The following is a 71,915-nucleotide window of genomic DNA, read 5'->3' on the forward strand; positions in this document are numbered from 1 at the left end:
ACAAGCCTGACGCCCTTCTGGTTCCCCCGGGAAGAGCCACGTGTGTGGTTGGGTAGGACTCTGTTTGTATGTGCCAGTATGAGTGAGGGTCACAGGAAGATGCCCAGAGCTCTCTGCGAAGCCCACCACTCGTCACTGGAGATGTCTCTAAGGCAAGCCCTGTGACCGCAACTAGTAGGGCTGAAAGAGGGCCCTGACCAAGGCAGCCTCGCTCTGCATGGCTTGACCGGTGAGGGGCCTGCCTGGGTCTAGGATTGTGTGACCCTATCCTTTCCCGTCCTCGGACGGCCCTTTCCCGTGACCGCTTTCCTCCCCTCCTCCTCACTGCCTGAAGGTGGGTCATGAGCCCACTGACTGGTCCGACCACCTCGCCTGAAGCACCAGAGTAAGCAGCGCCGTTCTCTCCGAGACTAGCCAATGCTCTTTGCTGAAGGGGGCTGTAGAAGAGTCGTGGACATGCTAAAGAAGCCTTCCCTGTGTGCGTGACTTGAGTGAGAGTGACCTGGATACTGGGGGCTGGAGGATCCAAGGTGGTCTCCGCCTCGCCAGGGAAACAGGAATGGGGGCCGATGGGTCAAAAGGGATCACCGCCTCGCCATAAGGCACACCTGCGTACTATATGTACACAAATTACAGTCCTTTCACTAGCAAGTTTCTGAAGAAATTGAATTGGTATACAAAAGATGATCCAAAATTAGTTTCCCCTAGAGGGAAGTTTCGACTTTGACAAGATTGTGCACCTCAGAGGCACACTTCTGGCCAATAAAGTCGGACAAGGTCAGTTTGATGCATATTTCAATTGGTATGGAGAACCAGAAAAAAACGGTGCCGTGAATCTCAAATGAGGAGTCTCAAGGACTCCCAAGAGAAACTCAAAACACAATTAAAGACAACAAAAGAGAAATTGGGTTTTCCCAAACCCCTGCTGGCCAGCAGATATCTCTCTATCCTTTGAGGCCTCTTTGGGGTACCCCCTCAGCCCACTGCCTCCCAGAACCGCGCTCAGCCCAAGTCGCAGAACTTGTCGCTCTTACCCGCGCCTGTACTTTGGCCAAGGACAAATATGTTACCATCTACACAGACTCCCGATATGCCTTTGGGGTGGTTCATAATTACGGACAACTATGGAAACACCGAGAATTTCTCATGCAGGTGTAGGGGCAAGGATTAGTAATGGGCCTTTTGTTAATGCTCTTCTCTCTGCTTTTCAGCTTCCTTCTGCTATTGCCATTGTGAATTGTATTGCTCACCAGAAACCTTGTGATGATGTTGTAAGAGGAAATGCTGTGGCGGATGTTACTGCCCAACAGGCAGCCCTTTCCGTATCTCCTGCTCCATTTAATCCTGTTTTCATTATTTCACAGTCACCCTCCATGCCTAACACCCTCCAAGATTTAGCTCTCATGCAAGTTTCAACCTTCAAGCGTGAGAAGGACTGACGGAGGCAGAATGATTGTTCTTTACATCCTGATGCCTTGTGGTGCTCCCCAGACGGCCGCTTGGTGGCGCCCAAGGTCTTGCTCCCCTATCTTGCTCGCCTTGCTGCTACAAACATTAACCACACCATCCCCTCCACCTCTGCCACACCCCTGAAATTTACCCAAATACAGATAATACTATATATTCTACTGAAACCCAGTGGCCCAGACCTTCACATCTTAGTAATTTACTAAAATTTTGTTCAGAAAAATTATTTTTCAAAGTTCAGAACAGTTCATATGAGTGAACAATTGAGTGAAAAACAAATGGGTCGGTGGAAATAGAAATATATGATATTACTACAAATGAGCCCCAGAATCAGAAATTAAGATTGATGGGTTCTATGATGGGGTAGATATGATGGCCATTCCTGGAATTTGCAGTATGGTAGATAAAAGAGGCCCTTGCTGTTATTTGGTCACCCAATTAGTGAATAATTAAATGTATACCCAAAGAGTTTGTTCTGCCACCGGAAGTTTTACCTGTACTAAAATAATTCCAGTAACTAATAATTTAACCTGCACCATATTGCAATATACCCCTTCCTATGCTATTAATGTTAATGCCTCTCGGAAGTACATAAAAGTGTTTAGCCAACAGATGTGGTATGGTACTTCACCAAAGAGGGATGTGTTAGGATATCGATGGACTCTGATTAATACTACTCTAGGAACTATAAAATTCACACTGCCCTTATCCAGCTTCCAAGTCACCTCTACATACCCTAATTGCTCGAAAGGGGCTGCCATTAGGTTAACACAGCAAAGGGCCTGGGTTTCCTCTAGAAGAAAGAGAGACGTGGCCGGACACTTATGGGATGGTGCCAACAGCGCAGCTGCAATTTGGAATATTTATAAAGGCCAACAACATGAAGAAAAATTAGGACAATTGGAAAAGGCCACAGGTCTTATTAGTGGAGTACAGTTAACTCAGGTGCAGGCTGGAGCTGGTGAATTGCGTGTTATTTCTGCCCTTAGTTCAATGACCCAGAAACTGCTGACAACAATGGTGCTAAATATTACTGAGACTAGGAAGGCATTGCGGTGGGATCTGGCATGTTCAGAAATTCAGGATTTCCGGAATGACCAGCTAATGGCCATTCAGAGTGATCTTAAGCATCAGACTTGGCCCACTGCCCTTACAGATACTTTAGGAGTATCATCTAATCTATGGCCCTGGAGACATACTTGGAGATTTTCTGGGTGTAAGTGCAGACATTTCGCAATGCTCCTTCCAAGCATATGGACCCATTGGAGGGGTGTGGGCTCCCACATACCGAATCCTGCCGGGTCCGTGGGGAGGATGCATGTGGAATTGGGTAATTCACTGAGACATTTGGGAAATTAAACTACCTGGTATGCCTAACCGATTTATAGTCAGTGCTCCTGGAATAACACCCGATATTTGGATAGGGATAGGAAGTCAATGGACACTCTGGCCGTTAGAACCCCCACAGCTCCAGAGTGTACGCAAACTGAAGCCCGGGGAAGTTGTCACTGTTCATGACAATGTTTGTTGGGAGGGTAAGGGACAAGGAACTACCCTGACAGGACACCGGCTTTTCCAAGAAAATAATAGCTGTGTGTATGTTAAGGACACCACTTTGCAAGACATACATTTTAATCTCACCACTGCTGTGGGAATAATATTATTTATATGGCCTGCGGATAAAATTTTACAATCAGCCCTTAAGTTTTAGATACCTTTTAATTGGACTGCCTTAGTACCTAATCGGTTCCAAAATTTGCTTTCACTCCTACCAGAGGTCCAGAAAATTTCTGAATTACAAGGGAAAATTAATATGCTCCAAAATATATATCAGATTGAAAAGCATGCTTTTCATACCACCTACAGAGTGTCTACTTTATTTACTAAGTATGATGTATTTATTGTGTTTTGTGACTAAGGTTATACAACAACCCCATCATATTATTACAATGGGGATGTTAATGCTTTTATTATTATTATTGTTTAGCGTAGGATTATGTTATTGTTGTTGTAATGGATGTAATAATAATAGCACGTTTCAACCAAAACCCCAAAGGCTGAGCCATTTGATTTACAATCAGAAATACAAAATTTAATGAAAATGAAGGTTTAAGATTAATAGTTGCGCTGGAAGCTCAAAAGTGGGGGTTTGTGGTGCACTCGTTGAACTAGAAAAAATGCTGCGTGTATATAAATGATACCACTCGGGCCATAGAGCAGAATGCTGCAGCCATCAAAAAAGTGGTAGAAAAGGCCAGACAATAATCCCTGGTCCTGGTTTTCTGACCTATTTTCCACATGTTAGGAATCCCGCCACTTAAAGCAATTACTGTTTGGAATTATTGCTGCATTGCTGTGTATATTTATCATATATTTGATATGTAGAACAGGGTGTTGTATTTGCACTTGCTTGTTTAGCCCAGAATAAAAATCCACCAAGCCCAGTTCAAGGGAGCAGGTGACGTTAATGCATGTTTATGATAAGATTTGGGAAGAAAAAAAATGAAGGAAAAAAGGGAGGAAATTAGCAAGCTTATGAATATGGAAGTTTAGGCCAGGGTGGTGCCAAAAAGGCACCAAAAGGGGGATTGTAAGGGAAAAATAAGAGTAGGCATAAACGTTGGTCAAGATAACTGTGTACATGGTCAGAGGGCAGGAGGAGAGAGTGAGGAAAATTACAAGTGACACAATTGCAACAGCCAGTCTTGAGAAATGTAACCACAAAAGAATAACCTGTGAATAACAGGAAAAGCTTGTTTTTGCTGTATTCCTAATAAGGAAGTATGCATGATTAAATGTTGCCTCTGATCTATATAAGCTTCTGTGTTCCCTTTTTTGAGAGAGCAGCTAGGCTGGCTGTCTCTCCCTCCATGCTTGTCATAAAGGAGCCTCAGGCAGTTCTGATCCAAACACAACGCGTGCTAAATTTTTCCACAACAGCTGTGTGAAGAAGAACTTCCTTTTATTTGTTTTAAACCTGCTGCCCATTAATTTCATTTGGTGGTCCCTAGTTCTTATATTATGGGAACAAGTAAATAACTTTTCCTTATTCACTTTCTCCACACCACTCATGATTTTATATACCTCTATCATATCCCCCCTTATTTAGTCTCCTCTTTTCCAAGCTGAAAAGTCCTAGCCTCATATGGGACCCATTCCAAACCCCTAATCATTTTAGTTGCCCTTCTCTGAACCTTTTCTAATGCCAGTATATCTTTTTTGAGATGAGGAGACCACATCTGTATGCAGTATTTAAGATGTGAGCATACCATGGATTTATATAAGGGCAATAAGATATTCTCCGTCTTATTCTCTATCCCCCTTTTAATGATTCCTAACATCCTGTTTGCTTTTTTGACTGCTGCTGCACACTGCGTGGACTTCTTCAGAGAACTATCCATGATGACGCCAAGATCTTTTTCCTGATTAGTTGTAGCTAAATTAGCCCCCATCATATTGTATGTATAGTTGGGGTTATTTTTCCCAATGTTCATTACTTTACATTTATCCACATTAAATTTCATTTGCCATTTTGTTGCCCAGTCACTTATTTTTGTGAGATCTTTTTGAAGTTCTTCATAGTCTGCTTTGGTCTTAACTATCTTGAGTAGTTTAGTATCATCTGCAAACTTTGCCACCTCACTTTTTACCCCTTTCTCCAGATCATTTATGTGTAACCCTTCTGCCCATCTGAGTTGGCAGCAACAAGGGCCAGGTTCAGTACCTAGCGGTTCCATTTCAATAATGCAATGCAAAACCGGCTTGAGCCCCCACCCAGTGACCTGGGACAATTACATACCCTCTGGGCGCCTCTAAGAGGCAATACTTCCCCTCTCACAAGCACGGAGTCTGAGTGTAGCAAATCCTTTTAATAAAGGAGGGAAACAATGCAGCATTATGTTGGGGAAACACCACAAACAGAATTCATAACACAAACTATGAGCAAAAGACCCACCCACAAGTAAGTTTGGCAGTGTCCTTGTCCCTCAGAGTCTTAAGTCCAATAACCCAAAAGATTACCCCAAAGTCCCAAAAGTCCAACACCCCAAAAGTCTCTGTCCCTGTGTTATGCTCATACAAAGCACACGGGATCTTTATAGAGGAAGGTAAATACACAGTGTTTATTGAGAATACCACAGTTAGCATATGCTTTTTAGACACACACACACACACACACACACACAGTCCTGCAGTGATGTTTATAGTTACCAGTCCGGAGTCTGGATCAATCTAGTGGCCAGCCAGATTGGTTGCAGAGGGGAGCGGGGTTCTATCGGTCGCGATCCGATGCTCCTGGAGTGTGGCAAGACGAACCCAAAGTCCTATGGCAAAGCACCCTGTTCTTATAGGATTTCTTCTCTGTTGAAGCCTATGGATTCTGCTGTGTCACTTTGTGACCGGTTACTTCTTAATTAGTGTAAACATTCCAATACACCTCCGAGAGGGTCATCCTGTTCTTTGTTCCGATTTAATCAATTGTCTTTAGGGGTGCCAGCCTTTACCTCAGGGTCGTCAATCTGCCCTTCCTTATGGATGCGTGTTGATGATTCTTTGATGTCCTTTAAGTTTCTTCACTCCTTCTTCCTTGACTCTGGCTGTAACAATGGCCTTCACACCTTATCTTTTTCTAATGCATACATTCCTCATTCACACAAACAGATTGAGAATACAAACAGTAGTATTTTATATTGAGCAAAAGGGCATTGCAACTTAAACCTTGCTAAGTTTTACAATCAATAACCAAGCCAATTTACATTGAGACCCAGGCCTTCAATGTTCCTCTAAGCTACTTAACATAGACACAATAGAGAATCCTGTCTCTTACTTCCTAATTTGTAATACATATAGGAAACCATAGTAGCTTTATAACTTATTCTAAAACAAAAGGATGACCATAATTAGTCATAAGGATGGTTCTGCTCTGTCATTCCTTTCTGCTATTCAAAAACGGTGGCTGACAGGATGAAATCAAATCATACATTAATTCTCATAGTACATTATAAAATCCAGCTCCTACACCTGGTCAGTGCAGCCCCAGAGTTCAAAAGTTTATCTGAAGAGTCTTACCCCCCAGCCTGGGTGGAAATGGGGGGGAAAGGGGGCATGCAGGGTGTTAAGGGGCACCTTACATGGTCCGAGGCTGACTGCCCTGCCTCTCCAGGGGGTTCTGCTGCAGCCTTCACCATGAGCCACTCCACTCCACCAGCCATCCCAAGAGCCACTCCAGCCATCCCACAAACTGCTCCACTCCACTTCTGCTCCAATCATCCCGCAAACTGCTCCACTCTAGCCGCTTAGCAATATATCTTCAGGCTCCCCCACTAGCTAACACAGCACTCAGTAATTTTAGCTCTTTAGTGATTTCAGCTCGTAGTAGGGAAGCCCCAGTGCTGGTACACCATTAGCCCAAAGTAAATTCAGCATAGCAGCCTGTAACTAGATTCTTAATAGAATCAAAATTAGCTCTGCTATTCAACAGCAGAGAGAGGAGAAGTTTACAATTTGTGTTTTAGGCCCTCAAAGTGGACCCATACCATCAGGTTACAATCCCTGCCTTCTTCCTCTCAATTCACTGGGTTTTGGAACCCATGTCCCTTGTCTAGCGAGTGCTACTTAATTGATGGTGAGTCCCTCTGTCATAAAACAGTTCCACTGGCCTTGATTCACATAATCAGGGTAACGCCACTTTATTCTTCCTGCCCCAATAACAGAGAAACTGGGGATCCCACAGCAGCCAAAGTGACCATTTTGGGCTGCTGTGGGCTCATGCTAGGCAGAGTGGGTGTGCCTATGCAAACAAGATCAGCCCCTGAAGTTCTTTTCCACAACTTGCCACAATTCACCACCAGATGTCTGGGTAGAGCTCATCCTGACTCTGCTTACATATGAATAAGTTGAATAGGATTGGTCCTAGGACTGACCCTTTGTTCTCTCTTTTAACCAATTCTCAATCCATGAAAGGATCTTCCCTCTTATCCCATGACAACTTAATTTACGTAAGAGCCTTTCATGAGGGACCTTGTCAAAGGCTTTCTGGAAATCTAAGTATACTATGTCCACTGGATCCCCCTTGGCCACATGTTTGTTGACCCCTTCAAAGAACTCTAATAGATTAGTAAGGCATGATTTCCCTTTACAGAAACAATGTTGACTTTTGTCCAACAATTTATGTTCCTCTATGTGTCTGACAATTTTATTCTTAACGATTGTTTCAACTGATTTGCCCGGTACTGACATTAGACTTACCGGTCTGTAATTGCTGGGATCACCTCTAGAGCCCTTTTTAAATATTTGTGTTACATTAGCTATCTTCCAGTCATTGGGTACACAAGCAGATTTAAAGGACAGGTTACAATCCATAGTTAGTAGTTCCGCAATTTCACATTTGAGTTCTTTCAGAACTCTTGGGTGAATGCCATCTGGTCCCGGTGACTTGTTACTGTTACGTTTATCAATTAATTCCAAAACCTCCTCTAGTGCCACCTCAATTTGTGACAATTCCTCAGATTTGTCACCTACAAAAGCCGTCTCAGATTTGGGACTCTTCCTAACATTCTCAGCTGTGAAGAATGAAGCAAAGAATTCATTTAGTTTCTCCGCAATGACTTTTTCATCTTTAAGTGTTCCTTTTGTATCTCGATCATCTAGGGGCCCCACTGGTTGTTTAGCAGGCTTCCTGCTTCTGATGTATTTAAAAAATTTTTGCTATTACCTTTTGAGTTTTTGGCTACCTGTTCTTCAAACTCCTTTTTGGCTTTTCTTATTACATTTTTACACTTAATTTGGCAGTGTTTATGCTCCTTTCTATTTACCCCACTAGGAATTGACTTCAACTTTTTAAAAGATGCCTTTTTATCCCTCACTGCTTCTTGTACATGGTTGTTAACCTGCGGTGGCTCTTTTTAGTTCTTTTACTGTTTTTTTTTAATTTGAGGTATACATTTAAGTTGGGCCTCTATTATGGTGTCTTTGAAAACTGTCCATGCAGCTTGCAGGGATTTCACTCTAGTCACTCTAGTACCTTTCACTCTAGTACCTTTTAATTTTTGTTTAACTAACCCCCTCATTTTTGCATAGTTCCCCTTTCTGAAGTTAAATGCCACAGTGTTGTGCTGTTAAGGTGTTCTTCCCACCACAGGAATGTTAACAGTTATTATATTATGGTCACTATTTCCAAGTGGTCCTGTTATAGTTACCTCTTAGACCAGATCCTGCACTCCACTCAGGACTAAATCGAGAATTGCCTCTCCCCTTGTGGGTTCCTGTACCAGCTGCTCCAAGAAGCAGTTGTTTAAAGTATTGAGAAATTTATTCTCTGCTTTTCATCCTGAGGTAACATGTTCCCAGTCAATATGGGGATAATTGAAATCCCCCACTGTTATTGTGTTCTTTATTTTGATAGCCTCTCTAATCTCCCTTAGCATTTCATCATCACTATCATTGTCCTGGTCAGGTGGTCAATAATAGATCCCTAATGTTATATTCTTATTAGAGCATGAAATAACTATCCATAGAGATTCTATGGAACATGTGGATTCACTTAAGATTTTTATTTAATTTGATTCTACATTTTCTTTCACATATAGTGCCACTCCCCGCCCTGTTCTGTCCTTCCAATATTTTTGTACTCTGGAATGATTGTGTCCCACTGATTGTCCTCACTCCACCAGGTTTCTGTGATACCTATTATATCAATACCCTCCTTTAACACAAGGCACTCTAGTTCACCCATCTTATTATTTAGACTTCTTGCATTTGTGTATAAGCACTTTAAAAACTTGTCACTGTTTATTTGTCTGCCCTTTTCTGATGTGTTGGATTCTTTTTTATGTGAATGTTTCTTGTCTGATCTTGTCTGGTGTATATATATCTTCCTACTGTATTTTTCACTGCATGCATCTGATGAAGTGGATTTTAGCCCATGAAGATGGGTGGAAAGAGGCGGAGGGCGGACAAGCACCCACCCAGCAGAGGGGAAGTCTGTGCTGTAGGGGTGAATGGCGGGCAGGGCGATGAAGAGGCGAGCAGCAGGCAGGCGAGTGGGCAGGGAGGTGAGCAGTGGGTGAGGGACTGAGGAGAGATGCAGCAAGGCTAGGGTTACCATACGTCCGGATTTTCCTGGACATGTCCGGCTTTTGGGGGCTCAAATCCCCGTCCGGGGGGAAATCCCCAAAAGCCGGGCATGTCCGGGAAAATCGGGAGGGAGGGAGGGAGGGAGGGCTCGGCCGGGGCCTCTTTGGCCGGGGCCGGGCCGGGGCTGGGCCGGGGTCGCGGGGCCGGGGGCATGGGGCCGGGCCGGGAGCCGGGCCGGGCGCGCGGTGCCGGGCCGGGGTCCAGGGGCGTAGTGCCGGGCCGGGGTCGCAGTGCCGGGCCAGGCTGGGTGCGGGGCCAGGCGGGGAGCCGGGGGCACGGTGCCGGGCCGGGGTCCGGGCCCGCGGGGCCGAGAGCCAGTCCGGGCCCGCGGGGCTGGGCCGCCGGGGGGTGCGCTGGGCCGTGGGGCCGGGAGCCGTGGGGCCGGTCCGGGAGCCGGTCCGGGGTCGCGGGGCTGGGAGCCAGTCCGTGGTCGCGGGGCCGGGGGGTGCACTGGGCCGCGGGGCCGGAGGTGCGCTGGGCCGCGGGGCCGGGAGCCGGGGGGGGTGCGCTGGGCTGCGGGGCCAGGAGCCCGGTCCGGGAGCCGGGCCGGGGTCGCGGGGCCGGGGGGTGCACCGGGCCGCCGGGGGCCGGCAGTGCTGGGCGGGCCGGGGGTGGTCGGCCGGGGCCGGCACCCCAGGGCCCGAGCCGACCCAGGCTGGAGCCGCCGGGGGGGCCAGCCTGGGCTGCACCTCCTCCCCCCACACCCCCCCTTACCTGCTTCAGGCTTCCCGTGAATTAAATGTTCGCAGGAAGCAGGGGCGGGGGCATGGGCGGGGCTGAGGGCGGGGCCCCGTGGAGTGTCCCCCATTTGGAGGCACAAAATATGGTAACCCTAAGCAAGGCAGCAGCAGGCCAGGGGACGAGGAAGGGTGTGGGGGGGGGGGCAAGCTGGGAGGGGGCATGAACTGGGGCAGAGTAGGGGAGGCGCCTGGGAACAGTGGGGGTGGACTGGTGGGCAGGACTGATGGCACCCCCATGTGTCCCGATATTTTAGTGTAGTGATCTGGTCACGCTCCTCGTTCTTTTTGCTGATACAGACTAACACAGCTACTACCACTCTGGAACGAGTGAAGTCAGTCACTTCTTTCAACCCTGGCCTGTGAGTTCAGCCTAGGGCCCAGCTCAGTCCCCAAGAGGGGCCGTGCCAGAGATGCGGTCTCCCCCTGTTGCACACTCCGGTGCTAGCAGAGTGCCCGGAGTGGGGAGAAGGTGCGTCAGCAGGGACAGCCGGTGTCCAGGCGGGGCTGCGCTGCCACCTGTGAAGTAGCCCCGCAGGTTACGCGCTGAGTGACTGCGCGCAGATGCCCCTGCACACCGGGGCGGGGGCAGCGCTCCGTCCAGGCCCGAGGCTGCAGGCCTGGCAGCACAACGGGCCGCTCAGCGCGGGGCCCTGACCCGCGTCGCTCTGTCTCCAGCACAGACGAGGAGGGGCTCTGTGAGCGGCACCGCCGCGCACACCGCCCCCGGCTCCTTGGCGGGAGCAGAGCTCAGGCCCGCCCGGGTACGAACGGCCTAGCGGCTGGCTCCTCCAGACCCAAATTCATACTTGCTGGCCAATGGCAGGCAAGGGAGGGGCAGCCCCGCACTCGGTGCCCAATAGAGTTCCCGGGAGGAGAGGCGTGGGGCCGGCGCTGGCCAATGGGAAGCGAGGGGGCAATGGAGGCCGGGGGCTCCCTATATAATATGAGTCCCGGATACATTGCGGCTGTTTTTGCGGTGCTGTTCAGACCCGTCGCGCGTCTGCTGCTACCGGAGGCTCTGCCCGTCAGCTGGAGACATGGTTAGGGGAGCGCGGGGGAGGGCAGGTTCCTGCTGTGCGTGGCAGCGCCGCTGGGGCCGGGTCCTGGAGCTTGGCAGAGGTCCTCCGGGTCCGGGAGGCCCGTGCGGCGCTATTGCCCCGTGCATAGAGCGGACCTGGGTATCCTCGCGGTGCGCGTCTGGGCGGGGGACCGGGCTCCCTCTTCGTGGGGTGGGAGGGGGGGGGGGCTTGCACAAGTCAGCGGTGCGCCGGGGGAAAGGAAAAGCGCGTGTGCGCGTCTTCTTGTCTGGAGTGGGGCGCAGTTCCTGGGCTGAGATTGAGCACTTGGGGATGCAGTGGCAACGGGGCCCAGCACTGTGGGGCCTTGATCCTAGAGCTAGTACAAAGAGTGTATGGGGGGAAGCTGATGTCGCCTTTTGGTAGTGCACCTCTCTGCCAGCATCCTGCAGACGGAACTTTCGATGTTGGCTGCATATGCTGAACCCTTCTCTTGTGCGAACTAACAAGGTTTCAAAGAAGCCGTGGTTCAAAATGGTGGTTGCTTTCTAAAGAACATGGCTGCCTCTCATCCACCCCTTCCCGATCCCCACTGGCATCTCACTACAGACAAGATGGTGAAGCGCTGTCTTATTAAAAAAATTATAATTAATCTGCACAGATCTAATTAGGCTAGAGAGAATTTCAAGTGATAATTACTCAACTGCATTTCCCGGCAGCGTGCCACTGAAACTTTGGGTGACTTCTGAGGCCATATTTTCACTTTTACATAGAAATCTTTTCATGCTGAGTTGGCTCCAGCACTTCCCTGTAAGAATTCTTCAGAGAGCTCTCTAGCCTTTATTTCTGCCACAGCACATGCAGCTTTACAAAATGCAGCTTTACAAAAGTGTTTCGCCTAGGATACAGTTCTTTAAAGGGCTTGACAAAGTCTAAGATGACTATTTGTATGCTAGATTTTTAACATTATGGATGTGTATTAGGGCTCACGTGTCTTAAGGGAACCCGTAAAACTCCAAGTTGTTGTTGTTGTTTTTTTGTTTTTCTTCCCTGGTAGGCATACTCATGCTGTTAGAAGTCTATTCTCAAGCTAGTTATAAAATGAATAGGTCTGAGTTAGACTTAAAAATAACTTGTACCTGAATTCTTAGTCTTGGTACTGTAGTTTTATGCAAATGTTTAAACTATCTAGCCCATGCTGCTTTTATTCCGAATATGAGATCACTGAAGCTACTGCTCTTGAAAATGAATCTCCCACTTTTCACTTCAGCAGATGCTTGAATTTTGTTCCTTTACATGGATTGCATAATAACAGGCAGTGAAATCAATGGACAGTAGTGTCCTTGCTACTTTTTCCCCACTTGGTCCAAGTATGCATTTTTACAGACCAACCTGAGTACAGCTAGTACATTCAGGCATCTGTATGATAGGTGAGTCCTAGGAAGAAGAAAGCTTTTCCAGTTTATTAAAATTCTGTGCTATAAAATGCATGTGCCTAGATGGAGTGCCTGGAAAATTGCTGTGCCACCTCAAGGATGAGGGTGAGGCAAATTTGGCCAAGAAGTTTGAGATATAAGTGCCCCCAAAAAGCAGTTTCTATAACACTGCATAGATTCAGAGCAAATTAAGGAGGTTCCAGACAAATCTTAGTCCTGGACCACCTGGCACTGATCTAGGTTGGAGCTTTCAGAAGTGCTCAACTCCCATCTGGGTACCTAACTGAGCTCGCCTGAAAAATCTGGCCTCTTAATGTTGGGCACTGAGCACTTCTGAGAATCTAGCCATGAGCGTCACAAATGGGAGCTGTTGGAAACTTGACCTGAGCTCTTTTGAAAACCCAGCCCAAAGGGTCCAGCTCCACAAATAAACCAGCTAATAACTTTTCATTTGTTTATTTGATTTTGTGGAGTGAGCAGTTCTTGGCTGAACAGTGCTTTGCAGGGACTTGGACTGGAAGATGGCTCTTGGCCATATATGCTATTTCTAACTTGTGACTTTTATCATGGGTCTTGCAATACTTGGTGTTTATCTTAAAGCTCCAGTACATGTGAGGCTCTTAGATTTTTTTTATTTTTTATGAAAGCTAGCCTGCATGGCGAGAAGCTTGAGAATGTGACCCATGAAGGCTCAAACCAGAAGGCAAATAAACAGAAACAAACTGTTACACGGTTTTAAAAATCATGATTTTGGGGGGGCTGACGTGTGATTGATTTTTATTTAAATGCTTGAGGTTGGCATGGTGTATGCTTGAAGGAATCCCAGCTGAGAGCAGGCTCATAGTGGAAGGCCTAGTGTGTGAACGAGTACCCACAAAGTACCCTATGCTTGTTGGTAGAGCTGCTTGTCTTGAATCCAGACTCCTGCAGGTCTCTTGATCTGCTGATGCCTGTTAATATTTCTCTGCACTTTGCTGGTTTTATTAGTTTGCAGCTAAAATGAGAGGTTGCACAAGGTCAAAACAAGCTGAGCTGGGTTTCAGACTTAAGTCTGTGTCTTAAAGACTTGGTCTACTCTACAGAGTTAGGTCGATGTAAGGCAGCCTACATCAATTTAAGTCTGTCTACATTACAGCATTGCCCCTGCCTTCTTTAAAAAAGGGAAGGAGGAGGATCTGGGGAACTACAGGCCAGTCAGCCTCACCTCAGTCCCTGGAAAAATCATGGAGCAGGTCCTCAAGGAATCAATTATGAAACATTTAGAGGAGAGGAAAGTGATCAGGAACAGTCAGCATGGATTCACGAAGGGGAAGTCGTGCCTGACTAACCTAATTGCCTTCTATGATGAGATAACTGGCTCTGTGGATGAGGGGAAAGCAGTGGATGTGTTATTCCTTGACTTTAGCAAAGCTTTTGATACGGTCTCCCACAGTATTCTTGCCGCCAAGTTAAAGAAGTATGGGCTGGATGAATGGACTGTAAGGTGGATAGAAAGCTGGCTAGATCGTCGGGCTCAACGGGTAGTGATCAATGGCTCCATGTCTAGTTGGCAGCCGGTTTCAAGCGGAGTGCCCCAAGGGTCGGTCCTGGGGCTGGTTTTGTTTAATATCTTTATTAATGATCTGGAGGATGGTGTGGACTGCACTCTCAGCAAGTTTGCAGATGACACTAAACTAGGAGGCATGGTAGATACACTAGAGGGTAGGGATCGGATACAGAGGGACCTAGACAAATTAGAGGATTGGGCCGAAAAAAACCTGATGAGGTTCAACAAGGACAAGTGCAGAGTCCTGCACTTAGGACGGAAGAATTCCATGCACTGCTACAGACTAGGGACCGAATGGCTAGGTAGCAGTTCTGCAGAAAAGGACCTAGGGGTCACAGTGGACGAGAAGCTGGATATGAGTCAACAGTGTGCTCTTGTTGCCAAGAAGGCTAACGGCATTTTGGGCTGTATAAGTAGGGGCATTACCAGCAGATCGAGGGACGTGATCATTCCCCTTTATTCGACATTGGTGAGGCCTCATCTGGAGTACTGTGTCCAGTTTTGGGCCCCACACTACAAGAAGGATGTGGAGAAATTGGAAAGAGTCCAGCGGAGGGCAACAAAAATGATTAGGGGTCTGGAGCACATGACTTATGAGGAGAGGCTGAGGGAACTGGGATTGTTTAGTCTCCAGAAGAGAAGAATGAGGGGGGATTTGATAGCAGCCTTCAACTACCTGAAGGGGGGTTCCAAAGAGGATGGAGCTCGGCTGTTCTCAGTGGTGGCAGATGACAGAACAAGGAGCAATGGTCTCAAGTTGCAGTGGGGGAGGTCCAGGTTGGATATCAGGAAAAACTATTTCACTAGGAGGGTGGTGAAACACTGGAATGCGTTACCTAGGGAGGTGGTGGAGTCTCCTTCCTTGGAGGTTTTTAAGGCCTGGCTTGACAAAGCCCTGACTGGGATGATTTAGCTGGGAATTGGTCCTGCTTTGAGCAGGGGGTTGGACTAGATGACCTCTTGAGGTCCCTTCCAACACTGATATTCTATGATTATGCTGATCTAATAACACCACCTCCACAAAGAGGTGTAGTGCTTAGGTCAATGTAGTTAGACACTGTTACTTGCATTGTCTTTTGGCTGTGAGCCCGGAGGGGGAAGGGAGGGCTCCAGCTGTCAGTGTCCCACAATGCCCCATACAGTTAAGTTGATGGTGCGCATCCTCCCAAGGAGCGCTTCCACCAACAAAGATGAACACAGTAAGTAGTCTTAATTTTGTAGTGTAGACAAGGCCATGGAGTGTCAGTGCAAAGGCTGTGTATGAAGCAGGGACTGCAGAAGGAATAAAAGATGGTGTTGTGGAGAAGGGAATGAGCTAGGAGCCAGGACACTTAAGCACTACTGATCCCTGTGCAATTTTTTGTTTCCCCTCTGTCTGAGGTTTGAGCAGAGATCCCTTTTCAATGGGCAGGAGGTATTAGAGGGACAGATGGTTCTGTGGTTAATCCACTGGCCTAGGACTCAGGAAACTTGGGTTCTGTTTTTGCCTCCCTGCATAGCCTTGTCCAATTTGCTTGATCTTAGCCCATAGATGAGAACACTAAGGCACAATTTTGGATTTTCTGGGACTGATTGACCTATATTGCCTTGCTCAGAGTTCAGGAGGTAACGTCTGCTGTTTGGTGTTGAGGATACATCAGTGCGCTGGATTGTCCCACTTTCACCCTATGCTTTGGGAGGGCACCTGGGGGAGACTGGGTTGATTTAGGGGCCAGTGCTGTTCTATTTTGACATCATCTGTGAACCTCATGAGTGGCAGGGGAAATGGGAACCATGCAATTCTCCCTGCCATAGGAACCCTTCTGAGGCATGCACACATTGTTCAGATGAGGGAATGGGAGCTAAAAACCAACTGGTTTGGTGCATAGTCCAGACACACACTGCTGAGGGTGGGGAGCAGAGAATGGTGACCTTCCCAGAGCACACCCCAGGCATGGTCGTCGTCCTCAGGCTTGCAGGTGTCAAACTCCTGAGCTCGGTCCCCGGTGTTTGGGAAAGGGTTATGAAGCTCCCTTTGTCTGCTGCTCCTGGAAGGAAAGGGAGACCCTGCACTAAGCCTTGATTGCGGGTAACCCTTCTTACTGAGTGCTGAGGAGTAATAGCACCCCTTCTCCCCACCATCCCTTCAACTGTCCCACTTTCTCAAAAAAACAAGAATTGATGAGGATTTTTGCAGGTGAATCAACATGGAGTTATGGTTGCCAGGGCTCAACACTATTCTGTGTTCCTTGTGCCTTTCTGGAATGGGAGAGTTTAATTCTGAAATACAAAAATGGAAAAACAAGGAAATGCATGCTTCACGCCATCTGTCCAAGAAAGTCTTATGTAACAGAAATGATTACAGTAAAGGGGTAGCAGTTTTTATAAGAAATGCCAATGTTAAACATGGAATTGCTTGGTACGGTTCTGATTGTAGAAGGACCATCTAAGGTGATATTGGCTGTGTGGGAAGTAGGTGGCAGTGTAGTCTTCTGGATAGGGCCCTGGATTGGGACTCAGACCCTTGGTTCTATTCTGAACTCTGCTACTAGTTTGGGTGACCTTGAGAAAGTCACTTCACTTTATGCCAATGGTTACCAATCGAGAAAATGGGGGTAATGCTGACCTCTCTGTAAAGTGTTTTCGTCTGTGGATACAAAGATATTCCTCCCCATGGGGATGGCACTAGGAACTTGTAATATAACAGCACCTTACCTTTCCTTAACCAAACCTGTCATTGTCTCTGCCTAGTACAACTCCAGTCAGGCCTTCTATTCAATATAGTCCAGTGAGCCTCATTGTTCTCTGTGCAGCACCACTAATCTGGGGAGTCCTTGATGCTGGCTGGCACAGACTGAGGGAGGAGTAAGATACCGTCATCTCCATAGGTGGATGCCTTAAAGCAGAGATGAAAGGCAGCAGAATTAAGGTTATATGGGAACTGTCATCTTGGTTTTCCAACACTTGCTTGTTTCTGGAGGAGCATGAGGAGAACAGAGGAGCACTGAGTACCACAGCCATAACTATACATAATGAAGCTGTGGGTGTGACTATTAAAACAGAGGTTTGTGTTGGGTACCTAATAGTAGGACACTACCAAGTCCATATTTAAGCACCTCAGTGGGTGGCCTGATTTCACTTTCTAAAGTGCTGAGGACCCAGCAAATTGAGGCCACTTATTTTGGTGCCTAAGGGTATGTCTACACTACGGGATTAATCCGAATTTATATAATTCGGATTTGAAAAACAGGTTGTATAAAGTCGAAATGAATGCGGCCACACTAAGCACATTAATTCGGTGGTGTGCGTCCAAGTACCGGGGCTAGCGTCGATTTCTGCACCGTTGCACTGTGGGTAGCAATTCCATAGCTATCCCATAGTTCCCGCAGTCTCCCGCGCCCATTGGGATTGTGGGTTAAGATCCCAGTGCCTGATGGGACAAAAACCATCGTCGCAGGTGGTTCTGGGTACAGCCTCACCTCCTCCCTCCCTCCCTCCCTGCATGAAAGCAACGGACGGCAGACAACCATTTTCGTGCCTTTTTTCCTGGGTGGGTGAACACTGCAGACTCCATACCACGGCAAGCATGGAGCCCGCTGAGCTCAAGACAGCAGTCATGAATATTGTAAACACCTCGCGCGTTCTCGTGGAGTTTATGCTCAGCCAGGACCAGAAAAACGAGGCGAGGAGGCAGCGGCGGCGGCAGCGCAGCGACAAGCATGATGAGGACACGGACACGGATACAGAATTCTGTGAAACCACGGGCCCCGGTGCTTTGGAGATCATGTTGTTAATGGGGCAGATTCTATCCATGGAACGCCGATTCTGGGCAAGGGAAACAAGCACAGACTGGTGGGACCGCATAGTGTTGCAGGTCTGGGACGATTCCCAGTGGCTGCGGAACTTTCGCATGCGTAAGGGCACTTTCATAGAACTTTGTGACTTGCTGTCCCCTGCCCTGAAACGCCAGAATACCAAGATGAGAGCAGCCCTCACAGTTGAGAAGCGCGTGGCGATAGCCCTGTGGAAGCTTGCAACGCCAGACAGCTACCGGTCAGTCGGGAATCAATTTGGAGTGGGCAAATCTACTGTGGGGGCTGCTGTGATGCAAGTAGCCAAAGCAATCACTCAGGTGCTGCTACGAAAGTTAGTGACTCTGGGAAATGTGCAGGCTATAGTGGATGGTTTTGCTGCAATGGGATTCCCTAACTGTGGTGGGGCAATAGACGGAACCCATATCCCTATCTTGGCACCGGAGCACCAAGCCACCAAGTACATAAACCGCAAGGGGTACTTTTCAATGGTGCTGCAAGCACTTGTGGATCACAAGGGACGTTTCACCAACATCAACGCGGGCTGGGCAGGAAGGGTTCATGACGCTCGCGTCTTCAGAAACACTACTCTGTTTAAAGGGCTGCAGCAAGGGACTTACTTTCCGGACCAGAAAATAACCGTTGGGGATGTTGAAATGCCAATAGTTATTCTTGGGGACCCAGCCTACCCCTTAATGCCATGGCTTATGAAGCCATACACAGGCAGCCTGGACAGGAGTCAGGAGCTGTTTAACTACAGGCTAAGCAAGTGCAGAATGGTGGTAGAATGTGCATTTGGCCGTTTAAAAGGTCGCTGGCGATCATTATTGACTCGCTCTGACCTCAGCCAAAGAAATCTCCCCATTGTTATTTCTGCTTGCTGTGTGCTCCACAATCTCTGTGAACGTAAGGGGGAGACCTTTATGGCGGGGTGGGAGGCTGAGGCAAATCGCCTGGCTGCTGATTACGCGCAGCCAGACACCAGGGCGATTAGAAGAGCACATCAGGAAGCGCTGTGCATCAGAGAAGCTTTAAAAACCAGTTTCATGGCTGGCCAGGCTACAGTGTGAAATATCTGTTTGTTTCTCCTTCATGAAAACCCGCCCCCTTTATTGACTGATTTTCTGTAAGGAACCCACCCTGCCCCTTCCCCCAGCTTTCTTTCAAACCAAATAAAGTCACTATCATTTAAAAATCATTTATTCTTTATTAATAGATTAGAAAAAGAGGGAGGGAACTCGGGTGGTATTTTGGAGGAGGATTGCTGGGAAGGAAAAAGCCACAAAGAAAAGGTTAAAAAAAGCCTTTTGCTTGGGCTGTCTACTGGGGTGGAATGGGAAGGTGTACGGAGCCTCCCCCCCCCCCCACGTTCTTACACGTCTGGGTGAGGAGGATACGGAACATGGGGAGGGGGGAGGGTGGAACAGGGGCTGAAGTGGCAGTCTGTTTTCCAGCAGCCGTTCCTGAACCTCCACCAGACGCCGGAGCATGTCTGTTTGCTCACGCAGCAGCCCCAGCGTTGCATCCTTCATCCTCTGGTCTTCCTGCCGCCACCTCTCCTCACATTGGTCCCTCCTCTCCTCACGTTGGTCCCTCCTGTCCTCACGTTCACTGACTTCTTTCCTATACTTTGAAACTGTTTCCTTCCACTCATTCAGATGAGCTCTGTCACTGCGGCTGGATTCCATAATTTCAGAAAACATCTCGTCTCGCGTTCTCTTCTTACGACGCCTTATCTGTGATAACCTTCGGGATGGAGGAGGGAGGCTTGAGGAATTTGCAGCTGCTGTAGGGAGGGGAAAAAAGAGAGAATTGTTTTAAAAGCTACATTTTGCAGAACAATGCTTATACTCTTTCACGGTGACCAACACTATTCACATTACATAGCACATGTGATTTCTGTGCAAGGTCGCATTTTGCCTCTTAATGCTGAGTGCCTGTGGCTTTGCTGCTAGAGATCACAGGTCTGGGCAACAGAATTCGGCTTGCATGCGGCCATGGTAAGCCATTGTCTTACAGCTTCTGCGCCCTCCTTTCCCACATACCAAGCATAGCTTGTAGAGTGCTGCGGTTTTTCTGTTAACATTCAGCAGCACCAGAAAACAAACTAACCACCCCCCTGCTCTCGCCATGAATTCTCTGGGATGATCGCTGTACCCCTCCCCCCCCACCGCGTGGCTGGTATCAGGGAAGATCCCTGCAGGCACCAAACTAACCCCCCCCCTGCCGCCGCCCCCCTCCCGCCATGAATTCTCTGGGATGATCACGGTACCCCTCCCCCCACCGCGTGGCTGGTAACAGGGAAGATCCCTGCTAGCCAAACGCGAAAAACTCAGGGCCAATTTCCCATCTGCGCTTGGCTAACTGCAGGGAAGGATTTATTTTCCGCCACAGGCAAACAGCCCAGTAGGAACGGCCACCTCTGTCCCCTTAATTAAGTTCCCGTATTTCAACCAGGTTACCAGGAGTGACATCACTCTCCTGAGGATTACACAACAAGATAAAGAACGGATGTTGCTTGAATGCCAGCAAACACCGGGACCATACACTGCCAGGCTTTGTCAGGCAATGATACCAGATTACTTGCTGCAAGCATGGCGTGGTCAAGTGTCCTACCATGGAGGAGAGAATAAGGATGCACTGCCCAGAAACCTTCTGGCAAGGCTTTCGGAGTACCTCCAGGAGAGCTTCATGGAGATGTCCCTGGAGGATTTCCGCTCCATCCCCAGACACGTTAACAGACTTTTCCAGTAGCTACAGACTTTTCCTGTAGCTGAACTGACCGCGAATGCAAAGTCAGGCAAAGTAATCATTAAAAACCGTTTGCTTTTAAAACAAGTTTTATATTTTAAAAGGTAAACTCACCTGAGGTCCCTTCCATGGGGTCAGAGTCTTGGGTACTGGCTTGGGAGGCTTGGGAGGGTACTTCAGTCAGGGTGATAAAAAGATCCTGGCTGTTGGGGAGAACGGAGTGCTGTGTGCTCTCTGCAAGCTCATCCTCCTCCTCCTCCTCCTCTACCCCATCGGCAGAATCCTCAGGCGTCGCTGATGAGACTATCCCCGACCCAGAATCCACGAACACAGGTGGGGTAGTGGTGGGTAGCCCCCCCTAGAATTGCATGCAGCTCGGCGTAGAAGCGGCATGTCCGCGGCTCTGACCCAGAGCGACCATTTGCCTCCTTTGTTTTTTGATAGGCTTGTCTGAGCTCCTTGACTTTCACGCGGCACTGCTCAGAGTCCCTATTGTGGCCTCTCTCCATCATGCCCTTGGAGATTTTTTCAAAAGTTTTTGCATTTCGTCTTTTAGAACGAAGTTCTGCAAGCACTGAATCCTCTCCCCATACAGAGATCAGATCCAGTACCTCCCTCACGGTCCATGCTGATGCTCTTTTTCGATTATCGGCCTGCATGGTTACCTGTGCTGATGAGCTATCTGTGGTCACCTGTGCTCTCCACGCTGGGCAAACAGGAAATGAAATTCAAATGTTCGCGGGGCTTTTCCTGTCTACCTGGCCAGTGCATCCGAGTTTAGATTGCTGTCCAGAGCGGTCACAATGATGCACTGTGGGATAGCTCCCGGAGGCCAATACCATCGAATTGCGGCCACACTAACCCTAATTCGAATTGCTAAAATCGATTTTGGCACTACTCCGCTCGTCGGGGTGGAGTACAGAAATCGATTTAAAGGGCCCTTTACATCGAAATAAATAGCGTCGTTGTGTGGACGGTTGCAGGGTTAATTCGAATTAAAGCTGATAAATCCGAATTAAAGTCGTAGTGTAGACCAGGCCTAAGGCCTGGTCTACACTGCAGAGTTTTGTTGACGCAAGTTATGCTGACATACAGCCACCATTTTAATTAAACCACTATTGCATTTCCACGCTATGTTCCTTGTGTCAGCAGAGCACGTCCACACTAGCAGCTCTTGCATCAACACAGAGAAATGCATTATGAGTAGCTATCCCACTGTGCACCTGGCCACAAGGTGCTTTGGGAAGGGTTTGCAATGCCTCATGGGCAGGGCCCTACCAAATTCACAGTCCATTTTGGTCAGTTTCATAGTCATAGGATTTTTAAAATTGTAAATTTCATGATTTCTGATATTTAAATCTGAAATTTCAGTGTTGTAACTGTAGAGGTCCTTGCCCAAAAGGGGACTATGGAGGGGTTGCAAGGTTATTGTAGGGGGGTTGTGGTACTGCCACCCTTACTTCTGCGCTGCTGCCTTCAGTGCTGGGCCCTTGGCCAGCAGCCACTGCTTTCTGGCCACCCAGCTCTGAAGGGAGCACAAAAGTAAAGGTGGCAATACAATAACCGCCCCCCTACAATAACCTACGTCTCCTGCCCCTGCAGCCCTCTTTTGGGTCAGGATTCCAGTTTGAAAAACGCTGGTCTCCACCGTGAAATCTGTACAGTATAGGGTAAAAGTACACAAAGGACTAGATTTCAATTAAAAGCAACAGAGGGTCCTGTGGCACCTTTAAGACTAACAGAAATATTGGGAGCATAAGCTTTCGTGGGTAAGAACCTCACTTCTTCAGATGCAAGTAATGGAAATCTCCAGAGGCAGATATAAATCAGTATGGAGATAACTAGGTTAGTTCAATCAGGGAGGGTGAGGTGCTCTGCTAGCAGTTGAGGTGTGAACACCAAGGGAGGAGAAACTGCTTCTGTAGTTGGATAGCCATTCACAGTCTTTGTTTAATCCTGATCTGATGGTGTCAAATTTGCAAATGAACTGGAGCTCAGCAGTTTCTCTTTGGAGTCTGGTCCTGAAGTTTTTTTGCTGTAAGATGGCTGCCTTTACATCTGCTATTGTGTGGCCAGGGAGGTTGAAGTGTTCTCCTACAGGTTTTTGTATATTGTCATTCTTGATATCTGACTTGTGTCCATTTATCCTCTTGCGTAGTGACTGTCCAGTTTGGCCAATATACATAGCAGAGGGGCATTGCTGACATATGATGGCATATATAACATTGGTGGACGTGCAGGTGAATGAGCCGGTGATGATGTAGCTGATCTGGTTAGGTCCTGTGATGGTGTTGCTGGTGTAGATATGTGAGCAGAGTTGGCATCGAGGTTTATTGCATGGGTTGGTTCCTGAGTTAGAGTTGTTATGGTGTGGTGCATGGTTGCTGGTGAGAATATGCTTAAGGTTGGCAGGTTGTCTGTGGGCGAGGACTGGCCTGCCTCCCAAGGTCTGTGAAAGTGAGGGATCATTGTCCAGGATGGGTTGTAGATCACTGATGATGCGTTGGAGAGGTTTAAGCTGAGGACTGTAGGTGATGGCGAGTGGAGTTCTGTTGGTTTCTCTTTTGGGCCTGTCTTGTAGCAGGAGGCTTCTGGGTACACATCTGGCTCTGTTGATTTGTTTCTTTATTTCCTTGTGTGGGTATCGTAGTTTTGAGAATGCTTGGTGGAGATCTTGTAAGTGTTGGTCTCTGTCTGAGGGGTTGGAGCAGATGCGATTGTACCTCAGTGCTTGGCTGTAGACGATGGACCAGGGTGGAAGCTGGAGGCATGAAGGTAGGCGTAGCAGTCGGTGGATTTTCGGTATAAGGTGGTGGTAATGTGGCCATCACTTATTTGTACGGTGGTGTCTAGGAAGTGGACCTCCCATGTAGATTGGTCCATGCTGAGGTTGATGGTGGGGTGGAAGCTGTTGAAATCATGGTGGAATTCTTCCAGGGTCTCCTTCCCATGGGTCCTGATGATGTCATCAATATAGCGTAGGTAGAGAAGGGGCATGAGTGGACGAGAGCTGAGGAAGCGTTGTTCCAGGTCAGCCATAAAAATGTTGGCATATTGTGGGGCCATGCGAGTGCCCATAGTGGTGCCACTGGTCTGGAGGTATATATTGTCACCAAATTTGAAATAATTGTGCGTGAGGATAAAGTCACAGAGCTCAGCAATAAGTTGTGCTGTGTCATCATCCGGGATACTGTTCCTGACAGCTTGTATTCCATCTGTGTGTGGGATGTTTGTGTAGAGAGCCTCTACATCCATGGTGGCTAGGATGGTGTTTTTTGGGAGGTTACCAATGCATTGTAGTTTTCTCAGGAAAACGCATGGGGCAGGTACAGCATCACATGATGCAGGTTTCTCAATCCCATCATTCCATCTTACTAGGGATCCTATTAGGTTTCCAGATGCTTTTCAACTGAAGTGTGTGGATGGGGGGGTGGGGGGAGAGGAAGAGTGTGTAACAGGGTGTGTGTGGGAGAGACAGCAACAGTGTGTTTTGGGGGGAGTGAGAGAGTGTATAGGGTGGGAGGGAGTGTGTGGTGTTGGGAGAGGGAGTGTGTTGGCATGCTGTCTCCAAGTTCAGACAGCAGCCGGAAGCCACCACTTTTCTTCGAGTGCTTGCTCATGTCCATTCCATATTAGATGTGTATGCTTACCAGATGCACCAGTGCTGGAAGTTTTTTCCTTAGCAGTATCGGTAGGGGACCAGCTTCGGCGCCCTCTGGAGTGGTGCCCACATGGCGTGGTATAAAGGGTGCTGCCAGCTTTTCTCTGCCCCTCCCCAACCCCCTCACTTCCTTTTTGCCGTCAGTGACCGTGCTGGAACGTCTGCTGCTTCGGCTAACATTGATTCCTTCTCTGTTGCGAACTTTGAAATCCTAAAATAGTTATACATAGTTAGTAGTTTTCTTAGTTACCATAGTAGTAGTTCTCAAACTCTTTTAGTCCTGAATGGGACCCAGTTGGGGGTCAGGGCATGCCCCAGGCTTTAAGCTGGGATGGGCAAACTTTTTGGCCTGAGGGCCACATCTGGGTGTGGAAATTGTATGGCGGGCCATGAATGAAGAGTTGGGATGGCAACATTTTTATTTTTATTTTTTTTTTTTAAATCGGAAAAGACACACTGCGCCAGGGGCATAGCCACGGGTGGGCCATCGCCCACCCACTTATACAGGGCAGGTCAACCCCATCACTTGCCCCACTCTGCTACCCAGAGCTCCAAGCAGTCCGGTTGGCATGCAGAGTCTTCCTGCCACACCCGTTGGGCAAGGTGGAAAGAGTCCTGATGGACAACACAGCCTCGATGGTCTACATCAACAGGCAAGGTGGAGCGTGCTCGTTGACTCTCTGTCAAGAGGCACGCCGTCCATGGGACTTCGGCATCAGCCACAAAATCCACCTGGAAGCTTGCCACCTTCCCGGTGTCAAGAATATGCTGGCGGACCAGCTCAGCAGGGACTTCTCCTCTCACTATGAGTGGTCATTCTATCCAGAAGTAGCATGCATGATCTTTCAAAGGTGGGGAACTCCCAAGTGGATTTGTTCACTACCAGACAGAACAGGAAATGCCACCGATTTTGCTCTCGGCAAGGTCTCCTCTCCCATGCCTTCCTCCTGTCATGGTCAGGAAGCCTGATGTACATGTTCTATCTGATTCCACTCATCGGCTGGTCCTGGCAAAGATCAAGAGAGACAAAGTGCAGGTTGTTGTGATCGTCCCAGCGTGGCCTCACCAACATTGGTTCGGCAAGCTCATGAGCTCGTCAGCGGCCCCTGCTCAACCTCCCGGACCTGCTATCACAGGACCATGTCTGGCTCCTACCCCCCAAGCTCGAGCCCCTCCACCTCTTGGTGTGGATGCTGCATGGCTGGACCTGGAGGAATGGACTTGTTTGGAAGGAGTCTAACAGGTCCTCCTGGGGAGTAGGAAGACCTCAACCAGACTGATGTACCTGGCCAAGTGGAAAAGGGTTTCCCGCTGGGCGTCCGAGCATAGCATCTGTCCCTTGCATTCTTCCATACAGGCTGTCTGGGACTACCTGCTCCATTTGAGGAACCAGGGCCTGGCACACTCTTCCATTAGAGTGCATCTAGCGGCCATTTCCACTTTTCACCTGCCAATCTAAGGACAGATGGTGTTTTTCCCCATGACATGACAGTTAGATTCTTGAGGGCTCGAGACTCTTCCTGCAGGTATGGACTCCTGTCCTGCAGTGGGATCTTAACTTGGTCCTCTCTAGGCTCACCAGCCCATCCTTTGAGCCACTGGGTTCCTGCTCCCTTTCCCACCTGTCATGGAAGGTCATGTTCCTGGTGGCAGTGATGTCGACAAGACAGGTCTCTGAAATTAAAGTCTTGACCTCAGAACCTCCATACACGGTCTTCTACAAAGATAAGGTTCAGTTGCGGCCCCACCTGGCCTTCCTGCCAAAGGTGATCTCCACCTTCCATATGACCAGGACATCTTCCTCCTGGTGTCCTGTCCCAAACCGCACAAGACCAGTGAGGAGAGGCATCTTCACGCCCTGCATGTCTGGAGAGCCTTGGCTTTCTACTTAGAACGTACCAAGCCTTTCCGAATATCTACTCAACTCTTCTTTGCTACAGTGGATCGGATAAAGGGTCACCTGGTGTCCTGGCAGAGGATTTCCAATCGGATCACCTCATGCATAAGGACCTGTTACAACCTGGCGTGGGTTCTGCCGCCACCGATTGTCAGAGCCCATTTGTTGGGAGCACAGGCATCTTCAGCAGCCTTTTTGGTGCACATCCCTATCCAGGACATTTGTAGAGCTGCAATGTGGTCCTCTGTTCACATATTTACCGCTCGTTATGCCATCACTCAGCAGGCCTGAGAGAACGCTGGGTTCGGCAGAGCTGTGTTGCAATCTACATGTTCGTAAACTCCTACCCACCTCCAGGGGTACTGCTGTGGAGTCACCTAGTATGGAATGGACATGAGAAAGCACTTGAAGAAAAGTTACCTTTTCCGTAACTGGTGTTCTTAGAGATGTGTTGCTCATGTCCGTTCCACAACCCACCCTCCTTCCCCACTGTCACCTTCTGGTGAGAAGGAACTGCGGGAGTGGGGGTGCCCCTTGTACTGTGCCATACAGGCACCACTCTAGAGGGCGCCAGAGCCAGTACCCTATGGATACTGCTGAGGGAAAAACTTCCGGCACAATGCATGTGGCAAGCACACACACCTAATGTGGAATGGAGATGAGCAACACATCTCGAAGAACAGCAGTTACAGTAAAGATAACTGTCTTGGCACCTATGTTTGAATCTTAGCCTTTGTTTTTAGCCCTCGGCTGGAAGGCACTTTGGTAGACTACAGAAATGGACAGAGTTGGGACACTAAGACACTGGTGTTTCAATCGCAGCTTTGTTATTGACTTGTGTAGCTGAGATCAGATTGCTGAACCTCTGCCTCAACTTACCCATCTAATATATATAAATCTCTGCCTACTTTTTCAGGGGATGTGGCAAGGACTGGTTTGTATAAGCAGGCCTATTGAACGTGGACAGTTAAGCCATATGTTTATGTATTAAAAAGGGCACTGAAAAGTTGGGGTCTTTTTTTTTTTTTTTTTTTTTTTTTTTTTTTTCTTGGTAATTTGGGGTAGAATCAGTATTCTGTGAGTTTAATGGTGGTGTTGACACTTTGATACTGGCTTCTGACCGGCTACACTAAGCTGGGAACAGTCTGAGTGAGCAGTTGAGTTGGCTGGTGGGGGTGCAGCAAAACTTTGCTCAGACAGTAGTAGGAAATCTTTCAGTGCTGACTAGTTTGGGAAAAGAAAATAATCCTACTTGCACTAAGATATACACGCAAAACAGTGCATGTACCTATAGCTTTGTGTAAGAACCTAAAGTTTCATGTTTTTTATGAATTCAACACTTGGGGGGGGGGGAATCATTTTACAAACAATTACTTTCCTTGTGCAGGATGCACAACTTAAACTTGTTCAGAGTGTGCCCTAAATGAAATGGTGAAGGGGTGACGGTTAGGATCAGTTTTATGTACACCTCTTCCCCCGATAGAACATGAATTCGGATATAACGCAGTAAAGCAGCGCTCCAGGGGGGCATGGCTGTGCACTCCGGCAGATCAAAGCAAGTTCGATATAACGCGGTTTCACCTAGAATGCAGTAAAATTAATTTTTTGGCTCCCGAGGACAGCATTATATCGGGGTAGAGGTGTACTTTTAAGACTAATGGGATAGGGAAGCCTTGTTTTCTGGCCTTGTATATACAAATTTAAAAGGGGGGGAAAAAATGAAATAGCCTCAGTTTCCTTAAAATATAGTGCTCCCCTCTGGTGGTGGTGCTGCACCTGATAACTAAATAAACTTCTGGAGCTGGGTTGGCACGGATAATACCAATGACGCACAGGCTGGTGCTGGTCAATTAACCTTTAATTACGTTCAAAATGGAAAAATTAATATTTCTCAAATAGGGAGAGGACAGAATTTGCTGGGGAAGGAGGTGAAACTTTACATTCAGGTCTCTGAGAGGACATGAAGAATGAGCCTATAAAATGTTGTGACAATGTCCAAAGGGTTTTTCTAGATGAAAATAGATGACTGAAGGAAGGTTTTGTGTTAACAGTTGTAATCTGTTCCAGTTGTCACTAACCCTAATACAATGAGGCCAATGTTATGGGTGCAGTTTTAATAATTCTGCAGTATGGTAGTTCCAAGCAGTTTGTGCTGGGTATTTTGCTAGTCAAGAAAGCCACTGTTCCTGCTAAGAAACCTTAATTTTCTTCTTTTTTTTTTCTCTGTACAGCGTGAGTGCATCTCAGTCCACGTTGGCCAAGCTGGTGTGCAGATTGGCAATGCATGCTGGGAACTCTACTGCCTGGAGCATGGCATTCAGCCCAATGGCACCATGCCAAGTGACAAAACAATTGGTGGTGGTGATGATTCATTTAATACCTTCTTCAGTGAGACTGGTGCAGGAAAGCATGTCCCCCGTGCTGTGTTTGTGGATCTGGAACCTGCAGTGATAGGTAAATACAGTCAGCAGTGTTGTATTGATTTGTAAGAGACATGCCATGGGAACTGGCACAACTGACAGGCTGGAATGTTGGTCTGGGGGTCCCATTTCCCTTGTTTCTGTTCTGATGCCTTATAAATATTCTAAATGCTTTAAATTCTCTCTGTACAAAGCTTACCCCAAGTATGTAATCATTACTCTTCTGCCAAGCAATGCATAAGATTTTCTGCTTTTTCATTGTCTCTAGACAAGTCACTGCAATTAAAAAAAAATATACTTCAAAGTTGGAAGTTAACAAGACATTAAACACTTTACCTATGAAACAATGTCAGCAAAGTATCTACAGACACCAGAAGCCTTTTTGGATTTATTGGGTACTATACATCCTGAGAGCTCTTTAAGCAACTTGCTATTGTGCATTAAAAATATTCCGTATGCTCCATGGCTTTGCATTTTATTTTCCTCTAACAGTAACCACTTGCTAGTGTCTCACTTGTGCAATTCTTTCTCAATCCCCTTTCGTCCCCTGTCAGCATCCCCCTTTTAGCTCAGCTAGCATTTTCCAGCTACTGTTCCCTCTTGACTTCTTCCAGCCTCTTTATAAAATTACTTATGCACTTTGTCACTGCCCCAGGCCCACCGCCCCTTTTGCTGTCTTCCTCTGTTTTTCACTTTCACTCTTCAGTCCATGGTTCTTGTACATGCCTTGCAGTGCTAATGCCAAAAAGTCTGGCAAAGACTGTGCTTTAAACCAGTGCATTCTAGAACTTCACAGATATCTCTTAGCAACTTCTCATTTGGTGCCTCTGTTTTGTTTTCCTGTTTTTGAAAAAATAGTTTTCCCTTAAATATCAGCTTGATAGGGTACGAATCATGTTGGGTAAATCGTCGTGCTGATCTGCACCAATAAGTAAGGTTGTCTCCAAATCTCATGCTGCTTTTGTCATAAATCAGATTTTTTTTTTTTTGTAAGGCTTAGCTTTTGGGTTAAAAGCAGAATATATGCAAAAACAGCAGACAACTTCATCTAGAATTAATTATAAAATCCAATATTACTTTCTACCTGGCTTTAATTAAACTCTGGGTATCTCATTACCATACATTTTAGAATTGCTAAAGCCAAATGGGATAGTTTCTTCTCTGCTGCCTGTGGTACATGAAGAGATAGGCACCAACAGTATTTAACGTCCACTTCAGCATTGTAGTTACATAGTCAGTTTGGTTAGGTCTATGGGATGCTGCGTGGGGGCAAAGGAGGTCTTCCCTCAAGGTTGCTGATGGTCAGCCATGCCAGCTTGTACCATAGGAAGTCTCTAGGCTTTAACTGCCCATCCTGCAAAGTAGTTATCCCTGTGAATATCCTCTCAGTTGCACCAACCTGCTTTGACACCGACCAGGCAGTAGATTTAACTCTGTACCTGAGGACAGCATACCATTCATTATAGGATCATTGCCTTTCCTTCCTTTTGGCAACCATCAGGCTCACTTCCATCAACCTTGGTCCATCATCACCTCAGTGTTTGGTATGGGAGGTGGTCCAAAGAAGCTATGCCATTTAGTTCCTATCCCCTCCCTGTCCCTCCTTTGGGGGACCCATCCCAAAGAGCCTACTGGGACTGCATTTCTGTCTCTTTTTGCAATGGGCACTATAGAGGAAGTACCTCCTCAGTGGAGAGGAGAGAAGTTCTATTTAAGGTACTTCTTCATCCCCAAGGAGACTGGAAGCCTCGGACAAATACCAACTTCAAGTGCCTGAACATCTATGTCAAGAAATGAAAGTTCAGTATAGTCTCCCTCACATCAATCATCCCATCCCTATATCAGGAGCACTCTTGACCTCCGGGATATGTAGTTTCACATCATATGTCTGGTGCACCAGCATTTCCCAAGGTTTGTGTTGCACAGCAATCACTACCAATACCAAGTTTTGCCTTTTGGGCTCTCAGTGGTGCTGCACATGTTTATGCCTTACAGTGGGGGCCTACCTTGGAAGGACAGACATCCAGATGTTTTCATGCTTAAGCAAGTGGCTGGTCGTGGCCACTAAATCTCAGGTCTGGGTCAACATCCTGTCCATTCTCCAGCTGTTTGCACATCTAGGCCTGCTGGTGAATGAGAAGAAATCCACATTAACACCTGTGTCGCACACAGAATTCATTGGGACCATATAGCCTCTGCATGGAATAATTGCCTAACTACCACTTGACAGGTTCTGGATGGTGCATGATCTCTAGCCCAGTGGTTCCCAAACTGGGGTTCGTGAAATGTTATACGGGGTTCTCAGGAAAAAAAATCCTTAATGACGGACATAGCTGTCCCTAGGGACCCCAGGCAGCACAGGGCCAGCAGCCCAGAGCCCCTGGACTTCCAAGAGCTAAGCAGATCAAAGCAAACATATATATATCATACTGAGGAGATTAAAACTTCAAGACTCCTTATAAGAAATGGAAAGGGAGGCGGATATTTTTTGCTGTTTTTAAAATTAAATAGGCACCTAGTGTTTGTTTCTAAAATTATTATGAAGAACAAGTTTAGGCTTCGTTGTAACATGTGTTGTTTGCCTGGACTCCTCAAGACCTGAATGCTTGTTTAGGAGGAGCTCTTTGAGGTGGCTTCTTAAATACCTTCATGCTGTTTCACATCTGATACTCCTTGATGAAACATAGACTTGTCTTCTAACAGGCTTATTCAAAGTGATACAAGCTATGAAAGTGAGATCTTGGAAGTGTTGCTGTTTTCATAATGTAATAAAAATACTGGAATGATTAATAATAAATAATGTGTAATAATCATGTCCTAAAACATTTTATATTTCCAAGATCACTGCTTTTATAATTTATACTCAAGTAAAGGAGAAAATCCCTGGAAATATTCATTTTTTAGGAGGGGATTCATGAGACTTGACCTTTTTAGTGAAAGGGTTTCACAGGTGGTTAAAGTTTGGGAACCACTGCTCTAGCCCCACCTATGGTTCCAACCCCTGATGTACATAAGATCATGCCTTGACCTGGTGGGTTTTATGGCAGCACCTACATTCTTTGCCCTGCACACAAGACACTCTGCTTCCAGAGACTTTAGGCATGGCAGTCCTAGGTCTACTGGCTGCTCTCCCTCTGGTAGTCCTCCAGTCTCTAGATTAGTTGACAGGTTTCAGAGTAGCAGCCGTGTTAGTCTGTATACGCAAAAAGAACAGGAGTACTTGTGGCATCTTAGAGACTAACAAATTTATTAGAGCATAAGCTTTCGTGGACTACAGCCCACTTCTTCGGATGCATATAGAGTGGAATAAATATTGAGGAGATATATACACACACATACAGAGAGCATGAACAGGTGGGAGTTGTCTTACCAACTCTGAGAGGCCAATTAAGTAAGAGGAAAAAAAAAAAAAAAACTTTTGAAGTGATGATCAAGATAGCCCAGTACAGACAGTTTGATAATAAGTGTGAGAATACTTACAAGGGGAGATAGAGTCAATGTTTGTAATGGCTCAGCCATTCCCAGTCCTTATTCAATCCTGAGTTGATTGTGTCTAGTTTGCTGGATGTACTGGGCTATCTTGATTATCACTTCAAAAGTTTTTTTTTTTTTTTTCTCTTACTTAATTGGCCTCTCAGAGTTGGTAAGACAACTCCCACCTGTTCATGGGGTGTGTGTGTGAATTAATTAATTTATTAATCAATATTTATTCCACTCTATATGCATCCAAAGAAGTGGGCTGTAGTCCACGAAAGCTTATGCTCTAATAAATGTTAGTCTCTAAGGTGCCACAAGTACTCCTGTTTTTTAGATTAGTTGAAGGACCCTGGCAACATTCACAAAATCCCCATTCAGCCCCAGTTCACTTTCAAGGGCCTGGGGGAGATTGTAATCCCAAGTAGTATCTTTGAAGACCATATTGTATTAAGCTAATGAATTGCTGTGGATCAGGGATTTTATGCAACTCTTGATGGAGGGTTACCACAGTACCTCCAGGAACAAAAAACCAGTAGAGGTGACTAAGTTGAATCACTTGGGTTATAAACACATCCAGAGAGGTATACCCACTGGGTAGACTTGCATATATTGGTTCAAACTGGGTTGTCCAGATACCAACAGACAAACACTTTTGATATAAAAAGCTTAAACTTAGGACTGCCTTTCTGTTAGCAAATAGAGGACCTTGTGTCCAAGGGGGGGCCCCAGCTCTTACAGAAGGGTTGGAAGGACTTGGTCCAGCTAGGACCCCATAAGAGGGATGGGCACCTCCTAATATGTTTACAGTATGCTTAAATCTGTTTTCTCTGTAATGCTTTTACTTTAAGAATAAATGTGCTTTCTTAGAAAGAGTTGTATGGTAACTTGTAACTGTTGGTACTTGGACCACTGTTTATAGCCCATGGGGGGAGAGCTATTTAACATCTGTATCAATGACCTGAAAGAAAATATTAAAATTATCACTGACAAAGTTTGCAGATCCCCCAAAAATTGGGGGAGTCATAAATAATAAAGAGGTCATCGATTCAGAGTGATCTAGGATGCAAGTAAACAGTGCGTTTTTAATATGGCTAAATGTATCCATCTGTGAATAAAGAACATGGTCCAGCCTTGCGGGATGGAGGACTTTATCCTGGGAAGCACTGACTCTGGAAAAGAATTTTGGATAATCAACTGAACATGAGTTTCCCAGTGTGATGCTGTGACCAAAGGGCTAATGTGTTGCTGGGGTGTATAACCATGGGAATCTCGAGCAGGAGTAGAAAGGTTACTTTATTTCTGCATTTGACAGCTGCTAAGGATTGAAAACCTTCTTATAGTGGGAGACTCAAGGAGCTCAACCTATTTAGCTGAGCAAAGAGAAGGTTAAGGGGTGACTTGATTAGTCTATAAGTATCTAAATGGGGAACAAATATTTAACAATGGCCTCTTCAATCCAGCAGAGAAAGTTGTAACGATCCAATAGCTGGAAATTGAAACTAGAAAAATTGAGTCTGGGAATAAGGCATAAACTTTTAACAGTGAAAGTAATTAATGATTGGAACAATGTACCAAGGGTCGTGATGGATTCTCCCTCATTGACAATCCTTAAATCAAGACTAGATGTTTTTCTAGAAATCTACTGTAAGAACTACTTTGAAGTTTTCTGTCCCTAGAATCCCCAGATCCTAGATTTCTTCCTAAGGTGTTGTCAGAATCCATATCAGTGAGGTCATGCACCTACCTATGGTCTTCCCCAAATCTCATGCTGGCAGAGAGGAGTATAGATTGCACCCACCGAACGTGCACAGAGCCATATTATTCTATGTGGACAGGATGAAATCCTTCCAGAAGTCTCCCAGATTGTTTCTGGCTTACGCAGAGAGACTCAAAGGATGAGCTGCATCTACATAAGATATCAAAATGGATAGCCCAGTGCAACAGGAGAGAAGGACCTGGCAAAGTACAAGTCCACTCCACCAGGGACCTGTCCACCTCTGTAGCCTCTCTAGCAAACTTGCCAATCCAGGATATTTGAAAAGCAGTGACCTGGTTGTCTACACATTTTAGCAAAGCACTACACATTGGTGCAAGCAGCCAGGGATGATAGAAGATCATGTTAGTCTGTGTTCTTAGGAAAAATAATGGGCTAGCACTTATGACCCACACGCCATCCCTGCTACTTTGGAATCCTGATATAATTGGCTCTTGTGAAAGAACTGATGTTGGGGTGATTCTGCCCATAAAGGCCTTATGAAGTGCACAAGGAAGGGTGCATGCACCAATCCAAATATACTCTTGACTAGAACATTCTCTGGCGCTTGCACTGGATATGTGCTCACCAAGTGCAGAATAGTCCACATCTCGAACATCAGTTACTGTATGGATAAATGTACCTTCATCTGACTCCTATTCCAAGTGATGCACAGACTGGTGTGATGAATGATGACTAATACAACAATCTGGATTGCACCCATTTTACCAAGCAATCAAACCTTTTTTTTTTTTTTTTTTTTTTTTTTTTTTTCATGCTGCCAAAGGCAAGGTCTTACATCTAGTTAAAAAAAAAAAAAAGGACTGCATCCTGGTCAGAGAATATTGAGTAGACGTAGAGGTAATGTATTGAGAGAGAGCATTGGTGAGACAACTACTGAAATATTGTGTCCAGTTGTAGGATCCCTATTTTAAAAAAGATGTATAAAAATTGGAAAGGGCTCAGAAGAGCTATGAAAACATTGGGAGGAAGAATGGGACAGAAAGTTGAAATGATTTGCTCCTGGTTGATAAGTAAACTGCACAGGGAAAAGAGATTCTTCAAACTAACAAAGGCACATGATTTTTTTCCTAGATTAACCTCAGCCATTTAACCATTCGAATAAGATGCAGATTTATAGCCATTTGGTAACCAACCATTTGAAGGAATTATCTTGAGAAGTGGTAAATTATTATTTAGGCCAGATTTCTTAAAGGTATTATAACACCTGGAGTGATCTTCAAAAGTGCCTGGGCATGCTTAATTCTCTTCTGGCTTCACTGTGCATTTAGGTTCTTTTGGGGTGCTTTCTGCCTCTTTAGGTGCCTAAATATCGTTAAAAATCATGATTATTTTTCTTTATTTTTCTCTATATCCTTAAATAGAAATTGGAAGTTTTTCCAAATATAGCCCAGTAACTTGTGGTTGAATTAGACATTTGATGTATGTTTACGTAGTTGGAAAAGAACTTTCTCTGCTGCAGGCATTGTAGGAGAGAGTTTCTGGCCTGTGTTATGCAGGCGATCAGCCTAGATGATCATTGTGTTATACCTTTTGGCTTTAGAAATCTGAGTTTATAAAATCTGGAAAATTGCTGCTTTGCTTTAAAGTATTTATGAAACATAAGTTGTTTGTATAGTTTAATATTTGCCCGTGCCAGAGTGGTATTGAGGCCAAAAAATTCAAACTTGCATACCTGAATAAGCGACTTGATTTTCTTGGATGTTAAACATCCACTGAACCTAGCAGGCATCCTAGGTATCTTCTAGCGACGGCATCTCTAAAGTTAAGCCATTTTTGTTGAGCTGTCTAGAGGTGGGTTTGGATGCCTTATTTTAGGCATGTGAGCTTGAAAATTTTTGTCTAAACCAAAATTAACTTACTGTAAAACTCATGCACAATATTCCCTTTCCAGACGAAGTACGAAATGGGACATACAAGCAGCTTTTCCACCCTGAACAACTGATCTCTGGCAAGGAGGATGCTGCTAATAATTATGCTCGAGGCCATTACACTGTTGGGAAAGAGATAATTGACCTTGTTCTGGAGCGTATCAGGAAGCTGGTAAGTTCCAGTTTTTCTGCACTGAAGATTGTACCTTTTTAAAGATCTTTCTACATCATGGTTTGTGAGGTTTGGAAATTAATCTAGTTAAGTGCTCAGATGTGTGGGGGCTCGGAATTCAGCTCTGTAGTCTGTTGGGTCATGTACAGCAGCTGTAAGTCTGCCGTTCTCTTTAGTCATGTGAAAATGGACTACTCCGATCAGAGGAAAATCTAAGACCCCTTGTGACTCTCTTCTTGGACTGCAATTGAACCAGCACCCTCAACTTGCCTAAAAAGCATGTTTATATCAGACCAAAAAGTTTGTTTCAAGTTTGTCTGAAATTCACAAAGTCCAGGGCTGAGGCCTATCCACATAACACCCTGGTTTGCACTCTTATCGATGAGAAGGGACCAGTCCTTAGCTGCAGCCACTGCACCGTTTTAGCCTCCACAACTGAATGCTTGCTTTTGTGGGCTGAAGTCTGATCTTCATGTTCAAATGTGTTTCCTTCTAACTTCATTGTTTTATTAATATTTTTTTTATGAACAAAGATGCAAGGTGGGAGAGAAACTATGACCATGCTGTGAGGTCTCAGGCTCCCTCAGTCTACACACCATGTGGTGAACTAGCTGAGGTGAAGTCCCAAGTTTATTTTCTAGCTCCTTTTAGGGGTAGTTAGTATGTGCTTTGCATTTTGAGCCCCTGGAGTCCTTGCTCTAAATATTCAATCTAAATTAGGGATGAAGTGCCAGGGAAGTCTTTCTAAACAAGTCTGTTAGAGGGCACACAAGACTAACTCAATAAATTCTGTCTTGTTCCTTGCAAACTGTCAACACTTGTTAATTAGTCCTGGGAGTCATTGCTGACCAGTATGTGACCCTGCACCCTTGAGGAGAAAGTGCAGTGTTAATCTTTAATAGCTCAGGGAAAGATCTGAACTAGAGCTTCCTTGAATAGTCCAATATGTTGCAATTCACTGCACTGGATTCAACAGCCTTATGACATTTTCTGGGAATATGCAGGGCTTAAATCGCACTGGAAGTTAGGATAATAGTCAGTTCTAGATCTGTCCAGAACATCAAATAAATTTGTTTATAAATAGTAAATTATAAAGGTGGATTGATTTTGGCTGTTTCTAGACACTGTTGGTGTGCAGGGTGAATGGCTATTTGCTTAAATGACACTAAGAAGCTGACAAATCCAGCTGTGTCTCTCACTGAGATAAAAAGGGTATAAATGGGTCTTGGGAAACATGGTGCCACTAAAGTGGAGTGAGGTAGATCTGTACTAAAAGGACTCTCAGTAAAGGGACGTCCAAGAATTGTATAAACAGATTTGTCTGGTTTTGGCTTCTGGGGAGGAGGGTTGTCCTGACTAATACCCTGATGGATAAATAACCTTTTTTCCTGGAGCTTGAGAAGGGTTTTCATCCATCTTTGAATTCATAAGAGCTGAGCAGATGTGTAAGCTCCTTGGGAAGAAGGGGGGTGTGTGTGGGTGGGTGGGTGTGGGTGTGTTTTTGTATTCTAAATGTTCAGACTTGCCCACTGTAAAATATTTTTTCTTTCTTTCAGGCTGACCAGTGCACTGGTTTGCAGGGCTTCCTGATTTTCCACAGTTTTGGGGGAGGCACTGGCTCAGGCTTTACTTCACTACTGATGGAGCGCCTCTCAGTCGACTATGGGAAAAAATCCAAGTTAGAATTTGCAATCTATCCTGCACCCCAGGTCTCCACAGCAGTCGTTGAGCCGTACAACTCCATTTTGACTACCCACACCACTCTGGAGCATTCAGACTGTGCCTTTATGGTTGACAATGAGGCCATCTACGACATTTGCCGTAGGAACCTGGACATTGAACGCCCTACCTACACCAACCTCAATCGCCTCATTGGTCAGATAGTGTCTTCCATTACTGCCTCCCTCCGATTTGATGGTGCCTTAAATGTGGATCTGACCGAATTTCAGACTAATCTGGTGCCTTACCCCCGTATTCACTTCCCATTGGTAACCTACTCCCCAATTATTTCAGCAGAGAGAGCCTACCATGAGCAGCTCTCTGTGTCTGAGATCACCAATGCTTGCTTTGAGCCATCCAATCAGATGGTGAAGTGTGATCCTCGCCATGGCAAGTATATGGCCTGTTGTATGTTGTACCGTGGTGATGTTGTCCCCAAGGATGTCAATGCTGCTATTGCTGCTATCAAAACCAAGCGCACAATCCAATTTGTTGACTGGTGTCCTACTGGTTTTAAGGCAAGTCTCTTAACAGCTGCTAAATAATTATACAATGGCTTTTTACTCCCTTGTTGTACATCAATGGCTTATTGAAATGTATTTTTAAAGCTGTCGTGTAGGTATCTGGTGAGCTTTATAAAACATCTTAGGGGGAGGCGCTTGCATTTGTTTGTGTGCAGAGCTCTTTAGACAGTTATATGAAGTAAAATTTATGATCTGGAGGATGTCATGGATTGCACCCTCAGCAACTTTGCAGATGACCCTAAACTGGGAGGAGTGATAGATACACTGGAGGGTAGGGATAAGAGACAGAGGGACCTTGACAAATTGGAGGATTGAGCCAAAAGAAATCTGATGTTCAACAAGGTTAAGTGCAGAGTCCTGCACTTAGGAAGGAAGAATCCCATGCACTGCTACGAACTAGGGATCGAGAGGCTAGGCAACAGTTCTGCAGAAAAGCACCTAGGTGTTACGGTAGAGAAGAAGCTGGATATGAGTCAGTGTGCCCTTGTTGCCAAGAAGGCTAATGGCATTTTGGCCTGTATAAGTAGGAGCATTGCCAGCAGATCAAGGGACGTGATCGTTCCCCTTTATTCGGCATTGGTGAGGCCTCATCTGGAGTACTTTGTCCAGTTTGGGCCCCACACAACAAGAAGGATGTGGAAAAATTGGAAGGAGTCCAGCGGAGGGCAACAAAAATGATTAGGGGGCTGGAGCACATGACTTATGAGGGGAGGCTGAGGGAATTGGGATGATCTAGTCTTCAGAAGAGAAGAATGAGGGGGGATTTGATAGCTGCTTTCAACTACCTGAAAGGGGGTTCCAAAGAGGATGGATCTAGACTGTTCTCAGTGGTACCAGATGATAGAACAAGGAGTAATGGTCTCAAGTTACAGTGGAGGAGGTTTAGGTTGGATATTAGGAAAAACTTCTTCACTGGGAGGGTGGTGAAGCACTGGAGTGGGTTACCTAGGGAGGTGGTGGAATCTCCCTCCTTAAAATGTTTTTTAAGGTCAGGCTTGACAAAGCCCTTGCTGGGATGATTTAGTTGGGGATTGGTCCTGTTTTGAGCAGGGGGTTGGACTAGATGACCTCCTGAGATCCCTTCCAACCCTGAGATTCTATGATTCTATAAGTAAAATTTAATGTCTTGCTTTTTACTATGTGGCCAGAAACTAATCACAGCCATCACCAAACCCTACAGGAAAACTAAGTGTGTTCTCCTCTTTTCCAGGTTGGTATAAATTATCAGCCCCCAACCGTTGTTCCTGGCGGTGATCTAGCCAAAGTTCAGCGTGCAGTCTGCATGCTCAGCAACACCACAGCCATTGCTGAAGCATGGGCCCGTCTGGACCACAAGTTTGACTTGATGTACGCCAAACGTGCCTTTGTTCACTGGTATGTGGGAGAAGGGATGGAGGAAGGAGAATTCTCAGAGGCTCGGGAAGACTTGGCTGCACTTGAGAAGGATTATGAAGAAGTGGGCACAGACTCAATTGATGGAGAGGATGAAGGCGAGGAATATTAAATTTCACAGAAGTAAAATGCTAAGTTTTACCATTTTACTACTTTTTCCTCAATGTAAATGGGGAAACCTCTGATGAATGTAAATCCATTGATCTTTAGTATTCCATACCAAACTGCTTGGAATAAACCTTTTTTAATCAGGACCGTTTGCTATCCTTTAACTTTGCATCAACTGACTCATTCCACCATATATAAATGAATAGCCAAAAGTTCTACATATTAATATCTGTATCTGAGTGACAAGCAAATTTTAATTTATGAAAATGACAGTCCAAGTGCCTTATACAATTTACCAGAGCAACTTCCATTCCTTTCTTAGAAATGGTGCCAGTTCAGGGGCAAATGGCCCATATTTGCCTTTTGTACATTTCCATTCATATTCTAGAAGATGAAACTTCACTGTGAAAAATCACATAGATTGGAGCTTTATAGCTTACAGAATAGTCTCTTAATGAAACTGTATAGGAGCACCCTACCAAAATCACAGCCATAAAAAATGTATCCTGGAATGTGAAATCTGGTCTTTTGTTTTTAATTTATAAGGGGCGGGGGTCGCACTCAGGAGCTTACTATGTGAAAGGGGTCATCAGTACAAAAGTTTGAGAACCACTGAATAGATTTCATGAGGGAGACCAGTGTTTCTCAAATGGGTGGGTCCTGCCCCAAAAGTGAATTGCAGGGGGTGGTTTGCAAGTTACTTGGGGGTGGGAGGGAAGGTTGCAGTATTTCCATCCTTCTGAGCTGCCTTCAGAGCTGGGTGGCCAGAGCGCAGCAGCTGTTGGCTGGGTGCCCAGCTCTGAAGGCAGCAGCACAGAAGTAAGGGTAGCAATACCATACTATGCCATCCTTACTTCTGTATTGCTGTGAGTGGTGGCTCTGCCTTCACAGCTGGGCTACCAGTTAGCAGCTGCTGCTTTCCAGCCACCCTGCTCTGAAAGCAGCACAGAAGTATGGGTGGCAATCACAGACACACACACCCTCTTACAAACCCTGCCCCCAACTCCTTTTTGGGTCAGGACCCCTACAATTACAATACTGAAGTTTCAGATTTAAATACTTGAAATCATGAGATTTACCATTTTTTAAATCCTATGACCATGAAAGTGAGCAAAATGGACCCTGAGTTTGGTAGGGTCATGCTTCCCTGCAGCTTACGCTTCATTCTTCACAGGTGGGCAATGAAATGTGAACATCAGGAACAAATCTGTTAATCTAAATTAATCAGCATGAGTATTTAAATGTCACAACCCTGGTAAAGTTACCCTGCCTGGATACCCCCTCCCCCTCATGCAGTGTTTGGGTTCCCACATGTTGAACACCTACTTTATGCTTCCTTGGACCTCAGTAGGCTTCAGCCTCTGGCACGCTTCCTTGATCCTTGACCTCCTGAGATCCCTTCCAACCCTGAGATTCTATGATTCTATAAGTAAAATTTAATGTCTTGCTTTTTACTATGTGGCTAGTAACTAATCACAGCCATCACCAAACCCTACAGGAAAACTAAGCGTGTTCTCCTCTTTTTCAGGTTGGTATAAATTATCAGCCCCCAATCGTTGTTCCTGGCAGTGATCTAGCCAAAGTTCAGCGTGCAGTCTGCATGCTCAGCATGCTCAATCTGTTCCTTGATCCAGACTCTGCTATCCCTCTATGAAAGTGAGTCCAGCACCTTAGCACCCAGGAACCTTCTCCCACCCACCCTAAACACATCCTTTCTCTGAGCTCCAACCTTGTGGGCACTCTGGCGGGCTTAATTCACCTGTTCAGGGACATGTGATATGTGCCTGAACTAACATACTTTGCAAAGGATCCAAAACCACTCACTTGGCTTTCAGTAGCCCCAGAGATGTACAGATCTAGACAAAACAAAGCACCTGTATACATCTCCCTACCTCAGTTTCCTCACCACTCATGTATTCTTTGGGCTTCGTTTTAAGTAATCCAAGATCTTCTCTTCCCTTCCTTCCCATCTTGCTCATGGCTTCTGCAGAATATGGAGTCTCCTCTTCCTTGAGTACTCAGCTTTCTGCTTCTGGTCTCTTCTCCCTCTCTAAAATGGCTCCAATCCCCTTTGACAGAAGTTCACTTCAAAAATGAACTTGTCTTGGGTGGTGTCCAAGGAGGCTTCTGTGAACCTTGACATTTCAGTCCTGTATGGAAGTAAAATAACAAGGAAGACAAGCCCCACGTTCAGAATGGCAGATGCAGTCTGACATACTACCCTGCAATTAAAAATGTGGGGCTGGCCTGTACTAGCTGTTGCAGGCTGTCAAGGCTCATGCTAAGGGGCTGATCAACTGAGGTGTAGATGTTTGGACTTGGGTTGTAGCTTGGGGTCCTGGGCCCTGGGGGGGGGGGGGTGTCCCAGAGCTTGGGCTGCAGCCTGAGCCTGAATAGCTGCACCACAATTAAAAGCTCAGCCCAAGTCAGTTGGCATGGGCCAGCTGTGGATGTCTAACTGCAGTATAGACACTCACAATACAGTGCTTAATTTGTGCTAGGGCTGATCCCTGATCCCTTTGGGCTTGGCAGTTCATAGCCTGGCATCTCTGGGCTTGCCATGTCAGTTATGAAACTAAAAAAATTGCTTCAGCTCTAGTACCTCTTTCATTACAAATTAAGACCTGCCCTATTCAAAACATTCATAAGGTGTACGTAGACTGATTTCTCAAATTGTTACACGGCAAGGACATTTGAGCCCTATTCCTGGATCTAGGCATAATGCTGCCTTCCACTGGTGTAATTTAGCATATATCTACTCTGCAGGTGAAGATAGGTGTGTAGTAGGGGGAGATCTATATGTGCTAGCTTTAACGAGTAAATAGTAGTGTAGACCTGGAAGCACAGACATCAGCATAGGCTAGCAGCCATAGTACATACCCAGGGTCCCTAGCAGGCTTGAACTCCAGCACCTCGCTTGGGCTGTCACATCTAAAACACTAGCAGGGGAGAGAGGCCCAGCAAGGGGCTGCAGCAGCACAAGGAGCCTGCCATCTGCTTTGCTGGGGAACTGCCTATAGCCGGTATTGCCTCACTGTTTGGGGCATTCAGGAAGGAGACATGGCTAAGGATATGTTGAAACAGTGTCTCTTTCCTATGTTAGGCAGCCCCTCTCAGCTGGGTTCCTGTGATGCTCAGATTGCAGTTAAGAGTTGTTCTCCGCTTTTAGGACGTTGGCAGGGGAAACACTCTCAATCTGTCCTGTATTTGATTTCCACCCCTGAGATGTGTAGTGGTTCTTGGGGGGTCTGGGAAGAGTGATTTGCCCCACGGCAAGGGTGAATCTAGCTTTGACCTAGATCAAATCCTTTCCTGTTATCACTTCCAGCTGGGTACAGGCCCCTCTCCGGGGGAGTGGAGGGTGCCTGACCAGACATTGTTACCCTGGGCAGGGGACCCCCCCACTCTTCTCCTTTGATCCTTGAAACAAAATCACAATAACCCTAACTTCAGTTGAATCCTTTTCTGACTGGTGCCTTGGCATGAACTACAACCAATCACTTCCCTGGACAAGAGATCTATATAAAGCTCATTCTCCCGTGATCCAAGGAAGCCTCTGTGATGGGTTCCCCAGAGGGTGCTGCCTGGGGTACTACTGAGCCCTCTCACACTGTACTGCTGTGACAAGCTGCAGAGCCCTCCCGCCTGCACTTTCACCAGCATACATACAGGTAGAGGCACGCCCAGCTGCAGTTACAAGCAGGCTCTCTGACCAGCCCCTGCATGGGAAGGCTACTCCCAGCTCCTCAGGTGCACACCCTCTCTGGAGTATAAACCCAGAATTAAACTATCTTGTGCTGCACAGGGAAATGTACAGTGTAAGTTTGCCCCCACCCTCAATGTGAAGAGGAATATGCAACAGTCTTTTGCCTCTGAATTATGATTCCCACATACTTCACTCCAACTCACTGGTTTAGATAAAGCAAAAACAAGTTTATTAACTACAAAAGATAGATTTTAAGTGATTATAAGTAATGGCAAACAGATCAAAGCAAATTTACCTAGTAAAGAAACAAAAATGCAAACTGAGCTTAATTTACTAGATAGGGAGGGTATGAATTAGAAAATTCTCAACCTGAGTGATAAACAGGCTGGCAGATTCTTAAGGCACAAGCTGCCTTTGCTTTGCAGCTTGGGTTTCCCAGGTTTTCATGTACAGTCTAGAAATCCCTTTAGCCTGGGATCATCACCTCCCCCAGTTCAGTCTTTGCTCCTCAGGTGTTTCCAGATGCATTGTTGGGAGAGTGAGGTACCATCATGATGTAATTTCCCCCTTTTATATCTTCCTCCCACTTGCTGGAAAGCTCTTTTATTGTGACCTGGGTCAAACAGTTCCCACTGTGTAGTTCTATCTCTTTGAGAGGTTTCTATTGTACACAGTTCCTGGGTAATCCTTGTACTTATGGGCATTTCCTTAATAAGCCGTTAGCATTGTTTGGCCTTTTTACTGTTGTACCTGAAAGGCTGCTGTGGGTTTTTTCAACCTCACAACATGTTTCAGTAACGCATACCTAGTCAAACTTCATAATTTCACATACAGTGATAGCACATACAATCCAACGAGCTATTGTCTAGCTGATCAAGACTTTTAGAATCATACCTCACAAGGCATACTTTGTGCAAAATATATTCTAATTATATGACAATTGTGAATAAGGGGATGCCAGGGTGTCACAGCCTCCACAGTGGGGTAAACCCTGAGATGGTTGTACCTGGCTATGGGACTGGCATGGTATGCCTGGTTCAACAAGGGCTCTCTGCTATATCATGCAAATAAATCAGGATTCTGTAAAGTTCCTTCTGTACAGGAAATGTGCCCAAATCCAATAGAGGAACATCATAGTATTTCATGCTTTACTTGTAGTTAGAATTATTGGCATTGTTCCTGTTGCCCCAAAATCTGAATTGAATGATTAGTTGAGGCAGTTCTACTCAACTAGCAAATAGCAACTGCAATTTGGTCTGGAGTGAGAAATTATTAATATTGATTTGAGTTTTAACAAGATTGACTCATCTGCAGGGATTCAGTTTTGCTCTGGGTATAATATTAAGTGCTAGAGAGGAACCTGATTAAGCTGGCAAAGATGGACTTGCCCCTTCCTACGCTCCTGGAGGCGAGGTGGTAGTGCTGTATGCTAAAAGCACAGGAGATGGACTTCTCTGAGCCAGCCTATTCCGTGACTGTCATCAGATTGACCATCTGACTCGAATCTTCTTTGAAGTATTTAAAAGGACAAATGGAAGCTGCTTTGGTCCCCGATAGCCACAATGAAATGGACGGATGCTTCCATTTTGTCACATGTAGGAGTTCTTTCTCCCCTGATTTCAGGCCTTATCACCCATGGCCTTTTTTGCAGAAATTCAAATTACTAATCTACAGAGGAACATGCTAAATTAAAGGCCATTAATAGCTGCACTGACCCTCTCTGATCACAATCACATCCACTGTATGTCATGGCTACATTTACCAAACCAAACCCATCTTCATTTTGCAAGTAAAATTCACATGGGCCTAGGGTTCACCACAGCCAGCTAACATGTTAAATATAATGCACCCTCTCTACATCCTGGATTTTAAAATGTGTTCATTAAAATATTTGCTCACCTTTTAAAAATACACCTTTGATATCCAAAGGATGTACTGTAAATGTGAAGGGATTTTTCAAATCATGCTAGCTAACTTTTTCTTAAAAAGCACTCTTTCTCCTTTGAAGGCTTGCACGTGTCCATTCTGATTTAGATGTGCAAGCACCTCAAGCACAGCTGTCGGAGATATTCCCCCAGTGGTATCCGTTGGCTTGGCACTGGCGCCCCTGGTGCCGCGTGCTCATAGCGCCGGTATAAGGGGCCCCTGACGAGCCCGTGCTCCTCAGTTCCTTCTTACCACCTGTCTGGCTGTTGGAACTTCCCCTCTTTGCCTTGAGCAGAGTGTTTTAGGGGGTTCTACTGTTTTTTTCATTGTCAATAGTTAGATTTTCATAGTTTAGTAAGTTCAGTAGTTTTAAATAGTCATAGTATAGGACTGGGACACCTCACTTGAGTTGTCTCAAGTGATTGGGAGAAGGTCATAGGAAAGAATGCTGCAACAGCTGCCAAGAATTTAAGCCCCGCACGCAGAAGGACAGAGCAGCAAGGCTGAAAGTCCTACTTATGGAGGCGGCGCTCAGACCCGCCTCAGCGCCAAGATTGGACTCGACGTCGAGTACTTTGGTGTCAGTGCAAAGTGCTCCACCGGTGGCTAAGACCTCTCGGCATCAGTCTTCACCGGTACTGAAGAAGAAACACTGAGATCACCGGGAGAAGACTCCCTCTCTGGCACCGAAGGGAGACAAGTGAGCAGATAGGGATAGAGCGAGACCCGTGCCGGACCTCTCTCCCTCCCTGGCATCGTGGCAAGCACTGAAAGAGGCATAGAATCATAGAATATCAGGGTTGGAAGGGACCTCAGGAGATCATCTAGTCCAACCCCCTGCTCAAAGCAGGACCAATTCCCAACTAAATCATCCCAGCCAGGGCTTTGTCAAGCCGGGCCTTAAAAATCTCCAAGGAAGGAGATTCCACCACCTCCCTAGGTAAAGCAGTCCAGTGCTTCACCACCCTCCTAGTGAAATAGTGTTTCCTAATATCCAACCTAGACCTCTCACTGCAGCTTGAGACCATTGCTCCTTGTTCTGTCATCTGCCATTACTGAGGGCTGCCGAGTTCCATCCTCTTTGGAACCCCCCCTCAGGTAGTTGAAAGCAGCTATCAAATCCCCCCTCATTCTTCTCTTCTGCAGACTAAACAATTCCAGTTCCCTCAGCCTCTCCTCATAAGTCATGTGCTCCAGCCCCTAATCATTTTTGTTGCCCTCCGCTGGACTCTTTCCAATATTTCCACATCCTTCTTGTAGTGTGGGGCCCAAAACTGGATACAGTACTCCAGATGAGGCCTCGCCAATGTCGAATAAAGGGGAATGATCACGTCCCTCAGTCTGCTGGCAATGCCCCTACTTATAGAGCCCAAAATGCCATTAGCCTTCTTGGCAACAAGAACACACTGTTGACTCATATCCAGCTTCTCGTCCACTGTGACCCCTAGGTCCTTTTCTGCAGAACTGCTACCTAGCCATTCGGGCCCTAGTCTGTAGCAGTGCATAGGATTCTTCCGTCCTAAGTGCAGGACTCTGCACTTGTCCTTGTTGAACCTTATCAGGTTTTTTTTGGCCCAATCCTCTAATTTGTCTAGGTCCCTCTGTATCTGATCTTGACCCTCCAGCGTATCTACCATGCCTCCCAGTTTAGTGTCATCTGCAAACTTGCTGAGGGTGCAGTCCACACCATCCTCCAGATCATTAATAAGGATATTAAACAAAACTGGCCCCAGGACCGACCCTTGGGGCACTCCGCTTGAAACCGGCTGCCAACTAGACATGGAGCATTGATCACTACCCGCTGAGCCCGACGATCTAGCCAGTTTTCTATCCACCTTACAGTCCATTCATCCAGCCCATACTACTTTAACTTGGCGGCAAGAATACTGTGGGAGACCGTATCAAAAGCTTTGCTAAAGTCAAGGAATAACACATCCACTGCTTTCCCCTCATCCACAGAGCCAGTTATCTCCTCATAGAAGACAATTAGGTTAGTCAGGCACGACTTCCCCTTGGTGAATCCATGCTGACTGTTCCTGATCACTTTCCTCTCCTCTAAGTGTTTCATAATTGATTCCTTGAGGACCTGCTCCATGATTTTTCCAGGGACTGAGGTGAGGCTGACTGGCCTGTAGTTCCCCGGATCCTCCTCCTTCCCTTTTTTTAAAGATGGGCACTACATTAGTCTTTTTCCAGTCATCCGGGACCTCCCCCGATCGCCATGAGTTTTCAAAGATGATGGCCAATGGCTCCGCAATCACATCCGCCAACTCCTTTAGCACCCTCGGATGCAGCGCATCCGGCCCCATGGATTTGTGCTCATCCAGTTTTTCTAAATAGTCCCGAACCACTTCTTTCTCCACGGAGGTCTGGTCACCTCCTCCCCATACTGTGCTGCCCAGTCCAGCAGTCTGGGAGCTGACCTTTGTTTGTGAAGACTGAGGCAAAAAAAGCATTGAGTACATTAGCTTTTTCCACATCCTCTGTCACTAGGTTGCCTCCCTCATTCAGTAAGGGGCCCACACTTTCATTGACTTTCTTCTTGTTGCTAACATACCTGAAGAAACCCTTCTTGTTACTTTTAACATCTCTTTCTAGCTGCAACTCCAAGTGCAATTTGGCCTTCCTGATTTCACTCTTGCATGCCTGAGCGATATTTTTATTCTCCTCCCTTGTCCAATCTTCCACTTCTTGTAAGCTTCTTTTTTGCGTTTAAGGTCAGCAAGGATTTCACTGTTAAGCCAAGCTGGTCGCCTGCCATATTTACTGTTCTTTCTACACGTCGGGCTGGTTTGTTCCTGCAACTGCAATAAGGATTCTTTAAAATACAGCCAGCTCTCCTGGACCCCTTTGCCCTTCCTGTTGTTCTCCCAGGGGATCCTGCCCATCTGTTCCCTGAGGGAGTCAAAGTCTGCTTTTCTGAAGTTCAGGGTCCGTATTCTGCTGCTCTCTTTTCTTCCTTGTGTCAGGATCCTGAACTCGACCATCTCATGGTCACTGCCTCCCAGGTTCCCATCCACTTTTGCTTCCCCTACTAATTCTTCCCTGTTTGTGAGCAGCAGGTCAAGAAAAGCTCTGCCCCTAGTTGGTTCCTCGAGCACCTGCACCAGGAAATTGTCCCCTACACTTTCCAAAAACTTCCTGGATTTTCTGTGCACCGCTGTATTGCTCTCCCAGCAGATATCAGGGTGATTAAAGTCTCCCATGAGTACCAAGGCCTGCGATCTAGCAACTTCTCTTAGTTGCCGGAAGAAAGCCTCGTCCACCTCATCCCTCTGGTCTGGTGGTCTATAGCAGACTCTGACATTGGAGCCAGTGCCACAGCCCCCAGTAGCGCTCGACTAACCAGCTGGTTGGCACCAGGTGGACCAATTTGCGGTGCCTTCAACCCCCAAAAGGACAGTTATCTGTTCCGTAACTGGCGTTCTTCGAGATATGTTGCTCAGGTTTATTCCACTATAGGTGTGCGTGCTCACCACGTGCACCGGTGCCGGAAGTTTTTCCCTTAGCAGTACCCGTACTGGGGGAGCACCGCTGCGACCCCTGGAGTGGCGCCGATATATCGCGCCATAAAGGGGGCTGCGTGCTTCCCCCACAGTTCCTTCTTGCCAGACAACTCCGACAGAGGGGAAGAAGGGTGGGATGTGGAATACACCTGAGCAACACATCTCGAAGAATGCCAGTTACGGAACAGATAACTGTCCTTTCTTCTTCGAGTGATTGCTCATGTGTATTCCACTATAGGTGACTCCAAGCTATACCTGACAGAGGCGGGTAGGAGTTTTAAGTCTGAAGTTTCAAGGGTTACCCGGGCGGAGTACCGCCCTACCAAACACAGCGTCATCCCGCGTTTGGGAGACGATCGCATAGTGCGAGGAGAAGGTGTGGACAGAGGACCACGTAGCAGCCCTACATATGTCCTGAATAGGGACGTGAGCCACGTAGGCCGCTGACAAGGCCTGAGCTCTCGTGGAATGGGCCTTCACTATAGGAGACGGGGGAACCCCTGCCAGGTCGTAACAGGTGCGAATGCACGAGGTGATCCAGCAGGAGATCTGCTGGGTAGAGACCGGATGCCCCCTCATGCGCTTGGCCGATGCAATAAACAGCTGGGGGGACTTCCTAAATGGCTTGGTTCTGTCTAGGTAGAAGGCCAGCGCTCTGCGGACATCTAACATGTGCAGGCGGCGTTCCTCATTGGAGGAATGGGGCTTAGGGCAGAGGACCGGGAGGAAGATGTCCTGATCCATGTGAAAAGCTGAGACTACCTTTGGCAAAAAGGTGGGGTGAGGGCGCAGCTGAACCTTGTCCTTATGGAAGACCGTATACGGTGGTTCAGAGGTCAAGGCCATAAGCTCCGAGACCCGGCGGGCTGAGGTGATAGCCACTAAGAACGCCACTTTCCACGATAAGTGAGACCACGAACACTTGGCTAAAGGCTCGATAGGAGGCCTTGTGAGGCGGGAGAGCACTAAGTTCAGGTCCCATGGCGGGACCGGGGGCTCTGGTGTAAGGGAACGCCCGATCCAACCCTCTTAGAAACCTGGACCTCATGTAATGTGAAAACACCGAGTGGCCCTGCACTGAGGGTTGGAAAGCCGAAATGGCCGCCAGGTGCACCCTGATCGAGGAGGGTGCCAGCCCTTGGGTCCTAAGGGACAGGAGGTAATCGAGGACGAGCTGGATAGATGCGGAAAAGGGAGAGGAACCCCTATCCCTCGCCCACATGGAGAACCGATACCATTTGGCCAGGTAGGTTCGACGTGTGGAGGGTTTCCTGCTCTCCAGCAGGACCTGTCTGACAGCCTGAGAACACCTACCTTCCTTCCTTCCTTCCTCATTCAATCATGGAGCAGCCACGCTGTCAAGTGGAGCGCAGCCAGGTTGGGGTGGAGGAGACGACCTTCCTCTTGGGAGAGGAGGTCCGGGTGGAGCGGCAGCCTGCATGGGGGGGCCACTAAGAGTTGCAGTAGGGTCCCGTACCAATGTTGATGGGCCCAGTCCAGGGCTATGAGTATAACCTGCACCCCGTCGGACTTCACCTTCTGTAGGACCCTGCCTATCAGGGGGAAGGCCGGGAAGGCGTAAAACAGGGGCTCCGACCATGGGAGCAGGAACGTGTCCGATATTGCACTGTCTCCCTCTCCCGCCCTGGAGCAGAATCGGGGACACAGGCAATTCTGGGCGGTGGTGAACAGGTCTACCTGGGGAGTACCCCACTGTAGGAAGAGCCCCCTGGCTACCTCCCTGTGCAGGGACCACTTTTGTTGTTGTGAGAACACCCTTTGCTCTCGCCGGGCAGGTGGAATGCTCTGAGGAAGATGTTCTGGGCTATACGGAACTCCCACAGGAGCTGGGCTTCCTGGCATAAGGCCCAGGAATGCATGCCCCCTTGCCTGTTGACAAAATACATTGCGGTCATATTGTCTGTGAGGACTCTGACCACCTTCCCCGCTATGTGCTGGCGGAAGGCCATGCACGCCAGGCGCACGGCCCTGAGTTCCCTGACATTTATGGGTCAGTTCCTTGGGTGACCACATACCCTGGGTCCTGAAGCCCCCCACATGGGCTCCCCATCCCAGGCATCAGACACCAGGTCTAGTGAGGGAGGGGGCTCTTGGAAGGGAATACCCCGAAGCATGTTGCTTGGGAGGGACCACTATTGCAGGTCTGCCACCACCATTGGTGGCACCGTGATGACCTTGTCCAGGCCGTCCCTGGCCTGGGAGTAACGGAAGGCCAGCCAGAGCTGAAGGGGCCTCATCCTGAGCCTGGCATGTCGCACCCAGAGGTGCATGCTGCCATATGGCTAGGATTTGAAGGCAGACTCATGCCGTAGTTACCGGAAAGGCCGTGACCAAGGCAATGAGCGCTTTGAGCGTCTCGAATCTGTCCCGTGGGAGTGAGGCCGTGGCCACCCGAGAGTCTAACAGCACTCCTATGAAGTTTATGCGCTGAACCGGGAGTAACGTGGATTTCTCCTCATTTACCACGAGACCTAGAGCTGCGCAGGTGTTTAGCAGGAAGTCCATCTGCACCTGAGACCGAGACTTGCCCTTGAGTAGCCAGTCATCGAGGTAGGAGAAGATCTGCAGCCCTTTCCTCCTGAGGTGGGCCGCCACCACCGACATACACTTCGTGAAAACCCTGGAGGCAGTAGAAAGGCCAAAGGGGAGGACCGTAAACTGGTAGTGATCCTGACCCACCAGGAAACGGAGGACGCGCCTGTGACCCTCGAAAATGTGGATGTGAAAGTACGCATCCTGGAGGTCCAGAGCTGTAAACCAATCCCCCGGGTCTAGGGATGGAATGATGGAGGCCAGGGACACCATGCGGAATTTGCAACGAACCAGGAACTGGTTGAGAGTCCGCAGGTCGAGGATGGGCCAGAGCCTGCCTTTCGCCTTCGGGATGAGGAAATACCTGGAGTAGAACCCCTTGCCCCAGAATTCCCGAGGTACCCTGTCCACAGCTCCCAGGGAGGGGAGGCGTGCTACCTCCCGGCCTAGAAGGAGGGCGTGCTCCTGTTCCCTGGCCGGCTCCCAGGATGGAGGATGGTGGGGAGGAAGTGAAACAAACTGCAACCTGTACCCTTGGGAGATGGTGCTTCGGACCCATCAGTCCGATGTTATATGGGACCATTGCAGTCGGAAGGCAGATAAACGGTTGGCAAAACTCAACTTTATTAAGTGGGGGGGGGTGGTTCCCTGGCAACAGGCCCAGTGACCCCCCGCAATGAGTCAAAAACGCTGCTTCCCTGGCCTCTTGGCCTTCGAGGGGCCAGGTTGTGGGGTCGAACGGGATTGGCATTGGGATCGGCGTCTCTGCTCCCTCTGCCTTTTAGGTGGGGGCTTGTTTCTGCCCCGAGCCGGAGGAGCGGAGGTTTGAGGCCTGAGTTTGTCCTTGGCGGGTGGGACATGCAGGCCTAGCATCTGCAAGGTGGTGTGGGAGTCCTTCATTCCATGCAGACGCGTGTCCATTTGGTCCGCAAACAGGGCCCTCCCATCGAATGGCAGGTCCTGCATGATGGCCTGGGACTCCACGGACAGCCCCGAGAGTGAGAGCCACAACGCTCTCAACATGGAGATGGCCGAAGCCATTGAACAGGCCGCTGTGTCCGCCGCATCAGAAGCCGCGTGGAGTGCTTCTTTGGCTGCCCCCGCACCCTCATCGACCAAGGCCTGGAACTCCTGTCCTTGTCCTGAAGGAGGGGTTCAAACTTTGGGAGGGACCCCCACAGATTAAAATCATAACGGCTCAGTAGCGCCTGGTGGTTGGCCACTCAGCTGGAAACTCGCTGAGGAATAAACCTTTTTTCCAAAGGTATCAAGTCTCCGAGCGTCCTTGTCCTTGGGTATGGGCGTGGGCTGGCCATGCCACTCATGGTGGTGAACAGACTCTACCACCAGAGAGTTCAGAGCCTGGTGGGTATAAAGGTATTCGTGCCCCCTTGCGGGCACAAAATACTTCCTCTCGGCCTTCTTAGAAATGGGCCCCAGAGAGGCTGGGGTCTGCCAAAGGCCAATGGAAATATTGGCCACCCCCTGGTGCAGCGGGAGGGCCACACGGCCCGGTGCCGAAGAGGTCAGGACATTGAATAAAGTGTCCAAGGGCTCCTCCATCTCCTCGGCCAGGAGCTGGAGGTTTGACACCACCCTTCTAAGAAGCTCCTGATCTTAAAGTCCTCCTGAGAGACGGGAGGTGGCACCGCAATGGACTCGTCCGGTGCTGAAGAGGCAGCTGGCACGGTGCCTTCAATGTCCAGCGGCACCGGCGGCTCAAGCTCCGGACCCGGGGTCGGTGCCGGGGGGTCGGTGCCCGCGGCCTGGTCACAGTGCCGAGGCAGAGACGCCGAGTGGGCCTGAGGGGCTCCAGCCATGAAGCGGGGTGTTGGCGGTGCCGGTGCCTGGGATCACGGTGCCCACTGGCACCATTGTCCTTGCCAGGGAACCCTCTGCCACTGAGACGCGTGGGGGCCCGGCAGAGCCACTTGCTCCTGCGGTGTGGAGCGGCCTGGAGAGGGGCGGCTGGGCGCCGACGCCAAGGTCCTGGACGACTGCACGATGCTATACGATCGACTGGAACAGTCTCTGTCATGATGTCGCCTGCCCTGAGATTTCGACCTCGACGATGAGGACAGGTAAATCTCTGAGGTCTCTCGACTCCCTTCGGCAACCGTGGCTACGATGCCTCGGTGCCGGGGACTCCCGGGACACACTCCGAGCACAGCGTCTATCGTGGCGGGCGCTAGAGTAAGAATGCTGGTGCCAGCTGCGCCGAGACCTGTCCCTCTCACTCTGTCTTGAAGAGGAGGGGCGTCGCCTCTTGTCTTGGCGTCTACGGTCCCTGCGACCGGATGCGTTAGAGTCATGCCCAGAAGACCCGGCCCGCGGGGTGGAAGTGTGACCTGGGCTTCGGGCCGGCCCTTCAACCCGGGAAGGCACCATGATCTCCAATATGTCCGGGGAGGACTGATGTGTGCCCAAGGGCGGCTTTCCTCGGGACCGGGGCCCAACTGAGGTGGCGCTCCCGACACCGGAAGGGCTAGGATGTCGCGCGTAGCCTGGGCTGCCTCTGGCGTCGAAGGCATCCACACTTCGGGAGAGGCTCGCGCGGATGGGACTGGACTACTTTGCTCAGCCCGAGTCAGAGGTCTAGGTCCCAACGGGGATCATGGGCTGCCCAGCTCGGGTTTGGCCTCACCCCTCTCCTTCTCTCGGCGCCGCTGAGTCTTTCCCAGCTTCTTAGCTGGGGAGCGGTGCTAACTCGTAGATGATGCCTCACTACGCACCAAAGATGCGGTGCCTGGCGTGGGGTCAGGTTGACGCGCCGGGGCCAGTGCCGACTCCATCAGAAGTGCCCGGAGTCGGATCTCACGCTCTCGCTTCGTCCGGGGCTTGAAAGAGCGGCAAATTTTGCAACACTCACTAACGTGAGCCTCGTCCAGACAGCGAAGACACTGGGAGTGAGGATCGCTTCTGGGCATAGGATTGCGACAAGAGTTGTACGACTTGAAGCCTGGGCCACGGGGCATGCCCCGAGCCAGGCTAAGAACTAGAGAAAGTGTTCACATGTGAACTGGACACTACTAAGGTTATAAGCGCTGCAGCCAAGGCTGGAGCAGAAGTTCTGACTTCCTTCACTGGCGGCAAGAAGGAACTGAGGGTGGGGGGAGCACGCAGCCCCCTTTATGGAACTATATACAGGCGCCACTCCAGTGGTCGCAGCGGTGCTCCCCCAGTATGGGTACTGCTAAGGGAAAAACTTCCAGCACCGGTGCACGTGGCGAGCACGCACACCTATAGTGGAATACACATGAGCAATCACTCGAAGAAGAAGCCTACGTGGCCGCCAAGGATCTGATGACTTTATCAGTATTGAGCCCCGCTGGGAGACAGGACATGGCACCAGAGCTGCACTGAGGCATTGACCACTTTTCAGCCGGTTTCAAGACCAACCTCCTACATGCCTTGCCAGAGATGTCTCCACAGCACCAATCTCCAGCACCGGGAGGATCTGTCCCGCCGTGGTCACCATGATCCTCCATCTCCGCATTGCCATCTTCATCAAGTTTGGACCCAGGATCCTACTATTCAAGATGCTGGCACTGAAGGGAGGCTCCACGTCAATCATAGAATATCAGGGTTGGAAGGGATCTCAGGAGGTCATCTAGTACAACCCCCTGCTCAAAGCAGGACCAATCCCCAACTAAATCCCCAAATTCCGAAATGGCCCCCTCAAGGATTTAACTCACAACCCTGGGTTTAGCAGGCCAATGCTCAAACCACTGAGCTAACCCTGCCCCCACAGATGATTCTGCCATTGGGAGTGCTGGGAGCAGGGACGACCCAAAGCGCCTGGCCCATGGGGCTGTAGGGTGCAGCACCTCTACAATGGCCCTTTTGGAACCCGCAGGGGCTTCCACCAGGGCAAAGGACCAACTCACAGCACTCCGACTTGGTGCACTCGGAGACTGTTGCGGCACCAGGGGCGCACAAGGAAACTCCAGAGCCAACCCCTGGTCCCGGTCCTGAGGCCAGCGTAGGTCCCAGCACCGATGCCGGTGCCCAAGCAGGGGTACTCCCTGGTACTGTGGCCGGTACCAGTACCCAAGTTCGTGTGCCTCAGGAAGAGGCTGGACTGGACACTCTGGCAGTGCACACCTCTTCCTCATCATCCCCAAAGGACAAGCTCATGCTTAAGGGGTCCTCCCCACCGCAGAACAACTTAAGGGCCCACCAAGTCTTGTTAAAGTGGGTGGCCTCTAGCCTTGGGTTGCAGGCAGAGGTAGTCAAGGAACAGGCTGATGGGTTCCTGGACATTCTGTTGGCCACAGCCCTTTCGAAGGTGTCCCTGCTCTTACACAATGCCATTTTGGGACCTATTAAGGCCATTTGGCAGACTCCTGCCTCCATTCCACCCACAGCAAAGATAACAGAAAGAAAATACTTTGTGCCTGCAAAAGGCTGTGAGTTCCTATTCTCTCACTCCCTCTGGGGTCCCTTATTGTGGCGGCTGCCAACAAAAAGAACCGCCAAGGCCAAATGGGGTCTATCCCCAAACCAATGGAGCCCAGGAAAATGGACCTTCTGGGGAGGAAGGCCTATTCGATGGGGGGTCTCCAGTTGAGCATAGTGAACCAACAGACTATGATTATAATTTGTGGGAAGCAATGAACAGATTCAAAGACAGACTTCCCCAGGACAGCCAGCAGGAGTACTCCATCCTTGTGGATGAAGGCAAGACAGTGGGCAGAGCCTCCTTGCCAGCAGCCCTTGATGCTGCAGACTTGGTGGCCAGATCTATGGCCACTTCTGTGACAATGCGTTGGAGCTCGTGGTTGCAGGCAGCTGGGTTCCCTCATTTGAGGGTCCTTCACTCTTTTCAGAGCAACCAGATGCCAGGCTCCATGGCTTTAAAGACACCAGGGCAACATTGAAGTCCCTCGGCTTACAGTCTCAGTCATAGTCTCAGCCTAGGAGGCAATATAGGCCACAGCAGTATGGCTGTTTCTACTCCCACCAGAACCGATTTGACCACAGGAGACACAGGAACAAGGGCTCTGGGTGCAGGCCACCTCTACCTTCCTCCACCTATGCAGGACATTCCCAATCAGCCCTGCACCACTCTGGTGCCTCGAAACACCCATTCCTCACAATCTGGATTTGGTTATCTCTATTTTTTCCAACCATCTCTCCTATTTGGCCTGGAAACGGGACACTTCCGACCACTGGGTTCTAAACACAGTGGATTCTGGTTATACCCTCCAGTTTATTTCAACCCCCCCCCACCACCCACTTTCCTCATCCCTCTTCAGGGACCCTTACAAGCTTCTGCTAGAACAAGTTCAGTCCTTCCTCAGCATGGGAGCGGTGGAGGAGGTGCAAATTCATCTAAGGGGAAAGGGGCTTTACTCCTGTTAAGTTTTTGATTCCCAAAGCCAAGGGAGGTCTTATACCTGCATTGATTCAACCGATATCTCAAAAGGTTGAAGTTCCACATGAACTCCTTGGGATTGATCATCCTATCACTGGATCCAGGGGATTGGTATGTTGCCCTCAACTTAAAAGAAGCAGACTTCCACATATCCATCTGGAGGGTGGTGAAGCACTGGAATGGGTTACCTAGGGAGGTGGTGGAATCTCCATCCTTTGAGGTTTTTAAGGCCTGGCTTGACACAGCCCTGGCTTGGATAATTTAGTTGGGGTTGGTCCTACTTTGGGCAGGGGATTGGACTAGGTGACCTCCTGAGATCTCTTCCAACCCTAATCTTCTATGATTCCTCCCCGCAGAGGAACATGGGGGGAACAAGTGGGGACATACAGATATGCTCATCCCCAAGGTTCCCCTGCCCCCCCTTAGAGGGATGAGGGGGAGTGAGGAGCAACACCAAGTGCTCTGTGCATTCAGATCACTGTCTCCACCTGTGCTGTGTGCTGTGAGGTGAGCATTAGGAGCTGCTGCTTTCTTCTCTCCCCTTATGCGCCCAGGTGGGGAAAGTGACCTGGATGAAGGGAGCCCTGATGTTGCTCCTCGCTCCCCCCCTCATATCCCCCTAGGGATCCATGAGGAGGAGCAGCATTTGAGGGGGGGAGCAAGCAGCAATGCCAGCTGCTCCATGCATCCAGGTCAGTTTCCCCATGTCGGTGCAGGAGGGTGGTGCAGGGGTGTAAGAGGGGGCAGGATATGGGAGCAGAGATTGGGGCAAAGGGGGAACTGCAGGGGTTAGGGGTGTAGGAGCGGGCAGGGCACAGAGGGAATGGGGAGCCCACGGGAGCCAGGGGGAATGGGGAGGGTGTCCTGCCCACAGGACTAGGAGCGCTGTTTTCCCTAAGGCCAGTCCTGAGCGGGGGAGAGGGGCTTGGGCCACATCTGTGTGGTGCAGGTCGGTGAGAGAGACTCAGGCCAGGTCCATGCATGGGAAGGAGTATATTTGGGTTTGGGTGAGCAGCTGAGCCAGCTCCACGTGAGGAATATACTCACCCTACTGTGTCCAGGCTCTGGTTTCTGGCATGGCCAGGAGTCAGGGCCTCAGAGGGAAGAGGAGAAGTAGGGCAGCGGGGCCCGAGGAGGCTGTGGGGAGAGAAGGAGCATGGGGGGGGCGACAGGGGGCAGAGTTCTGGTGATTCTGCTGGGGCCGCCAAAGTGGCTGGGGCATCTGGGCACAGGCCCCATTGGCCTGTGCCATAATCCACCACTGAGGAGAGGAAGCTACAGGGAAGCTCTCCGGGCAGGAAGGCCTGGGAGAGACCCTGATCAAACAGGGCAGAGACTGGGAGACAGAGAGTAAGTAAAGAGGACCAGGGGAAACTGCAATATGGGTAAAGCAGCTGAGCTAGCTGTGCAGTAAGGGGCTGTGAGCTGGAACACAAATAGGGTGGGGCTGGGTTCCCATACTGTCTGCAAGGAGGGGGTGTAGAAGCCCTCCACAACAATTGTTGAGCCCAGCAAGGGGGCAGCAGGCTGAAATGGGGACTGGAGGAGGAAGAGCCCCAGAGAAGGTGGAAGTATTTTTGTTTCTGTTAAAAACAGTTTTGAATTCTGGTTAGACCAGGGGTGCCCAACATATGGCTCACAGGTCATATGCTTCAACACAATATGCTAACGGGTGATTCATTAGTATTTTGTCGTCATAAGAACGGCCGTACCGGGTCAGACCAAAGGTCCATCTAGCTCAGTATCCTGTCTACCGACAGTGGCCAATGCCAGGTGCCCCAGAGGGAGTGGACCTAACAGGCAATGATCAAATGATCTCTCTCCTGCCATCCATCTCCATCCTCTGACAAACAGAGGCTAGGGACACCATTCCTTATCCATCCTGGCTAATAGCCATTAATGGACTTAACCACCATGAATTTATCCAGTTCTCTTTTAAACCCTGTTATAGTCCTAGCCTTCACAACCTCCTTAGGTAAGGAGTTCCACAAGTTGACTGTGCGCTTTGTGAAGAAGAACTTCCTTGTATTTGTTTTAAACCTGCTGTCTATTAATTTCATTTTGTGAACCCTAGTTTTTGTATTATGGGAATAAGTAAATAACTTTTCCTTATCCACTTTCTCCACATCATTCATGATTTTATATATCTCTATCATATCCCCCCTTAGCCTCCTCTTTTCCAAGCTGAAGAGTCCTAGCCTCTTTAATCTCTCCTCATATGGGACCCGTTCCAAACCCCTAATCATTTTAGTTGCCCTTTTCTGAACCTTTTCTCGTGCCAGTATATCTTTTTCGAGATGAGGAGACCACATCTGTACGCAGTATTCGAGATGTGGGCGTACCATCGATTTATATAAGGGCAATAATATATTCTCTGTCTTATTCGTTATCCCCTTTTTAATGATTCCTAACATCCTGTTTGCTTTTTTGACTGCCTCTGCACACTGCGTGGACATCTTCAGAGAACTATCCACGATGACTCCAAGATCTTTTTCCTGACTCGTTGTAGCTAAATTAGCCCCCATCATATTGTATGTATAGTTGGGGTTATTTTTTCCAATGTACATTACTTTACATTTATCCACATTACATTTCATTTGCCATTTTGTTGCCTAATCACTTAGTTTTGTGAGATCTTTTTGAAGTTCGTCACAGTCTGCTTTGGTTTTAACTATCTTGAGCAGTTTAGTATCTGCAAACTTTGCCTCCTCACCGTTTACCCCTTTCTCCACATCATTTCTGAATAAGTTGAATAGGATTGGTCCGAGGACTGACCCTTGGGGAACACCAGTAGTTACCCCTCTCCATTCTGAGAATTTACCATTAATTCCTACCCTTTGTTCCCTGTCATGTCTACATCATTTTAGTTTAGTTATGTGTTCTTTACTTTCCCCCCCTGTTTTCTATAATTCTGATACACGTTTTATGCACTGTACATAGAACTTATCTAAGTACATATGAAACAGAATTGCACAGGCCCCCGCAAGGCTGTGCTTAGATTTATGTGGCCCTCCTATGTAATAAAGTTGGGCAACACTGGTTTAGATAACTGCCATCCCCGGAAGTGGTGGACCAAAGACTGAGTCACTGGACGAGTTACCAGGCAGAGAAACCACCCATGCACTGATGTGACCATTGGCAAGGGGCACAATGGCCTTTATGTTCTTAAGGCCATTCTTATGTTCACAAATCCAGTGCGAGAGCTGCAATGCCATGTCTGGCCACAAGGGGCACCTAGTGGTTTGGACTTAGTTACATGTACATTAGAGGGCTATTTCTGTCACTGCAAACATTTTCAAAATGATTTTTTGCAATAAACACATGTGGCACCATGTTCTGGATATTGGTCTTTTCCATGGATTCTCCCACTGCACAGGCATCGCTTGCTCTTCTTTGCAGACAACTGCTCCAGTTCTTGTTTTAGTCTTCCTTTTGCCTTTTGGGTGGGGGGGGGGAGTGGGGAGGGTGGAGGACGGTGTGAGGGAGGAAGTGGAGTTTATCTTCCCCTATTTCTGATTTTTTCAATTTTGTCACTCTCCCTTTGCTTGTTCACTGCTCTTGCAGATATCAACTGCATGGTTAAGTTCCACTTCTGATTGCCACAGCATATGTTCTCTGGCTTCATTGTCTTTGGTGCCCAAAAGTATTTGATTTCTAATAAGTTTGTTGGCAAGTGTACCAAATTGTTTTGCTGAGGCTAACTGGCACAGCCTGATTGCAAGTTTGGTTTTCAGTTTCATTTTTTATCAGATGTACTGAAAATAGACTTTTCATATATTATTTTCCTTTTCAGCACAAAATATTTTTCTAAAGCATCTAAGACTTGAGGTTCATCTTGCCTTTCCTCCTCTGCTGACAAATTAGGAGCAATCCTTACCCACTTCTCTGTTCAGTGGGGCTTGGTTTGCCATATTTTCTTTGTCCAATCTTGTAGCCACTTCAGGCCCTGAAGAAGCTCCTTGCCTTTGCATCATAACAGGGATTGGGATGTTGCTCACAGACATTGCTGAAGTGACTTGATCACAAATCACTAATGTGACCTGGACTTCTTGCATGAGGAAACAGCAACCACATGGCAAATGACTAGAAGGATCAGGCCCTTGCGTGCTGCAGAAAATTAATGTAAAAACAGCAGGAAGTCACTATGAATATGCAGTTTTAGCAATTGGTCACTGCACACTGAAGGGCCATGAGCACTTTACAGAGTAACAAAATATTTAAAATTTTAAAGTCTTCAAATGATATGTTTTATTTTGAATGTTGATCTCTTCCATTTATTTTAAATTCATATATTCCAAAGTCAGAAGGAACCAATGTGATCATCTAGTCTGACCTCCTGTATAGCACAGGCTAGAGACCTGCCTCACAATAATTCCTAGAGCAGATCTGTTACACAAACATCCAATCTTGACTTAAAGGTTGCCAGTGATGCAGAATCCACCATGACCATTGCTAAGTTGTTCCAATGGTTAATCATTCTCACTATGAAAAATTGTACATCTTATTTCCAGGCTGAATTTGCCTAGCTTCAATTTCCAGCCACTGGATCATGTTACCCCTTTCTCTAGTGGACTGAAGAGCCCATTACTAAGTATTTGTTTCCCATGTACATACTTACAGACTGTAATTAAGTCACCCCTTTGTTAAGGTAAATAGATTCAAGAAGCTCAATCTGTCACCATAAAGGCAGGTTTTCTAATCCTTTAATCGTTTTTGTGGCTCTTCTCTGAACCATCTATTTATCAACATGCTTCTTGACTTGTGAACATGAGAACCGAACATGGTATTTGAGCAGCAGTTGCACTAGTACCAAATATGGAACTAAAATAACTTCTCTACTCTTTCTCGAGATTACCATATTTATTCATCCAAGAACTATATTAGCCCTGTTGGCCACAGCATCACATTGTGAGTTCACATTCAAGTGATTATTCACCAAAACCCCCAAATTGTTTTCAGAGTCACTATTTCCCAGGATTGAGCCCCCCATCCTGTAAGTGTGGCCGACATTCTTTGTTCCTAGATGGATACATTTACATTTAGCCATAATAAAACACACATTGTTAGCTTGTGCCCAGTTTACGAAGTGATCCTCTTCACTCTGAATCAGTGATCTGTCATCTTCATTATTTACCACTCTTCATCAGCAAAAAATTTTCTCAGTGAGGATTTTAGGTTTTTTTCCAGGTCATTGAAAGAGATGTTAAATAGCATAGGGCCAAGAACCAATCCCTGAAGGAACCCATTGCCAACACCCACTCAATGACGATTCCCCATTTACAATTACATTTAGAGACCTATCAGCCAGTTTTTAATCCATGTGGTGGGTGCCATGTGTGATGGATTCCCCCCCGGGGTGCCACCTGGAAGTGGGGTACCACTGAGTCCTCTGACTCACCAGCCTGGGCTCCCTCTCCCGCTGTGCTGCTGTGACAAGCTGCAGACCCGCTTCTGGTCCTACACTTCCTCCAGCATTCACACATCCAGCTGCAGTTAGATGCAGGGTCTCTGACCAGCCACTGCATGAACCAACAATAGATAACCCCAAGCTCCCCAGACACGCACCCTCCTCTGGAGTATAAACCCAAAATTATACCGTCTTGTGCTGCACAAGGAACTGTACAGAGTAAGCTCATAGAGTTTGCCTCTCCCTCAATGTGGAGAGGAAATACAACAGATCTTTGAGCTAAGATTCCCAAGCACTTCACTCCATACTTACTGGTTTAGATTAAAACATAAAACAAATTTATTAACTACAAAAAGATGGATTTTAAGTGATTATAAGTGATAGCAACAGATCAAAGCAGATTACCTAATAAATAAACAAAACCACAAACTAATCTTAACACACTAGAAGGATAGGATTTGAATTAACAATCTGTAACCATGACTGATGATACAACCAGGCTTGCAGATTCTCAAGGCACAAGCTGCACTTGCTTTGCAGCTTGGGAATCCCACCCCCGTTCCAAGTCCCTTTTACTTAGGAGCTTCTCTTAAGTGTTGTAGCGGGGTGGTTACCCCGCTCCAGCCCTGAAGGGGTTAAAGCAGACCTGGAGAGGGTTGTGGTGGGGTAAAAGTGATTAAGAACAGCTGGGGAAGCTGACTGAGTAGCTGACCACAGCAGTGGCCAGCTTCATCAGGGCCCAGCTGACCCTTATAAGAGGGCTATGGGCCAGAAGTGACACAGACTCTCTCTAACTTTACAGAGAGAAGGACCTGGCTGCCTGGGAGAGAAGGGTACCTGAGGTGGAGCAGTGCTGGGGAAGGGCAGAGGGAGCTGGGGAGCTCTAGCCTTGAAAACCCCCAGGCTGCAGGCCTTGAAAAGGGTATATGAAAGGGTACTGGGGCTGCAAAGAGGCAGCCCAGAGATAGGCAAAGGCAGCAGGTCCTAACCCCCTTGCCAATGATGGGTGGTTTATAGACTGCAGTCTGCCCCAGGGAGCAGAGGCTAGATGATAACTGGCAGTAGCCACTGAGACAAGGTGGGCTTAGAGGGTTGGGGGGGTTCCCCTGGGAGGGGAGACCTAGAGCAAGGGGGTATTGTGGTGGGCTGGACCCCTGGGCAAAGGGCACTGGGGTCTGGCAGGGACATGGGGCCAGTGGCAGGTGAGACACCAGAGACACCTGCAGAGGGCACTCTGGGCTGGAAAGAGCTAATGCCCGAGACGGCCAGCAGGAGGCGCCGTGCCAGTGCGACATCACGCCGCCACAGGTGTTCAATTGTGGGGGAATGAAGAACAACTGATGATGTCACTCCCTGCCTTTATATAGCTTTAGCATATGGCAGGACCCCTTTGTCCCAAACTCAGTTTGTGTCATGTGGCCTGGTCACATGCCCTTGCAGAACTTGCTGAGTCATAGCAGCCATTACTTACAGGCTGTCTGGAGCATCCTGAGGAAGGCTCACCCAGTGGGGGATAAGCTTCTCCTAAGGCCTATTGTTCTGCCTAATGGCCCATTACCTTGAATAGGCCCTTCACAGCTGGCTATCTAGACTAGAAGCATTTTGCCTAGTGGGTGTCACCCAGGTGTGACTACATGTGAAATATAGATGCATAGTCACTATTCATAACTTCAGATACAAAAATGATACACGCATACAAATAGGATAATCATATTCAGCAAATCATAACTTTTCCAATGACACCTGACATGCCCCATCTTGCATTATAATTATGCCATAATCATATCATAATATCACTGAAGAATATGGGGTGCAGTGCCTCACCATGTTAATTTTATATCATTATAGTATTTTAATCAAAATGTCATGTTATACCAAGTAAAACACATTGCTATGGAGCCTGGGGCAGAGCAGGGGGTTGAACACCCCCGGGGCCTGGAGGAAGACAGTGCCTGTGCACAATACAGAAGTCTAAGTATGTTGCATCAACACGATTATGTTTAGTAGCCAAAGTTGTAATCTCATCAAAAAAAGATATGATGTTAGTTTGACAAGATCTGTTTGTCATAATTAATTATATTACCCTCCTTTAATTCATTATTAATCAAGTCCTGTATCAGCTGCGCCATTATCTTTTCCATGATCAATGTTAGTCTGACAGGCCTGTAAATATCCAGGTCATCCCATTTACCCTTTTTAAATATTGGCACAGATCATGTGTGACAGGCGCCAGAGATGGACACACATCAAGAGTATCCCAGACACGTCAGAAAATTTTGGTTTATTTCAATAATGTATTGAACGCAGCTGCCTCGCTGATGGATTTGATCACCCTCCACTGGCTCCTTCTGCTAATAAATCAAATTTAAACTATTGGTCACCTATCAGGCTCTATATAAAACTGCTCCCACCCAATGCCACCCTGCCAATGTTGCCATCCTTGCCCACCCATTTGTCAGTCTCTCAAATAACCTCCTCTGTGCCTTCCTTTATGCATTGGCCATGCATGGTCCAGCTTGCCTGAGCTTATCTGCAGGGCCCTCTCACTTTTCAATCCCTCCTAAAATTCACCTTGTTGGGCTGCCAACAGCCAATCTTATTGCTTTCTGTAGAACAACCTTGTTTTTGTCTTTTCCTGACTACTATTTGCCTACTCAGTGTTAGATTGTGAGTTCCTTGTCTGTCTGAAAAGTACATCACAAATTATGGTTACTACCACAAACTAATAATCATAATAATAAAAGTAGAGTTTTGCTTAGCCACATTTGTACTGGATGTTGGTTTGCCCGAGTACCTAGAATAGTGAGGCAGGAGTGATATTCAATTTGTGTTGTATTGTTGATTTAGAACAAAAACAGAGTATCTACCCCAAATTTTCCAACTATAATCTCTGAGTAACTCTTGGTTTTTCTGAACATTTTCAAGAGGATCTGTTAATTAGTTTCTGAGTTAAATTGGCTTTTTTAAATGTTGCTCAGGAAAACCCAGTATATTTTAAAAGAATCTTGTCATGTTATAGGCCCATGTAGCTTAGAAATGACAGACTAGGTAAGGTCATAACCCTGCACCTAGTGAGAGTCGGGAGAGGCGGGGGCTCTCTGGGGTTATATAGTTATTTTGTTAATTAACAAACAGAATTATTAGTGTTATTCATCATAACTGAATCCTTATCCTTCACTATAAGCCAACAGAAAAAATAAATCTTGGCTACTTCCATTCTCCAGTGGCATCTGCTTTGTCTTTCTGACTCGTTTAGGAGAGGAATCAATCTAAGGTTCTCCTCTAGCCTCATGACCATAGTGTCTGAGCACCTCACAGTCTTTAATGTGTTTATCCTCACACATCTCTATATAATGGGGTAGTGCTGTTATTCTCATTTTGCAAGAAGGGAACTAAGGCTTAGAGAGACTAAGTGATTTACTCACAGTCACACAAGTCTCCTGAGTCTTAGGCTAAGTCTACATTACCCGCCTGAATCGGCGGGTAGAAATCGACCTCTCGGGGATCGAATTATTGCGTCCCACTGGGACAATCGATCTCCGAATCGACGCTCTTACTCCACCAGCGGAGGTGGGAGTAAGCGCCATCGACGGGAAGCCGCAGAGGTCGATTTTGCCGCCATCCCTACAGCGGGGTAAGTCGGCTGCAATACATTGAATTCAGCTACGCTATTGCCTCAGGAGCTAGAGGAACAGTGGTGATGCACTGGGCATCATGGCTCCACTTGTCGGGATTCCTGAAAGAAGTGCAGTCCATCGTGGAAGATCTTCCCTTTAAGAGCACAAAGCTCTTTGCCAAAAAGACTGATACCTCCATTCATACGCTAAAGGATTCCAGGGTTATCTTCAGGTCGCTGGTGTCTATACACCAGGGAAAAAGAGATGATTTAGTCCCCAGTTCCAGGACAGGCCATATGCTCAGTACCAACCTCAGAGCCACTATAAACCACAAAGAAAGAAAGGGAAATTCCCAAAACACAAGCCATTTGGCCCACAACCTTCATCCCAACCACCTACATCTAAGCACCACTTTTGATGGGCAGGTCAAGGCGTAGTTAGACCACTCTCCCAGAATGACACAACCAACCCTCATTGCACACCCATTTAGCCATCGATTGGCAGTATTCTGCAGTGCCTGGGAATGCATAACGTCAGACTGATGGGTCTTAGAGATCATCTGATCCAGGTACTTCATCCATTTCACCTCCCTACCCCCTCCACAACACCGTTCCCCCTCCCTCTTCAGGGACCCTTCTTACAAAAGTTTACTACGACAGGAGATAGATCACCTCCTTCAGTTAAGAGCCATAGAACCAATACCTCAAAATCTATGAGGCAAGGGTTTCTACTCTCATTATTTCCAAATACCCAAAAAGAAGGGAAGTTTGAGACCCATACTAGACCTCAGAGCTGTCAACAAGTTTGTCAGGCTCAGAAGTTCAAGAACATCACCTTATCATAGAATCATAGAATATTAGGGGTGGAAGAGACCTCAGGAAATCATCTAGTCCAATCCCCTGCTCAAAGTAGGACCAACACCAACTAAATTATCGATAGGGCCCTACCAAATTCGCGGCCATGAAAAATGCGTCACAGACTGTCATAACTATAAAGGGAAGGGCAACAGCCCTCCTGTGTACAATACTATAAAATCCCTCCTGGAAAGAGACTCCAAAATCCTTCTACCTGTAAAGGGTTAGGAAGCTCAGGTAACCTGGCTGACACCTGACCCAAAGGACCAATAAGGGGACAAGATACTTCCAAATCTTGGTGGGGGGAAGGCTTTTGTTTGTGCTCTTTGTTTTGGTGGGAGTTCGCTCTTGGGACTAAGAGGGACCAGACATCAATCCATGCTCTCCAAATCTTTCTGAACAAGTCTCTCATATTTCAAACTAGTAAGTACAGCCAGGCAAGGTGTCACGGAGTGTGGGGGAACTCAGGGCCCTGCACCCCCAGCTTCCTGCGATTCACCATGACTCTCAGCCAGCCAGTAAAGCAGAAGGTTTATTTAGATGACAGGAATACAGTCCAAGACAGGTCTTGCAGGCACAGACAACAGGACCCCCCTCAGTTAGGTCCATCTTGGGGTCCCAGGGCATCCCAGCCCCCCTTGGGAGGTCAGAGCCATCTCTGCCTCCCAGCCATCTCCCCAGCCAGCTTCAAAACCTCTGCCTTCAGCGACCCCTCCCACCGCCTTTGTTCAGTTTCCCGGGCCAAGGTGTCACCTGGCCTCCAACCCCTTCCTGGGTTCTCATGTTACATGCTCAGGTATTCTCCTTCGGGCAGTCTCCCATCCCCCAATGCAGACTATCCTAGCCACACTCCCCTGTCAGCATTCACAGACCACAGTAAGAACAGTTCCAGTTCGTCACACAAGGCATGTTAGTTTTATCTTTGTTTTCTCAACTTGTAAATGTACTTTTTGCTAGGGTGCTTACCTCTGTTTGCTGTAACTTTGAACCTAAGGCTAGAGGGGGGTCCTCTGGGATCTTTAAGTTTGATTACCCTGTAAAGTTATTTTCCATCCTGATTTTACAGAGATGATTCTTACCTTTTTCTTTAATTAAAAGCCTTCTTTTTAAGAACCTGATTGATTTTCCTTGGTTTTAGATCCAAGGGGGTTCCTTGATCCACCAGGAGTTGGTGGGAGAGAGGAGGGGGGAATGGTTAATTTCTCCTTGTTTTAAGATCCAAGGGGTTTGGATCTGTATTCACCGGGAATTGGTGAAGAGTCTCTCAAGGCTACCCAGGGAAGGGAATTAGCACATTGGGAGTGGTGGCAGTGGACCAGATCTAAGCTGGTAGTTAAGCTTAGAAGTTTTCATGCAGGCCCCCACATCTGTACCCTAAAGTTCAGAGTGGGGAAGGAGCCTTGACACGGACCGTGAAATCTGGTCTTCCCCCGTGAAATCTGGTCTTTTGTGTGCTTTTACCCTATACTATACAGATTTAATGGGGGAGACCATCGTTTCTCAAATTGAGGGTTCTGATCCAAAAGGGAGTTGCAGGGGAGTGATAAGGTTATTTTAGGGGGAGTTGTGGTATTGCCACCCTTACTTCTGCGCTGCCTTCAAAGCTGGGCAGTGGAGAGCAGCGGCTGTTGGCTGGGCACCCTGTTCTGAAGGCAGCGCCCCGCCAGCAGCACCGCAGAAGTAAGGCTGTCAATACCATGCCATGCCACCCTTACTTCTGTGTTGCTGCCTTCAGAGCTGGGTGGCCGAAGAGTGGCAGCTGCTGACTGAGGGCCCAGCTGTGCAGGCAGCAGTGCAGAAGTAAGGGTGGCAATACGAGCTGGGCTCCCAGCTAGCAGCCGCTGTTCTCCAGCTGCCCAGCTCTGAAGGCAGCGTCACCACCAGCAACAGCCCAGAAGTAAGGGTAGCAGAACTGCAACCCCCCCCACACACACACAGACAATGACTTTGTGACCGTACCACAACTCCTTTTTGGGATCTCTACAATTACAACACCATCACATTTCAGATTTTAATAGCTGAAATAATAAAATTTATGATTTTTAAAATCCTAAAACTGTGAAATTGACCAAAATGGACTGTGAATTTGGTGGGTCCCTACTTATTGATGATCATTCCAGCACTGGAACAAGGAGATTGTTTTTGGGCCCTTGACCTCCAGGATGCCTACTTTCACATCTCGATCCTACCAGCTCACAGATGATTTCTCAGGTTCAGTCTGGGACATTACTACTACCAATACAGAATGCTCCCCTTCGGGCTATCATCAGCCCTGAGGGTATTGTCAGGGTTGCCCAGAGGATTCAGGGAGCCTGGGGCAAAGCGGGGGAGCTGCGGCGCTTGTACTCACCCGGCGGCAGTGCGGGTCTTTGGCGGCATTTCGATGGCGGGGGGCCCTTCAGTTGCTCCGCATCTTCGGCAGCCCTGAAGGACCCGTCGCTGAAATGCCTCCAAAGACCTGGAGTGACTGAAGCCCCCCCCCCGCCAAAATGCCACCAAAGACCCGGACCGCCGCCGGACCAGGGCTCACGGGGCATTTCGGCGGCAGGGGGCCCTTCAGTCACTCCGCGTCTTCGGCAGCAATGAAGAACTCCCCGCCGCCAAAATGCCGCCGAAGACCTAGACCGCCACCGGGCCAGGGCTCGCGGGGCCCCTGCGGGGCCTGGGGCCTGGGGCAAATTGCCCCACTTGCCCCCCCCCCCGGGCAGCCCTGGGTATTGTTCAAGGTTCTCTCAGTGGTGGCTGCTCATTTACGCTTGCAAGATTTACTCATACCTGGATGATTGTCTCCTCAGAGCCCTATCTTGATAGGAGGCTCACAAAGTCATTGGCATTATGATACACTTGTTCACAGAACTGGGTCTATATATCAACACCTAGAAGTTAACCCTCACCTCAGTGCAATGCCTAGAATTCATAGGGGCCAACCTTGATGCGTTACAGGCCAAAACCCTCTTACCTCAACACAGCTACCTATCCCTGGTTACTCTCATAGACACTGTTCGATGCAGCCCACAAATACCGGGCTCTGCCTCCAACTCTTGGGACATATGGCAGCAAGCACGGTGGTGACACCGCATGCCAGGCTTCATGTGTGATGCCTCCAACTGTGGTTCAGTTTGGTTTACAAACCAAACAGGGACAGGTTGGACAAACCCCTGTCATTACCCATCAGGATCAAAAACTCCTTAGATGGGTGGAAGGAACCAGCCAATGCGTGCAAAGGGATCCCCTTCTCGCAGACGTCACCATCATTGTTCCTTACCACCAAATCATCACTCATAGGTGGGGCATGCATTTACACGGCCTCATGATGCAAGCAAATGGTCTCCTGCAGAAATATCCCTTCTCATCAATCTCTTCGAACTGAGCGTGGTCAAGAATGCCTGTCCCCATTTCCTTGCTCACAATGATTCTAACCGACAATATAGTCTACATCAATTGGCTGGGTAGGGGCGGGGGGGGCAGGTCGCCCTTCCTATGCGCGGAGGCAATGAGATGATGGAACTGGTGCGTCTCCCACAATGTTACTCTGTCCATGGCTTACCTCCTGGGCACACAGAAATCTATAGCAGACAATCTCAGTCTCAAATTCCTACACAATCATGAGTGGGAGATATACCCATCAGTACTCCACAACCTATTCACACGATGGGGAACACTATCCACAGACCTGTTTGCTACTTACCAGAACAAGAAATGTCCATGAGACCGCACTCACTGGTGATGCTCTTCTCCTCCCCTGGGAAGAGGACCCTCTTTATGCCTTTCCTGTTTCCTCTATTGCTGAAGGTCTTGCTAAAAATAAAAAGGGACAGAGCTCATATCATTCTGCTTGCTCCTACTTGGCCGAGACACGCCTGGTACCCTTACCTAGCACAGCTTGTGACGCCAATGTCCCTCCCACCCATTCCACACCTCTTCTCACAGGACAAAGAGCATACCCTATAGTCCAGCCTGGAGGGTTCTCCATCTCAAAATGTTGCGTCTGCTTGGTTCCAACACCTAGACAGCTCCTGCTCAAGGGAAGTACAAGAGGTTCTTCTTTGACTGATTGCTCATGTGTATTCCACAACAGGTGTGCGTGCTCACCACGTGCACCAGTGTCAGAAGTTTTCCCCCTAGCAATACCCGTAGGGGAGTGCCCCTAGTGACCCCTGGAGTGGCACCTCCATGGTGCGGTATAAGGGGCGCTGCATGCTCCCCCACTTTCAGTTCCTTCTTGCTGCCAGTGAAGGTGCTTCGGAACTGCTCTGCTCCAGCTTTGCTGCAGCTCTTCCTCAGAACTCTTGTTCATTCAGTGTATGGTACCTGTAGCTAGTAGTTTGATTAGTTTTAGTTTAGTTTAGTTAGTGCACCCGGGCAGGGGCATGCCCCGCGCCCCGGGTTTTAAGTCGTGCGACACTTGTAGGCTACTGATGCAAGTAAGTGATCCACACATCAACTGTTTACGCTATTTGGGTGAAACCCATCTCAGCGATCGCTGCAAGCTTTGCAAGTCGTTCAAGCCTCGGACTAAAAGAGAGAGAGACATTAGGCTCCGGGCCATCCTGATGGAGCTCCAGGTCGGCACCGAGTACCGTGGTGTTGGTGCGTGGCGACCCCCCGGCGCCATCTACCAGTCGGCACCGCTTCCCATCCGCAGGCACTCCAAGATGGCTAAGAAGAGGACTTCTCCGCTGCGGCACTGGAGCAAGACTGTGGGAGAGGCTAGACCCATGTTGGGCAGTCCTCGGTCCCCATTGGCCTGTAGGCCTACGACTCAGGTCAAGCGGAGTAGCCCGGCCCATTTGGAGCAGGCTTCCCTGACTATCCAGATGCCCTCCACGCTGGAGGCCTGCAAGAAGCCCGGGACATTATGTCCATGCCGGTACCAGGAGCACTGCCAATTTTGGGCCCACGGTCCAGGGGCAAGCCGCCGGCGGGATCTCCACAGTCACCCCCATCTCGGTACCAGTCATAGGTTGAAGGAATGTTCCCAATGTCATTTGCTGCTCAGCGACTGTCCCATGCGTAGTTCACACAGGTCATGGTCGACCCCCACCAGGTTGTCTGGCTGGGTTCCAACAACAGA

General features: G+C 47.9%; 1 protein-coding gene across 1 annotated transcript; it reads left to right on the forward strand.

Moving 5' to 3' along the window:
• The first annotated feature begins 11,272 nt into the window (after window positions 1-11,272).
• On the forward strand, window positions 11,273-40,041 carry LOC128835685 (tubulin alpha-8 chain). The gene is made up of 5 exons (XM_054025272.1): window positions 11,273-11,380; window positions 28,670-28,892; window positions 36,004-36,152; window positions 37,709-38,389; window positions 39,606-40,041. Exons 1-5 carry the CDS (start codon window positions 11,378-11,380, stop codon window positions 39,897-39,899), a joined length of 1,350 nt encoding a protein of 449 aa, XP_053881247.1. The 5' UTR covers window positions 11,273-11,377; the 3' UTR covers window positions 39,900-40,041.
• Window positions 40,042-71,915: the final 31,874 nt, after the last annotated feature.

This window comes from Malaclemys terrapin, chromosome 4, assembly GCF_027887155.1.
Source record: "Malaclemys terrapin pileata isolate rMalTer1 chromosome 4, rMalTer1.hap1, whole genome shotgun sequence".
Classification (NCBI taxonomy): domain Eukaryota; kingdom Metazoa; phylum Chordata; order Testudines; family Emydidae; genus Malaclemys; species Malaclemys terrapin.

What these genes read in the sequence shown, in the direction of transcription:
- LOC128835685 (XM_054025272.1), top strand. An exon ending in TGGAGCGTATCAGGAAGCTG is followed by an intron (nt 36,153 to 37,708) that starts GTAAGTTCCAGT and finishes TCTTTCTTTCAG; the next exon opens with GCTGACCAGTGCACTGGTTT. An exon ending in GGTGTCCTACTGGTTTTAAG is followed by an intron (nt 38,390 to 39,605) that starts GCAAGTCTCTTA and finishes CCTCTTTTCCAG; the next exon opens with GTTGGTATAAATTATCAGCC.